Below are 72,089 nucleotides of genomic sequence, written 5' to 3'. Positions count from 1 at the left end.
AACATTAGGGGGGAGGGGGCTTTAAACAGATTACACTGAAGGCAGGGAGATACAGGGGATGTACTGTATTGTTCATCATGTATTTTGTTTATTGCAATGCTGTGTATAATGTATAAGGTTTTTTACAATTAGATAGATGTAATCCTTGGTATTGTAAGAGTTAGCTTTGGTTTTAAATTGTGTTTTCTGGTTGGTATTTACAGTATATATTGATTTTTGTTTACTTGATTGGTTAAAATAGTTGACTTGTTTGGAAGTGTTTGTATTTACTGGTACAGTAGCTTGCAATGATATTGTTAACATTCATTTGCAGAATGTATATGGTGCATAAATTTTATACATCATTTATACAATGTAAATGCAATGTACTGTGTGGATTGGAATGTTATGTTTTATATTGTAAGACCAGTTAGGATTATTAAATGTATTATTATTATTGTCTGTATAGAGAAACGTTATTTGTAGGACAGTATGATTTTGATAACCATTCTACAGTACATGTATTTGTATATTGGTTCATCATGTGTGTGTATATACTGTGTGTATATATATATACTGTATATATCTATCTATCTATATATATATATCTATATCTATATATATCTATATATCTATATATATATATAGATATATAGATATATATAGATATAGATATATATATATGTATGTATACAGTATACTGTATATATATATACACAGTATATACTGTATATGTATAGGGATTGTTATTATATATATACTGTATATATATACAGTGTATATATACAGTATATATTTATTTCTCTTCATGTATTTATTTATTTATTTAGATTTATTTATTAATTGTGGGGCTGCTGTGCGTGAATAAAGGGGGCTGTATCTCGGGGAGCAGGGGGTCCCCAGAACTGAAACCAACGCGGTTCAGCTACGGAGACCCCCTGCACATCTACACTATCAATAAAAATGTATTTCAAATGTATTTATTGTCATTTATTTATTTATTTAGATTTATTTATTTATTTTTTGGTGGCTGCTGTGTGTGAGTTTTTTTATTGTGGTTAGCGGGGGTGGGTGAATGGGGTATTAGCCCTAACGGTGCTTTTTTAGGGCTTGCGGGGGGGTAGCAGGAGGGCTTAACCCCTTCATGACCGTAGCGGTATTAACTGCTACGGTCGTGAAGGGGTTAAGTGCACCCGCAACCCCCCCGCAAGTCCTAAACTCACACCAAGGGCCAAATACCCCCCTCACCCATCCCCACTACACACAATAAAGCGGGCACGGTGGGTTAACCCCTTCATTGCCTTAGCGGCTATCCGCTATGGTAATGAAGCAGCATTTCTGTATTTTTAATAATATTGAGCAGGAGCAGGGGGGGTCCCTGAGCATTAATTTCTGGCTCAGGGAACCCCCTGCTCACTGTACAATATTATTAAAAATACAGAAATGCTGCTTCTTTACCATAGCGCATAGCCGCTAAGGTAAAGAACGAGTGTTTATTTATATATGTGTTTTATTTATACTGTACATGTGCAGAGGGTCTCCGAAGCAGAACCACGTTGGTTTCAGGTCTGGGGACCCCCTGCTCCCCGAGATACAGGCCCCTTTAGGGGGTGCCGGTATCCCTCTACTCTGCTTGGTTTACAGGCTGCGATCACGTGATCGGGCCCTTTAAACCAAGCAGAGGGATACCGGCACCTCATAAAGGGGGCTGTATCTCGGGGAGCAGGGGGTCCCCAGACCTGAAACCAATGCGGTTCAGCTCCGGAGACCCCCTGCACATCTACACTATCAATAAAAATGTATTTCAAATGTATTTATTGTCATTAATTTATTTATTTATTTAGATTTATTTATTTATTTTGTGGCGGCTGCTGTGTGTGAGTTTTTTTTTATTGTGGGTAGCGGGGGTGGGTGAATAGGGTATTAGCCCCAACGGTGCTTGTTTAGGGCTTGCGGGGGGGCAGCGGGAGGGCTTAACCCCTTCATGACCGTAGCGGTATTAACTGCTACGGTCGTGAAGGGGTTAAGTGCACCCGCAACCCCCCCGCAAGTCCTAAACTCACACCAAGGGCCAAATACCCCCCTCACCCATCCCCACTACCCACAATAAAGCGGGCACGGTGGGTTAACCCCTTCATTGCCTTAGCGGCTATCCGCTATGGTAATGAAGCAGCATTTCTGTATTTTTAATAATATTGAGCAGGAGCAGGGGGGGTCCCTGAGCATTAATTTCTGGCTCAGGGAACCCCCTGCTCACTGTACAATATTATTAAAATACAGAAATGCTGCTTCTTTACCATAGCGCATAGCCGCTAAGGTAAAGAACGAGTGTTTATTTATATATGTGTTTTATTTATACTGTACATGTGCAGAGGGTCTCCGGAGCAGAACCGCACTGGTTTCAGGTCTGGGGACCCCCTGCTCCCTGAGATACAGGCCCCTTTAGGGGGTGCCGGTATCCCTCTGCTCTGCTTGGTTTACAGGCCGCGATCACGTGATCGGGCCCTTTAAACCAAGCAGAGGGATACCGGCACCTCATAAAGGGGGCTGTATCTCGGGGAGCAGGCGGTCCCCCGACCTGAAACCAGTGCGGTTCAGCTCCGGAGACCCCCTGCACATCTACACTATCAATAAAAATGTATTTAAAATAATTTTTAATGTGCCGATGTTTGCGCAGAGAGAGAGCAGCGGATCTCTCTCTGTTGCAAACACATCTCGCTCCCGCCGCCCATACAGAAGTATCATTTATGTATGTGCATATACAGTACTGTATGTGTACAGTACTGTATGTTAGAGGTTATAGGGTAGTTGTTATACAGTATATATATATACAGTATATATACTGCATTACAATTCATTATAGGGGACGGCTTCAAAGAGCACAGCTCGCAAGCGCCACCATGTGTTTTTACATGGCATTGCAGTATTGCAGCCAGCCGAAATAAAATGCTTAAATACCTGCCGGGAAAATAACGCAATGCACTCTGGCAGAAAACGATCAGAAACCTGAATACACCCGTGTATACCCGAATTCGCGGGACTAGCCGAGCGAGAATAAAGTGTGTCGCCACTGTAGCAGTTAGGGGCAGGTATTCGTGGTTTAAAAGTCGGGGCCACTGGAGTGGAAATTGGTAAAGATGCTGCGGGGTTAATAGTAGAGGCAGAAAGAAACCCTGACCCTGTCAGATAGGGCGGCTATGTCTTGCTTAAGGTGATCTAGCAGTTTGTCCCTTTGAGCACAGGATCCAATGATCTCCTGAAACCATCAGTCATATTTGTCCAATCGATGACCCACCTCAGCAGGGTCTAGACCGCGGGGCTGAGGTGGGGATGTATATAACCGCCGCCCTACAACCACGGAGCCATGTCCGGAATGCGTAGTCAGAGTCGTGGAGCTGGGTCGGGGTAGGAGAGTTCGGGGAAGCCGTGGTACTTGCCGTGATCCGGGGTTGGAGAGAGAAGAATAGTCATTATCCGAAGCCGTGATCGAGGAGAGGAGAGAGCGGGGGTCCAATAACAAGCCGAAGTCCAGGGGTAGAGAAGAGACAGGTCCAGGTACAAACAGGGGTCACAACATGAGTCAAGCAAGGCACAGGAACAGACAAGATCCAAGAAGCAGCAAGCACAGCACAACAGTGTTTATGTTCAGCAAAGTGAAAATGAAACAGGAAGGCATTTAAAGGGGAAAGCACCAATCAGGAACTATCAGATGATGACCTAACACATAAGCCACGAGCCGATAGGGTAGTGCAGGATTGGTTGCTGGTGTAACACAGCTGATGCTGCTAGTGTTCGTTGGCGTGCGGCGTGCGCGCGTACGAGGAGTGCGACGCAGAGTGGGTGCCGTGGTGATACTGCGGGAGCGCGCCTCCGTGGATGAAGCATTGCGCAGCTGTGTGCGCACAGATAGCGGTCTGTGAATGTCAGAGGTACAGCCGCGTGACGTGTGCTGGGGACGGAGCCTGGCGGCGATCCTGACAAATCGGTACACATTTCCCTTGATTGCCGAACTTTCCGACAGGTGACAAGGTGCCACTATCTTCTCCAAGCTGGATCTCCGGGGAGCCTACAGCTTTGTTCGGATTCGTAAGGGAGATGAGTGGAAGACGGACTTCAACACGCGGGATGGGCACTATGAGTACCTCGTGATGCCCTTCGGTCTCTGCAACACGCCAGCCGTCTTCCAGGATTTCGTTAACGACGTCTTCAGAGATCTCCTGGATCAACACGTGGTGGTCTACCTAGACGACATCCTTATATTCTCCCAGAACCCCCTGGAACATACTCGGCACGTCAAACAGGTACTTCAGAAGTTGCGGGAGAACCGTCTGTTCGCCAAACTTGAAAAATGCCAGTTCCCCCAGTCATCCACGTCATTCTTGGGATACATAATCTCAGATACTGGACTCGCGATGGACCCTATCAAGGTGAAAGCCGTCTTGGATTGGCCCCGGCCCCTCTCCCTGAAAGCGGTACAGAGGATCTTAGGCTTTGCCAATTATTACCGCAGGTTCATAATGAATTTTTCCACTTTTGTCGCACCCATCACAGCCCTCACTCAGAAGAGCGCCAACCCCGCACTGTGGTCCCCCCGAGGCCATCATGGCTTTTCAGGTTCTCAAGGAAGCCTTTGTCACAGCACCCATCTTGGTGCATCCTGATCCGGAACAACCCTTCACTCTCGAGGTGGATGCTTCGGACATAGGGGCAGGGGCGATCTTATCCCAAAGAAAGAACCCACAGGCCAGATTGCATCCCTGTGCATTCTTTTCTAAGAAGTTTTCCGCAGCAGAATGGAATTATGACGTGGGTAACTGTAAGCTCCCCGTGATCAAGATGGCCTTGGAGGAGTGGCGTCACCTGCTGGAGGGCACCGAGAATCCAGTCACCATCCTTACGGACCATAAAAATCTCTTATATATTGAGGCTGCCCGCCGTCTGAGTGCCCGGCAGGCACGTTGGTCCCTCTTCTTCACCCGGTTCAACTTCCTTATTTCATACCTCCCAGTTTCTAAAAATGTTAAAGCGGACGCACTGTCTCGTCAATTCTCAGTAGAAGATAAAACCGAGTACCACCAAGAGACTATCCTTCCTCCTAAATGTGTCCTGTCGGCCAATACCTTTGACGCACTGACGGAGATCACCAAGGTCCAAGATCAGATTCCTCAGGGTCTCAGGGTCTCAGGGTGCAAGTTGGACGACTCTTCACACCCCCTACCTTCCACCAGAAGGTAATGCAATGGGGGGCACGCGGCCAAGACGGCAAGTCATCCAGGGATCAAAAGGACTATCGACCTCTTGCAACGAACCTTCTGGTGGCCAGGCATGCGCAAGGACATTCAGCATTTCATCTCAGCATGCCCCACCTGTGCACAAAACAAGATACCACAGAATAAACCTCCAGGACTCCTGCAACCCCTAACCATTCCTGATCGACCATTGGAACATCTCTCGATGGACTTTATTGTCGACCTCCCCAAATCTAAGGGTATGGACACGAAACTACAGTGGCGGTCGCTTTCATTCTCCTGCGGCCACCACCGCAATTTGCGGGCAGACGCTGCTGATTTCTTTTTTTTTCTGACGCATGCCGCGCATCACTGGTGCACCGGTCACGCTTGCCAGGGTGCGTGCGCACGTGCCAGGAACCCAGAGAAGGTGTGGCGGTGTTGAAGGGGTGGCAGGGTAAGCGGGGGGATGCAAGTGTGCTCCCCCGGATCCCGGAGAAGCAAAGGCGGAGCAGCCAGGGGGTCGCGAGGGGAGGGGAAGATGCGGGGAAGATGCGGCTGGCGCGGGGCCAAGTTTGGCGCCAGCCAAAAGAAGCCACGGGAAGACACGGATAAGTCTTAGAATGAAGCTGGTCGCAGTAGTAGTGGTCGACCACTTTCCTAAACAAGCGCACTTTATCCCACTCAAAAGCCTACCCAGTACCCCTAAACTTGCCGAGGTATTTGTGAGGGAAGTCTTCAGGCTCCATGGGTCACCCCAAACCATAGTCTCTGATCGTGGGTCGCAATTTGTCTCGGGATTCTGGAGGGCCTTCTATTAAATACTTAACGTGGTGCTTCACTTCTCCTCTGGATACCACCCACAGACCAATGGTCAAACTGAACGAACCAATCAGTCCCTGGAGCAGTTCCTTCGTTGTTTCATATCTGACTCTCAGGACAATTGGCTTGACCTACTCCCATGGGCAGAATTTGCTCATAATAATCTCAGGAATGAGTCCACACTACAGTCTCCATTTTTTTTCTAATTATGGCTTTCATCCCTCCACCCTTCCTCAGTCTAAACCTAGTACAGAAGTTCCGGCTGCAGAAGAGAGGATTCGGGATCTTCAAGCTTCCTGGTCTAGGATTCAGGAGAATCTCAGATGGGCCACGGCTATGCAGAAAAGACAGGCTGATTGCCATCGTCAGAAACCACCCAATCATGCCCCGGGTCAGAAGGTATGGCTATCCACAAAGAACATACGGTTAAAAGTCACATCCCTGAAGCTGGCACCCCGATTTATCAGTCCATTCTCTATATTGGAGATGATTAATCCGGTTACCTACCGACTGACAATGCCTGCAACTATGAAGATCCCCTCTACCTTTCATTGCTCTCTATAAAAGCCATTATTACCCAATCCTCAGATCCGACACGGCACACCTCGTCCCAGACTGGTCAATGGACAAAAAAACGAACAAAAAAGGGGGAGCACAGGTTGAGGAACTAAAACAAATATATCTATGATATGGGGGTTAATAACTGTGATGTGAAATAAAATGTAAAATAACATAAACACTTACACGGCCTTGTGTAAATGCTTTCACATCAAGGTATCTTTACTCTTGCTGTTGTATCTTCTGTTTTTCTTCCACTTGTACTTGACTTCTCCGCTGGTCTGAAGTGGAACTTTTCTGGTCTTCTCTGTAGGGATAGTTTGTAATGTCGTCCTCGGAGTGAAAATGAGATAAAGACAAACACGTCAGGGATAAAGCAGAATATACTTATGACATAGACGGTTGTATTTGAATCAAAAAGCGCAGAGATATACTGCGTACACTCACACGGGCAAGCGTGAGTGGTCTCTGGGGGGAGGTATCTTTTATTACACCTCACTCCAGGGCTGTCAAAGCGCCCTTCCTAATTTCCACACTATAAAATAGGGAAAAAGAGGGGGGTGAAAGGACAGGAGGTGAGTAGATGTGTGAGTAAGGTAATAAAACTCACATGGCCATATGTGAGTAAGGGCTATGATAGGTATCTTTTCCCCTCCGTGGTGTTCCAAATAGTGTTGCACATATACTGGTCAATGGACAAGAAGAGTTTGAGGTACAGTTCATCTTTGATTCTCGTATCTCAAGAGAAGTTCTCCAACATTTGGTACATTGGAGGGGTTTTGGACCCGAAGAGAGGGCATGGATTCCGTAAGACCAGGTACACGCTCCCAGGCTGGTCCGGGCATTTCATCTCACATTTCCTCTTAAGCCTGGTATGGATCGTCCGGAGGTCGACCCTGAAGGGGGGGGTACTGTAAGGACGCCACCCACGGCGCCCGCTCCTACACTTAACTCTGCCGCCGGGGCATGCAGCGTCTGGTCCCGTTTTCTCTCCTCCCTTCCTCCATCTGCTCCCGCACATGCAAGCCGCCGGGGCAGACCACCGCGTGCGCCAACGGCTTGTGCCTACCTTCCTGGCATGCTCCCACCTCCCCTTCCATCGCGGGCGTCGCGCACGTCGCGCGCACGTTCGAATGCTACTATGTCCATCTCCACTGCAGCCAATGTACTTGTTTCTTCCACACCTGCCCTGCATCCAGCCTCAGCCTATCAGTGCTCTACCTTCATCTGACCTCACTGCTGGTAGTTACCATTGGCTCCTATCAGTATTTAGTGCTACCAGCCCAGAGCTGATTGCTGAGCATAGTCAGTCTCTGGTTGTGCTTGCTACAAGCTACTTCGCAGTCTGCTCTTGTTTTCCGTTACAGACCCTTGCTTGAATCTGGACTCCCGACCTCTGGCACCCTCGAACCCCGGCTCGCCCTTCGGACTTCTACCTTTTCCTCTCCTCGACCTTGGCTTTGGACTTCGACTACTCTTGATCTCTCCGACCCTGACTCCGGCAAGTACCTCTACGATTCTACAATCTCCTGCCCCAACCCAGGCTATCCACACTACTCTGTGGAGAGAAATGGTGCTCAAGCACATTGACCTCACATTAACAATAAAAGGACAAGAGGGCACTGGGAATTAGCAATTGAGCAGTACAAACCTATGAAAGGGCTCCAATTACCCTGAAGGCAGGGGGTAAATGCACAAAAACACCCCCCCCTTACCTCATTGGGATGGCCCCAGGCAAACGTACTCACACTTAGTACCTCCAGTCCCTCTCTCCTTAGGTGTGCTGCTGAATCCAGTGAGGGAGGGTCCAATGTAGTGAAGCGTGCAGCGCACAGCCAAAGAGGCAAGAGTGGTCTGGCAAAAAATCTTTTATTAATTAAGAGATCATAAAACAGACGGTTGTGAAACCTTCGACGCGTTTCGTGCAACAAAAATGCACTTTATCAAGAAGTGCCTAAAACATAGTTCAAGTACCTTATATACTGCACCGACACACTTTATTCGAGCAAATACCCGGTATGTACCTGGCAGATACCTGGAATGCGCCACTCCTCACCTCTGACAAGCCCCGTTGCATTTGCCTTCCCAGCCTGGGTTCATGCCTGGCTGATGGGCGGCTGATCTGTTAAATGATAATGATTAGGATTTAATAGGCTGCAATGCTTCGCGTGTCTACCAGATAGCATAAATTTATGAATTGTAATGCAGTATATATATATATACTGTGCAGTATTGCAGCCAGCGGGAATAAAATGCTTAAATCCCTGCCTGGAAAATAACTCAATGCACTCGGGCAGAAAACAGTCACAAACCTCAATACACCCGGGTATACCCGAATTCGTGGGACTAGCCGAGCTCGAATAAAGTGTGTCGCCAGTGTAGGGATCGTCTGCCGCTTTGGCGCCAAAAATCAGAGTGTGACATCACTTCAAGATCTCCAATCAGAACCGGAGTGCGCTGCGCACGCGCCATGCAGACCAGCACTATACTGAGTCTCACTGTGAGACGCAAGCCTGAACACGCCTCAGCCAGATGACACGCACCCAGAGGGGAAGTGAGCGGCGAACTCTCACGAGATGCGGCTCAAGCAAGTCTCACCTGCCTGCGCATGCGCAGATGTTGTACCAGTCAAACATAATGATTAAATGCTAAATATCGCGAGATGCGGCCAAAAGCCCATCCACCTCCCTACTTATTGCACAATATAGCGCTATATCATTGCTAAGCATTGATACAAAGTGAAAAAGCGATCAAGTAATAAAATATGTGTGTCTGGGGTAGTTGGATACATATTTTATTACTTGATCGCTTTTTCACTTTGTATCAATGCTTAGCAATGATATAGCGCTATATTGTGCAATAAGTAGGGAGGTGGATGGTCTTTTGGCCGCATCTCGCGATATTTAGCATTTAATCATTATGTTTGACTGGTACAACATCTGCGCATGCGCATGCGCAGGTGAGACTTGCTTGAGCCGCATCTCGTGAGAGTTCGCCGCTCACTTCCCCTCTGGGTGCGTGTCATCTGGCTGAGGCGTGTTCAGGCTTGCGTCTCACAGTGAGACTCAGTATAGTGCTGGTCTGCATGGCGCATGCGCAGCGCACTCCGGTTCTGATTGGAGATCTTGAAGTGATGTCACACTCTGATTTTTGGAGCCAAAGCGGCAGACGATCCCTATATAAGGTACTTGAACTATGTTTTAGGCACTTCTTGATAAAGTGCATTTTTGTTGCACGAAACGCGTCAAAGGTTTCACAACCGTCTGTTTTATGATCTCTTAATTAATAAAAGATTTTTTGCCAGACCACTCTTGCCTCTTTGGCTGTGCGCTGCACGCTTCACTACATTGGACTATCCACACTACTCTGCTTACCGGACCCACTCACGCGGCTGTAGGGCGGTGGTTTTCCTGTATCCCCACCTCGGTCTCGCGGTCCAGTCCGGTTTGTGGTGAGCACTCCTATAGTCCCGTGACAATCTGTTATTATAGTGTAATTTTATATATAGGACACAATTGTGACAATTTGTAATGAATATAGTGTTATTATGTTGCAAATTTTGTGTATATGACAGGGTATTTTGTTTCTGCATTTGTCAATCATATGGATATACCCAAGGTGTCGCCATTGAGATATGCAGCACTGCCAATATAGCTAATTGGGGTAGACACATGCATACAAGCATATCCTGTTGATTGGAATACCATGTTATATGTTGTATCTATAGCACAAACACGTTCTTAGTACGATCAAACACGTGATGACATGTCATAGTGACGTCGGACGTAATTATGTCACAAGTAGCGCGTCACAATTGGGAATCATGGCGGTGGGCTATTTAAGGGAGGGAGACACTGGAGGACATTAGATTAGCCCCTGAGAAAGACTGTAAAGTTTAAACGTGCGTAGGGTGAAGTTATGCACTAGTAAAGGACACTTTGTTGGAGGAATTCATATCGGAGACTGCATCATTCAGCCCAGTGGATGCTTTATCGGCCGTGGAGCAGAAGCTGCTGCTCTTTGGAGTGCTGTTTGTCCAATTGACCCAGGGTGGTCTGAATGCTCACCACAAAGACACTTATGTAAGTGCAAAACTTTGTGTTTTTTTAATAATAAAGCAATATTACACTATTTTTGCTTTTCTCCTTGAATATGTGGATTTCCCCTCCACCTAAGGAACATTGCCTGTGTTGATCTGGAGTACCTGTCTGGATGTAACTAAAGTTGGTCACTTCTAATAACCATATTGCCTGAATATCATTTTAAACAAGAACATCTGGATACCTACAACAGGGTCTTAGGGATGAAGTTATTACACAAGAGGAACTGGAATTCTTGGACATTAAGCAGCCACGAGTTCTGATCTTCTACATCCCTAAGATCCACAAAGATATCCAGAAGCCTCCAGAAGCCTCCCGGTCGGCCCATCATATCAGGGATCAAATCCCTGACTTCAAATCTCTCCCACTTCATGGACCATACTCTGCAGGGCTATGTAACTAAAATACCATCATATCTCCATGACACAACCCATGTCCTAAACATTATTCAGAATATACAATGGCAAGACCACTATACATGGGTCACGTGCGATGTGACCTCGCTTTACACGTCCATACAGCACGAGTTAGGTATCGGGGCAGTGAGGAAGACTTTTGAAGGCGATACTAGTCTCAAAGCCGACTGTGGAAACTTTATTCTGAAAGGGATAGAACATATCTTGATGCACAATTTCTTCTGTCACAATAACAGCTACTACCTCCAGGTGTACAGCACAGCAATGGGGCCCAGGTTCGCACCGAGCTACGCAAACATTTTCATGGGTATGTGGGAGACCAAACATATTTGGTCCCATAACCCCTCCGGTGCAAGCCTGGTGCTGTGGAAAAGGTACATCGAGGATGTGCTGTGCATCTGGGGGGACAGTGAGGAGGATATAATGGAATTCCAGAGGTTCCTTAATACGAACACCTGAAACCTCAGGTTCACATTTGACACTAACAAGGTGGCTATCAACTTCCTGGACCTTACTCTATATGTGGAGGGGGGTAATATGTTATCCAAAACATATTACAAACCAGTGGATGCCAACACTTACCTCTTGGCTTCAAGCCACCATGACCCTAAATGGATCCAAAACATACCACAAGGGCAGTTCGTCAGAACGAAACGTAACTGTTCAAAGTTAGAGGTATTTGAGGAACAAGCAGCTGGACTCCATAGAAAATTCATTGAGCATGAGTATAGGCCATATAAGGTGTCAAAGCACTAGATAATGTTAAGAATATTCAGAGAAAAGATCTGATCTCAATGGATGGAACGAAAAAGAAAAATGAACAAGTGGGCCTAGAATTCATACTGTTTATTACTACCTATAACGGGATGGCCCCAATTATTAAGAAAATAATTAACAAACATTGGGGAATATTATCTGGGCGACAAGACATTGTGTACTGTCCTACCCTCAAGGCCTAAGATCATATTCAAGAAAGCTAGGAATCTCAAAATCCAACTAGACCCTAGATGGCCTATTAGCGCAGCTAAAGAGAAGAATAACACTTGGCTGAAAGCACACAATAGATTTTTCACTTGCAACCAATGCATATGGTGCAAATTTAGTCTGAAAAGCAAAGATTGTAAGTCTAATGTAACAGGTAAGATCTATGTTATAAAATCTTTTATTAATTGTAAAAGTGCCTTCACGGTCTACCTATTAGAATGCCCATGTGGCCTGCAATATGTGGGACGAACAGGTAGACCGTTGAAGAGAAGACTGGCGGAGCACGTCTATAACATCAGACGTGGTCTTGAGACACACAGTGTCTCTAGCCACTTTAAGGCCAAGCACAATCAGAGCCCAGAGGAGCTGGTGTGCAAAGGAATTTACTGTCCCAAGTTCAGCTGGAGGGAGGGTGATAGGATCAACAGTATCTCGAGATGTGAAAGTAACTGGATCTACACCCTCTGCACACTAGCTGCAGCTGGGCATAATATAGATTTTGATTTGGCAACTTTTCTTAAAAATGTCTAGTCATACCGCCAAGGTCAGTGATCCGCTGGTCCTAGGTCAGCATTCACTTTATTATTTATTTTTTATTTTTATAATAATATGTGCTCAGGTATATGATCTTTTTATCATAGAGACCATTGTTATGGTATTTTCTTATGAGTATGGCCACTCCTATACTGTGGATACTGTATGGAAGTAGGAGTGAGGATAGTGTTAATTCCCTTCCAAGAATTGTGGGTGATTTATAAGCCAATTGTGGTATGTTCATAAGTATCACGCACATTGGAGATAGGGTTAATCCACTTTTAAGCATTACGTGTCTTTTTGTAAATATGTTATTTTTTTATATATATGCCAATTATTATATGTCCTTAGGTATGTAAGGCATTATAGTTCTGTCTGAGTACTATTATGCTGTTCTTCTGTGTGCTGTATAGTGCCTCCCTGATTAGTGTAGGGCTTTTTAGGGTTAATTTAGCAGGCATATATATAGCCAAACTTTCTACAAGCTCCACCCCCCTGACGAAGGGACATCACGGTCACGAAACACGTTGGGTGGAGCTTAGTTAGCGTGTGTCTGGTGAGCCTGCAGCTGGGAGGAGGTTTGGACGATAGGAGATCGGTGCGCGATTGACGTCATCACGGGTAGACTCTACACGTGGAGTCGCGACCACGGACCCGGAAGTATTAGCAGATCCAGCCCTGCTCGGTAACGCTGAGGGTTTCCCCCCGTTCCTCTCTCCCCCTTCCTCCGATCAAAGCTGCGAACGGCATATAGTAACACACGCAGCAATCTCTCTTTAGATGTGAGTGCATACTTAAGGGTTTTTTATATGTGATTTTAATCAATTGTATTTGTTGGTACCACACATGGTCTCTTTTTCCATTTGTTATTAGGTCACATTACACAGAACATTAACGGTGGATGACCACTCAGAGAAGGCTGGATTCCTGGTGCAAAGAGACACTTCAAGGACTGCTGACTCCTTCCATTCCGGGTCCATCACAGCCAGATGCAAAGATACATTTCAAGGATTGCTGACTCCTTCTATTCTGTAAGTTGTTAGCTTCGGGTGAAGGTCATTTGCAGCTGAGGAGTGCTACACAATTGTGTGTTTCTGTCTTTCTTCTCTTCTGAGACCGGCAGGAGTTTATCAAGCGGGGGGACAGTCATCACAAGAGCAAGAATAATTCCTGTGTAAAGAAACTTTTTAACGTATGCTGACTACTACTCTATAGTAAGTAGCTAGCAGCGGGCGAGGGTTCCCTAGGGCTCTATTTGTGCTGCGTAATGGTGTGTTTGTCTCTGTTTTTCCAATAAAGCATGGACTGATATGGAGGACTGAACATTGAGAGTGCCGTTGTCATAAGGGACTGACACCACCACATCCTTTTTCAAAGGACTGTTTTTTCACATTGGACTGGTATTGTATATCAGCGCCTGCGTCAAGGACTATAAGCTCTGTATTACTCTTTCGTTATTAAAACTGTTAAAAACTCAATGCTCTGTGTCTTTTTTTTTACATTCTGTCTCCTGCACCATTGCAGACTAGACACAATTGAGTACACCACTGTATAAAAGACCTGACTGTACGTATGCATTTTTAATTTGTTCTGCAATTAATGCTGCAGCAGATAACATGGCGACTGTTACCAAAATTTCTGAATATTTAAATTTGAACTATGATTTTTACAAATTTTCACCTGACGCTCATGTGTGGAAGCGTGCGATAAGAAAAAAGTTAAGTAGCGATCCGTGTTTTTTTCGTATTGACCCTGCACGCGGAGATAGAATAGGCTATTGGTGTGTTATACCAGATTTTTCCATTGTGTTTGAGCATGGAAACTTCAAAAGGAGAAAGTCCGGGTTGAATCCATATAAAATTTGTCAATCCCAATCCTGCAATGCCACAGCACTGGCAAGAGCGTCTGCACCGGTGCCTGCACCGGCTCACAGAAACAGTCCGACCATCAGTGAAAACATGGTGAACGCCAATCCTTGCTATCTGTCCCTGCCACAATACCTGCAAAACTTCCAGCAAGCTTGCATGTACCAAAAAGATTTCCAGCTTCATCAGCTGTCAACTAAAGGTGTAGCAGACCCGCTGACCCTGTCAACTACGTGTATAATGAAGACTACGGGACTGACAGTGGCTCATCACCACCCATTTGGCAAAGTCTATAATGAAGGTAAATATAATTTACTACAGTAACTACATGTATTACACTATACAGTACAGTATTAAGTTTACAGCTGCAGTTCAAGCTGCCGTATTTAAACAACAATTACTCTTTTTTTTTTAAATACTGTACTGTACGTACAGTATGTGCATCAATACATTTTGCACACAGACAAGTGATTAGTTACAGTAAGCTGCAGATCGGTCCGTTCTCCTGTAATCAATCGCTTTGCCCGGTGTTATTTAATTCTTGCACAATTGTTGAAAATGTAGTCCTCCAATATGATTGACTGAGCAGTTACTACAGTAGATACAATTGGTGGACAGCTAATGAGAGGGCGGGGCTCCAGAGCCTATCAGAAGTTGTTTGAACTGCTGCTTTAATTCCCAATGACTCGACTTGACGCATGCGCAATACCTGAAATAATAGCATCATGTTATTTTCCCCCAGAAATGAAACGTTGACATCAAGCAGAAAAAGGCAAAAGGAGGGATTTCGATGGACATACTGTACAGTATAATATTGCTGTTTGAAACGTTGCTTGCGCATTGCGAATCTAATTTAAAAATCCAAGTACTGTAGGCAACAATTTAGTGCAATTTTTTATTTATTAGGATAGAATAATTGTGAGCTTTATAGAAACCTTAAACAGTATGCTGCTGTTTTCATATTCAATACTTTTTTACATTGTACTTTAATCATCACTACTGTTTGACGTTGCATTTTTCAGTATAATTATGTAGTCCTGTGTAGTTTGGTCTATATTTCTGCTCTCCTCCTGGCAGTAATTCCTGTAAAGGCTAGGTTTCCAGGAGTAATCATGGATTTTCCCTGCTTCAGACATTGAACTGAGTCAGTGAAGGTAGGTCACCTGACCCTGTGTCCAATCAAGAGACACAGGGGCGGTGCCTGCTGAAGCTACTTAGAGCAGTGTCATTTCCTATTTAGTGGACAAGTTCAGTAATATGAGTTAGTGAGAGGAGTAGGAGTGGAGCTGTTAGACTATAGGGACATAAGTGGACCAAATACCTCCTGCCCTGTCTAGGGGGCAGGGGAAGAGCTAGACCCACTCTGGGTGGCCCTAGGCCCTAGGCTGTTTTATTTTCTTTGTATATTGGCTGTTGTGGTTTATGCTGCTCCCGCGAGGGCGCCATCCAGTACAAGGAGGATCATCCCGTTAACCACGTGGGGTCCGTGGATATCGAGGTGGAGAAGGGGCATGTAACAGATTCTCTCCCCTGAACCAACAAGAGTATATCTTGTAAGTTGGGATTTTCCCGTTTTTGGTTTAGGCTTTGTGATCTATTATACTGCGCAATTGATGTGTCTTTGTTCTTATGTGATTACAGAAACCACCTGGAATCAATTCTGAGGACTATTCAATCCATTCAGAACTTTTTTTGGTGTATCCATCCATCTGCCAGGACTGTCATTCCATCCAGGACTGTCTTTGGAGTATGGTATTGTGGACATCAACTCATTAGCGCCAGGGAAACTGATTTTGTATATGTAGACAGTGTGTGAGACTGGAATCTCTCATCCCTGGGAGGGAACTTCTGTGGTAGGGATTCCACCCCATATCCCTGGGGCCTGCTACAGATGGAGGCGCTGCACCATTGAGGATAACGAAGGCACAACCCCATAAACCTGTCCTGTTGTCCCTCATGTCACCGCAGGAGACTCAAGCCCTCCTTTTGCCAGCAGGTATGCACCACATTCAGACATGTAGCAAGAGCTTGAGACACCCTAGGACACCCTACACTGGCGACACACTTTATTCGAGCTCGGCTAGTCCCACGAATTCGGGTATACCCGGGTGTATTGAGGTTTGTGACTGTTTTCTGCCCGAGTGCATTGGGTTATTTTCCAGGCAGGGATTGAAGCATTTTATTCCCGCTGGCTGCAATACTGCACAGTATATATATATATACTGCATTACAATTCATGAATTTATGCCATCTGGTAGACACGCGAAGCATTGCAGCCTATTAAATCCTAATCATTATCATTTAACAGATCAGCCGCCCGTCAGCCAGGCATGAACCCAGGCTGGGAAGGCAAACGCAACGGGGCTTGTCAGAGGTGAGGAGCGGCGCATTCCAGGTATCTGCCAGGTACATACTGGGTATTTGCTCGAATAAAGTGTGTCGGTGCAGTATGTGAGGTTGGAGGGGGGTCAAGGGGCTACAATTGGAGGCGCTGCTGAGATTATCAGGACAGGTTTTCAGCTAAGCAGGACTGGAAGTAGTATGTACAATTTCAGAGCAAGTGCTGCAGAGAGATGGGCCTTATTGAAGACTAGGGGTAGTCAGGAGGGACTGTTCTCTCGCAAAGTACACCCTAGATGCCCTAGAGGGGGTTGTAGATTTGGGTGCACTCGGCTATAGCTGTCCTAGTCGCTTTGAGGCAGGTAGTGTAGGATGCCTATGGGGGTAGCCTGGTTAACTTGGGACAGGAACTTCAGCATAGGGTCTGCACTATGAGTGGCCAAAAGTAGGTTGATGCCAAGTACGTATGGAAGTCCCAGTACACTAGCCAGTATCCAGAATACACACCACAGAGTGCTTGTAATGAACCTTCAGCGAGTGCGGTGTACAAGGAGAGAGTTCTGCCTAGCCTGGGGTATTCCATGCTTTTTTATCACTGGTTAGAGCTAACATTGAGAGTAGTGAGTGCCTAGGAATGAGTTGCACTTCCTGTACTGAGAGTAGCGCTATCATGGGCTTAGTGGGTTCACTAAAGATGGTGGCGATAGATACATGTGGTATGCAAGGCATGGAGGAGGTTAAAATGGCGACTGTGGTGCCATTCACTGCAACGTGTGTTGCAGCCGAACCAAAATGGTGACTCCCGCCAAGCCTGGATCGCGCACGTGCTGCATGCAAGCAGGCTGTGCGAGAGATGTGGAAAGAGATGTGAAAGGTATGGTGCCAAACCCAGAATCCCAGCTAAAAGGAGGAAGCGGCACGAAAGCTATGGCCACGCCCACCTGTGCAGTGACAGCCCAACGGATGAGCCCACATCACACAAAGAGATTGAGTGCCCCCCCTCTACCATCCACCAGAGGGAGGGGGAATGCAGAGAGCCAATCACAGCATTCCTCCAAAGCTGAGGGAGGGGCAGGAAGTGAGACTCAGAAACCTCACTCTTGTTTGGCTGGCAACAAAGAAGGAGCTATTTGTCGAGCAAGCAAGCTGATTAAATCAACCCCTGCGCAAAAGGTGGCTGATTTGAGTGTGACTACTTATCAGCTTCCAGGAGGCTTCCTGGTTTTGGAGGTTGATGGCCGCGAGAACCTGCGGTGCCTGTGCATACTATGCAGGTCACCTTGGCCTGCGCCAAGTACAACAGCACGGTGCCGACACTGTGGTATTTTCTACCTCTGGCCTACCGAGCCATACCCTACCATAGTGACGCCACGAGAGGCCTCTCCAGCGACGCTAATCGAAGTGGAGGAGGCGGATGCGAAGGCTGCCCTGGTCCCATATATCACCCCTGCGGTAGGGACACAGGCCCAGCTAATAAAATGTGCCCCAACGGAAAAGAAAGCAACCGCAGTGGAGATACCGGAGCGGACCGTTTCGTGCCCATATCCACTGGCGGTGTGGCTCCCCAGTGGAGGTGCAATTGCCATCCTCGTCGGACGACGAGAGAGACAGCCTGTCATCGGTGGTGATGCGCCACAGCGGTGATGAAAAACAGAGTCCACTTACTCGTGAGATGGAGCGGATGAGTCCGGAGACCCCCCGACAGCAAGCGCTGGTGCGACCTGAACCGCATAGAAGTCCCACGGCTGTGGCGACTCCAAGTGTGGCAGAGATGGGACCCGAGACTGCTCCGGAGGAACCACAGGGCATCGCAAGGCAGCGGAGCGTAAGATGACCCCACCACCCCCTTACTTCCACCAGGTGAAGGAGGAACCTGTAGAAAGAGAGAGTCTGGAGGCCTACCTGCCCGTCCGTGACCCCGCAGGTCCACCGCCGCCCCTTCCGGTGAGCGACACACTTTCGGTGCGGGACCAAGAGGCTGATGAAGACTCCGCGAGACGACCCATGATGACGTCACTTCTGGGTCGACATGGAGCCGAGGCCCGGAAGCCTTAATCGACTCTTTGAAGAGAGCCGGCCTAGAGGAGAAGTTTGAGAGATTTAAAGCGCAAGTGGCTAAGAGAGGAGCCAGGCACGCTACAGCCAGAGACGGTAAAAGAGCATCTATATGTCACGGCATAGCCCGACTAAGAGACACTGTGATGGACTATGGCGATCCTATGGTCACCGCCCCTAGCACCATGGCCCCGGCCACTGCCCCTGCCCCTTCACATTCTATACTACCAGGTCTTAGTGGTAATCCGAGTAAGACGCCCACATTTTCTACTGATTGGCGGGATTGGGTTTCGCGTGATGAGGGTTCTGATGGGGAGATAACTTGGTCGAGTTGTATACCTGTACCTAACCCCACTGTGTTAAATCCTGTACCCAGAAGTAGGGCCTGACGGTGGGTCCCAGTCTTCTGTCAAGGAGGGTCCTGTAAGTCATAAGGCACCCAAAATGAATCCTACTATATACACAAATGTCATTAGAGGGAGATGTAAAGGTTCGTACTCTACTGATAGAGAGACATCTGATGTGTCCTCAAGAGCTGATTCAGAGGAATGTATGAGTGTGTCATCCTCATATGAGCACCGAGACAAATGGTGGACACCCTTATTCAAGGGGTATGATAAAGGGATGGATCGCACAAGATTTGTATTGATTAAAGATTATGTAGTAGATCATTGGTGGGATGTAGGCACTTACTCTAGGCAGGAGGTTGCTGAAGAACTAGATAACAGATGGAGAGAGATCATGCAGAAATTAGTGACACCTAAAGGTTCATCCATCTTATATGATGACATTGCGCCTGAGGAGCCTAAATTCTGGGTACTGTCAGGAAAGGCTGGGAACAGAAAATTGACAAAGTTAAGCAGAGCTGAAAGAGCTATTGTGGCGAGATACAGACAGTCTCATAGGTATGAGTTCCCGTATGTACCACAGCAATCATGCAAGAGATAGAAGATCAGAGAGATACCTGGCTCAGAGATGCAGTCATTGAGTACTTACGCATTAAGTGCAGTAGTTCTGCTTATCAGACGGAAGAGAGAATATGGGCCTCATGCAGTAAGCGACGATTATGTGAAATCGGCAAGCTTACCGATTAGTCATGTTATTGGCGATTTTCCCTCTCCATATGCATTAAGTGCCGAATGTCTTCAAAATGAAACCGAAAACAAATCCGCCCACTCTCACGATGATTTGCCGATCACACACAGGTGTATCGGCGTGCGTGGCGGGGTGCTGTTAGGTTGGCCAATCAAAAATCTTGCTGAATCAGGCGAAGCAAGCATGTATTGGATAGCGCGCCATATTTAAAGGCAACGTGTACTGTTAATCATTCTCTGTGTTGTTGGGAGTGAGAGAGAGAAAGACGCACAGAGCTGGGCGATTTAATATTTGCATATTGACTGAGAGACTTGTTGTGTATTGTGAGAGCTTTGTCCTTTGTTGTTTTGTTTACATCTTTGTCTTGTTTTATATGTGGAAGTGTTTCGTGTGATTGGCTGTACATTTGTTTTCTGTTTTTTGTGAGTGCTGTAAGTATGCCCGCAAAGCGTGGGAAGAGTGATGCTGGTGGGAGTGGTAGTGCTACTCGTGCGAGTATGCGGCAGAGTGAACGTAATGTTCAGGGGAGTGATGTTGCTAGGAGTGTGAGTGCTGTTGCTGGGAGTGGGAGTGCTGTTGCTGGGAGTGGGAGTGCTGTTGCTGGGAGTGGGAGTGCTGGTGCTAGGAGTGCGAGTGCTGTTGCTGGGAGTGGGAGTGCTGGTGCTAGGAGTGCGAGTGCTGTTGCTGGGAGTGGGAGTGCTGCTGGTGGCTCAGTTGCTGATGGGGTGTCTGGTGGTGGCGTGCTTGCTGGTGACCAGCTTTTGGAGTCTCTTCCATTGGAACAAGGAGAGTCCAGTCAGCAGCAGCCAAGCTCTGAGCCTAAACCTGGTCGGAAGAAACGTGTGGAGAAGCCACGTAATCCTCGCTTCAATGACCAGGAAAATAGGGCTCTTGTCACTGGGATTCTGGAGCACTATGACAGTCTCTATGGACATTTAGTAGGTAAGTGTACCTTTCCATTTATTCTTCAAATACATGTGATCCTAGGTCATGTGAGTTTTGTTCATATGCAAATATGGGTACAGAATATCTGTCTATGTTAATTATTGTGGAAACACAGCTTTTTATCATGCGTTACAAGGACAACTAAACACAGGCGTTCAATTTCCGATAACTGCATACAATATAAATGCAAGCTTGCTTACATGTCTAGGTTTAGTAGTGAATGCTCATGTGCTTCACATATTACACCTAAAACAGCATGTTTGCTATCTCTTGGAACAGCTAGCAATGTAGGAAACTGGTGCTTCTATTATTATGAATTAACGTCATATATTTTGTTTCTATTTCAAGCGCGGACAAGTTTATCAAGCAAAAAAGAAATGTGGGACACAATAATAATTGGTGTCAATGCGTGTGGGAATCGTGTCAGGGACAAGGTGAATTGTCGCAAAAGATTTGACGATATTCGGTCAAAATTGAAAAAGAAAATACAAGACCAACGCGTGCATGCTTCTGGCACTGGAGGTGGCCCGACACCACAACGTCTGATATTAACTCCATTGGAGGAGCTGCTTCGGGGAAAATTACTTCCCGTCGTCGTGGAGGGCTTGGCCGGTGACCGGGACATTGGAATTTATCCCTCACAATTTCCACCAGGTGAGAAATATTACTGTACTAGGCGTGTCGTTGCTTACAGTTATTTTGCATATTTCCGCTGCTTTTTATACTGTCTTCACAATATAAGCATACCTGCATCTATATATGTATATGTCTGATTCTGTATATATATATATTTCAAAATATACATATATGTTGTAGTCCTACTAAAAGCAGTAACTAATATAGCACGTGCCATTGCGTGGTCATTTACATGTGAATTCCCAAAATGCATTGCTGCAGTGGAAGCAATTGATGGTGGGCGAAGATGGGGAACAACAGGGTAGTACACATGTGTAACACATGCTAATGAGAAATTATTACTAGCTACAGGTACAGAACATAAATATGTATAATATTAATGTGTATTTTATTTATTTTACTCCTACAAACACGACATTACTGCCTATTCTAATCATGCATCGAATATATTGCATGCAACGGCCTACAAACATCACTTGCACTAACACATGTATAGTTGTTTATGAAAAGGTCCATTTTTGCTTTATGTCATATACAGACAGCATAATGAGGCACACGTAGCATATGTTATGTCATTGTGTTCATAACTTGCACACTGCAGACAACTATTTAGCTCCTCTACCATTGTGTTAAAGCAGCTGCAATGAATATGTCATCACAGCATACACGTCAACAGAGGGGGTGGGGTTCAGCACACACTCAAATTACAGGGTCATCTTAGGGTCAACTTAGTTCACACCATTTTCACCTGTTTGAAGTAATTGAAAGGTCTGGCTGATTAGGGTTTTTGGGGAAGGGAATACCATTCTTATAACCTGACTAGCAAAACTGAAGTTAATCACACTCATTTGAAAGCTTAACTCTAGGTACTAAATGCCCCAACAAGTCATTAGTTATCAAACCGTACGTCACACATTAGTTCACTCATATCTATAGTTGAACTGCTATCAATGACACATTATCACACACTGCATGTGTTGTCTTGTTGAGTGACTGCCACATTCAGGTGTGCCACATCTTCTATTAATGTACCACACATATCCTGTACCAAAAACAAAACTTTTTGCAATATGACCACCTTCATGATAACCATTGTGAATGTTCATCTCATGATAGTTATGTACATTATGATACTGATATGACTACACAACATATGATTTTTATGTACAAATTTAATCAATTTATCCTCACGCATTACTGCAGAAACATAGTATGTTGTATGTTAGGGAACTCAAAAGTTCTAAGTACACAGGCATGTACATTGTTATTACAACTATTTATGTTCACTTTCACACACATATTTTCGGTTAAGGAACTGATGCTGTTAGGTACTCATAAATACAGAACATACAATAACTGTTTGTTCAATATTTACACATGTAAATGTCCAACTAATGTTATTGTTATATATAGTTGCCCCTGGAGGACATGTGTCACCTGAGACAGAACAAGTGTCTTCACCTGGGTCATGCAGCTCAACACACCTAGAAGGTGAGTGTATCAGTTGGTGGCCATATAATATGTGCACTTCTGTTGTTATGTTGTCATGTTCATTATTTGTTTTGCACATGTTCTTTAAATAGGATTACTTAGTGTCAGTGAAAATGAAGTGTAAGGCAACATGTATTGTGTTAGTGATGTTAACTATCATGTAGGAGTTGGGAGTTTAGAGCAAGTTTTCATTCATTCATATTTCATACTGAGTCCAAACATTATTCGTAAGTCAAGGTAGTTTTTAATGTGAGGTTATAAAACGTATGGAAACATGTTAGGTGTTACTTATGACACAGTATAATTACATAGTAACACAGCAGAGATTAACATGCGAATGTGAAATTGGGATACCTGGCGCTTAAAGAGTCACTGTGTCCATGGGAAACAAAATCAGTCTCTGAAGAATGTTTCAAAGTCCAAAACTTGAAGTAGATGGCTGTGATGTTTCTTTCTTGTTATTGTTCTTCAATACACACAATGCTGTGAGAAAAAAAAAAAAAAAAAAGCAGCTACTGCACCGACACACTTTATTCGAGCAAATACCCGGTATGTACCTGGCAGATACCTGGAATGCGCCACTCCTCACCTCTGACAAGCCCCGTTGCATTTGCCTTCCCAGCCTGGGTTCATGCCTGGCTGATGGGCGGCTGATCTGTTAAATGTTAATGATTAGGATTTAATAGGCTGCAATGCTTCGCGTGTCTACCAGATGGCATAAATTCATGAATTGTAATGCAGTATATATATATACTGTGCAGTATTGCAGCCAGCGGGAATAAAATGCTTCAATCCCTGCTTGGAAAATAACTCAATGCACTCGGGCAGAAAACAGTCACAAACCTCAATACACCCGGGCATACCCGAATTCGTGGGACTAGCCAAGCTCGAATAAAGTGTGTCGCCAGTGTAGGTGACAATAATGACAGGTATTTCCAAACCTGATATACACAGTGAACAAACAAATATAAAGTCCCCAGCGCTAAAGTCCAAGATACCGTGATCTTTAAGGCAGTCTCTAGTCTTTAAGGTGGTAGTTGGGCTCTGATATAGATGCTCCAGATGGGATGATGTCCTTGATGTAGATGGATACACCGTCTGCTGTCAGCGACGGAAGGTGAGGAAGACCCGTGAGGAAGCCCACAGCGACACCTAGGCAGGTCAGCAGAGGTCCTGTGGCGGTGGCAGCATAAGCAGTCTGTGTTCAGCCCGCGCGGGTCCTGCAGCTCTTGTCCGTGTACAGCAGGATTAAGTATAAAACATTACTTACCTTCACCTTGCTTGCCTATTGTAATGTTGTCCTTTAATCATTTATGTGTTCTTGTTTCAAGAACATATCTGTGAATGTATAATAATATATATGTAGTATGTATTGATATATGTACAGACAGTGTGTGTGTGTATATATATATATATATATATATATATATATATATATATATATATATATATATACATATATGATTTGTACTATCTAAACTGGTATAGATGTATTTTCAGAAAACATACACTTCATGTTTCCTTGTGAAAACACAGTATTTTAATAATACAGGCCTAATGTTTGTGAACTATACTAACTGTGAGCCTATAACAGTATTGGCCTAAAACAAATGTTTATTACTTAATTCACTCATGTTTATCACCATTTAAATAGGTTTCATACAAGGCCTACTTACTGCCATCAATATGTTCTGTGTACACCTGCATTACAGAGATATTATTGGTTGTAACACTACAGGCCTTCTAAATTAAAAAAAAAACCTTGTTTGATGGTAAGACAGGTCAATGCAATAGGCCATATCAATTTTTAAGCCTCTATTATTTTAACCTTTAAATAAATCACACCAATATAAAAATCCCTCTTTACATATAAACCCTTAAATATTGTAATATACACACACATTAAAAGTTTGGTTTTACTGACATTATATATATATATATATATATATATATATATATATATATATATATATATATATATATATATATATATATATATATATATATTTATGAGATATATATATATATATCTACATATACACACGTAGTTAAACTCTGATGCAGACAGGGAGTTAACCAGACTTTCAAATAGACACAGAAATTTATGGGGGAAAAAATAAATTACTTTTGCAGGTGTGTGTGTATTTCATTAGATGGCTGTGTAAGCACTATTTTCATAAAGTGGACAATGTTTTTTTCCTCAACCCACAATGTTTCTTAATTAAAAGTCTACAAATGTTTTGAGAAAGTAGATAAAAGTTGCTACATTTTGGTCAGTCAAATGGCAGAAACCACAAATGTGAAAACAATTATTTCTAGACCTACAATTGGTGCTTGAAACAAGGAGTACAAGTTGAAACATTGTGTGACCTTGAAAAGGAAAGACACAAAATAGTTAGCATTTGAACCATTTCATTATTATGAGCAAAGAACATAGAACTGCACACATCATTTCTGATACTCTGCAATGGCTGATGATTTATGTACAAATATGCATCCACACGAGGGGTACAAATTGATGATTGCAGAAGCGATTGTGTCAAGTCCGGACCAGAAAGCCCACGTGGGACAAATCTATGATTTGATTAGAGCAAAGTATCCTTATTACCAAGAACCTGGGCGTGCGCGAAATTTTAAATCCTCAGTAAGATTCACTTTATCAACTAATGACTGTTTTGAACGTGTGCAGGATAAGCTACAAGAAAGGTATGGTTTTTGGAAGATTGCTAAGGAAAAACAATTCACCGTGGTAGACGGCACACATATTGTGCTAAATGGCATATTTATTCCTAATGCCAATAGCAATGGATCCGCTACTACTGTTCCGTGTGAATCCATACCTGCTGCAATATATGCACCCGCCATTGCTGAAACACACATTCTACAAGAACATAATTACTATGATTTTGTACAAAGCGTTTTTGCTGCAAACGCATTCGAATGGGTACCCGAAGAAATGAACCTACTCCGGACTAATTGTTTGAAGAAAGCAGTGGCGATACCTGTGAGCGCTTCATGGAGGAGATGTGTGTCATACAGGATTCAGCGTTTGGGTCAAACGTGGATGCAAATGCCTTGGTTTTCTGGAGCGACCAGTTGCAGGCAGACGAAGTGTTACTTCTACAAGAATGGTAAATATAAAATCGTTATGCGTTGACTCAGCGTTAAAAGTTTTTTTTTTTGTAACCACCATTTTGACTTTAAATGCGTGGATACAGCGTAACATTGCAGACTGCATAACATGTAGCGATCACAAACACATTGTTTCCTATTACAATATAGTAGAACCTGAAAGAGTAGTACACATTGCTCACGGAATAAATATATGTACTTTCCTATCCCTTTAAACATATTATAAACATGTTACCATAACTGTAACACACACCTCTTTTGTTATCATGCAACATCTACAAAAAATAAACCAGGTCGACCACGTATGACGTGGGACCCTTGTCATGTGCCAAGGCGTCCTTAAAAAGGATTACGGATGTAAGTCCCGCCCCCAAGCGACGTGCGCGCGTCAAAGCCTATTGGCTGTGTTGTTTTGTTATAGTTACGGTAACTGCACTGTGTCATGCGTGCGCCTCAGTGTTTGTGGGCGTACACTGGGCGTTAGCCGAATGTTAATTGAGTGGGAGGAGTGTTTGCGTGCGCTTCACGCTGGCTTAACATGACGTCACACGTATTGCATTTGAGTATTGTGTTATCGGCCGTGCTTTCTGTCCACACACATCTGTTTAAAAAGAATACAGATGTACTCGTTTAGAAGGAATGTAGTTTCGCCTTCATTGTATTTGAAATAAATATTTAATGGTTAATGCTATTTTCAACATGTATTGAACGCACAACGTACGCATTGCTTTGCGCATGCGCTAACAGTTAGTCGACCCAAGCGTGAAGTGCGTGCGCACACTAAGATGTGCGCGCACATTTTTCAGTATACAGGCAACGTTAACTTCATATACATAGTTATGCCTGCTACTAATTTAATTAACGATTACATAATGATGTACACTTGTAGTTCTAACATATAAGTGACTGACGTGTGTATGTACACAATCATATAGAGCTGTGTAACGCGTTGTCACGGATACATATATAGTAAGGTGCCATCTTTGGCCATCATGTGTTTGCTGTATTTCAGAGATGTCGGGGAAGATACAATCGGATCAATGTATGATTTCAGAAGAGTCTACCTTTATATGAGATGATTGTGAGGAGGAGCCACCGACTACTATACTACATATGGAACTAATTTTATATTGCTTGCAGCGCTTATTAACAAACAATTAAAAATGTGATACCCTTATGCCTATATTGCATAAGCACTTAATTAACATAATGATGTTGCAAAAGAGTGCAGCTAGAAATTTTCTTGAGTGTTCTTTAATTACTACTAACATTTTATGCCATGGTGTGTTTTATATATAACAATCATTCCCACTCTGCTAACACATTTGTGTATTCTATTGTGTAATGGAACGTATGACTGTCGAAACTATGTAACAATAATAATAATTATAATAATAATATGAGCATGTTCTTGTATAGCGCTGCTAGTTGTACGCAGCGCTTTACAGACACAATTTTCAGGCTGAGGTCCCTGGCCCGTGGAGCTTACAATTTATTTTTTGCCGCCTGAGGCACAGGGAGATAAAGTGACTTGCCCAAGGTCACAAGGAGCCGACACCGGGAATTGAACCAGACTCCCCTGCTTCAAACTCTCAGTGCCAGTGTGTGTCTTTACTCACTGAGCCACTCCTTCTCCCAATGTAAAGGACACTTACAACCAACTAGCCATTTCTTGTTAAAAATCTCTTGTTACATGGGTATGTTGATAAAATGGTTTGGGACTGTAGCAAATAATGTTATTGGCAAGATGTTGTGGTCCCCTACAATGCATGATGTTCTGAATATTACATCAACATCATGTAATGAAGTACGTTTATGTGTATATTTCATGTACCAAACTAACTATAGTTTACTGTGTTTATTAAACGTTCAACACATACATAGTACAGTCAATATGATGATATAAGCTACCATAATAAACCTGCTGTTATCATTTGTCGGTGTTATACATGGATCATACACAAATTGATACAGACACAAACAGTTGTCTTAAAAAGTGTGCCTATGCTAATGTGCACGTGATTGACGTTTATATTTTGAGAATACTTGATAATTATCATCATGATAATGATGAAGTGACGTCAATGACATTCCAAATATATTACCAACATTGTCATTGTGGGAAATTAGAAATGCAAAATGACAGTAAAATTATTGATACAATAGTGGTTTTGTTTACACTTTGACACTTGTTACATGTAGGTCACATCAACAGACGTGTGACTTATACATACACATGTGACACATTTTAATTAATGTTGACAAATATTTTGTACCATTAATAATCACCTACATTGCTAAATATAAGATGTACCACGCATTGTTGTGATTACAGGCATTCATGCATGGAGTGTTATGATCAGTCAATTGCATCCGTGATTAATGAGCTCCCGTAAGTAAACAAATAAGTACAGTTATCCCCTTCTCTCCAAACACCTCTATATTACATTAATGGAATTTATAAGGGAACATACATTAAATGTGATGAAATGGGAGTAATCATTTTCTAATAAAATGCACATGAAACCTCAATAGTAGCTAAATGCATGTACATGATACAGAAAGTACATATATGTAACATTTGTCTTTGAACCAATATGTTGGGTTTTTAGTTGAAATAATTATACGAATATTGAGGTAGGCACATCTTATGCCAGATGTCAGCAAATATACATACCATGATCAGTCATACTGGAGATATACCTATAATGCAAAGGAACAATATATAAATTGCAAACATTGACATGCCATCTTCAGTACCGTAAGCAACACAGCAAAGTGTGTATTTGGTGTTACATGTGCAACACCATGTATATTTAAAATGTAATAAGTGAAGGTGAAAAACGGCGCTAACTCTATTAGTGTTTCACTAAAATCTATACAGTGAGTGGTTTTAGCAAAATCTATTGATTTAACAATAATAAAAAAAACGTGCTCAGAACGTGCAAGTGATATTTAAAAGGTTCAAACCCCCTGCTCAAACCCAGCTGGTAGGGACTGGTTTCGCTAGTCCCGCAAATCGTCACTTTCGTTGTATTCCAGGGGGAGCATGGAGGGAGATAGAACAAAAGAAACAAAAAAACAATCTAAGTGTAGACAGTTTTTAGATTTGTAAAATTAAATGTCTTGTCTTGGCTCGTATGTTGTGCCTACTTACATGATGTAAGTTGTTTTCAAGCGATTTAGACACACAATGGTCTCTGCTAGTGTAGTTGTTCTCCACTCTATAAAGCGGTCTCCAATTGTCAGCTCAGCAACCAAGTGTATGTGAAGAAAAAAGATACCATAGTGCAGACCAATACAATGATAAAACTAAACTTTATGATTTAAAAATGAACACTTACAATAAAAACGAATATAATATGCATTGTTCACAATCTTATGTGATCAGGGGGAAAAGAGTATGTTAGCTTCAGGCTCACCCGCCTCTTCCGATGGAACCCGATGCAATCAGCCTCTCTCTGCGATGCTGTGTCTCCGGTGGTGGACTGTGTGACCCAGGCTGTATCTTCCCGTGGGCTGTTGGACTCCCCTTTAGCTGCTGCACATCAGTACTGCGCTTGGAGCTGCCCTTCGGGTGGATGATCTCGCCTCTCTCACCGCCGGTACGTCACTTCCGCTTTGTCCCGTCACGTCACTTCCGGGCGCGGCTGGTTGAATTTCTGAATGGTGATCACGCCTCTCTCCTCTCCCCTCTCAGGACGGCTCACACTCTACGAGTTTCGCCAGAAAAGGGTGTGTGGGAAGCCACACACCCTTTTCTGGCGAAACTCGTAGAGTGGGAGCCGTCCTGAGAGGGGAGAGGAGAGAGGCGTGATCACCATTCAGAAATTCAACCAGCCGCGCCCGGAAGTGACGTGACGGGACAAAGCGGAAGTGACGTACCGGTGGTGAGAGAGGCGAGATCATCCACCCGAAGGGCAGCTCCAAGCGCAGTACTGATGTGCAGCAGCTAAAGGGGAGTCCAACAGCCCACGGGAAGATACAGCCTGGGTCACACAGTCCACCACCGGAGACACAGCATCGCAGAGAGAGGCTGATTGCATCGGGTTCCATCGGAAGAGGCGGGTGAGCCTGAAGCTAACATACTCTTCTCCCCCTGATCACATAAGATTGTGAACAATGCATATTATATTCGTTTTTATTGTAAGTGTTCATTTTTAAATCATAAAGTTTAGTTTTATAATTGTATTGGTCTGCACTATGGTATCTTTTTTCTTCACATACACTTGGTTGCTGAGCTGACAATTGGAGACCGCTTTATAGAGTGGAGAACAACTACACTAGCAGAGACCATTGTGTGTCTAAATCGCTTGAAAACAACTTACATCATGTAAGTAGGCACAACATACGAGCCAAGACAAGACATTTAATTTTACAAATCTAAAAACTGTCTACACTTAGATTGTTTTTTTGTTTCTTTTTTTCTATCTCCCTCCATGCTCCCCCTGGAATACAACGAAAATATTTAAAATGTAAAGCAGCCTGGTGTACACATCATATGGATGTACATGTTACACTGCACCAATAACATTGTATGTAAGCATACTGCAAGAATGAATGACTATGGCCATACTATGTGTATTGTGTTAGCATAAGGAACAACACAATGCTAAAATATTACTGCTTTGTTACCCCAGTTGTATTAACATACACACAACTAATGTACAATTGAAGAGGGATTATATAACCTGTGCAACAATAACATACCGCTGCCACATCCCTTTGTGCACACAGCAGAGAAAAGAAAGGTGTGCAACCCATATTCATCTGTGTCCTAACTGAAGGTTATATAAAGAAACATTATTGTTAATATAACATAATTAATCTATAAAAGTAGTACTAGGAACATATATGTTTTTACTTACAAGAAAAAAAGGAATTGATGAGATTCTGGCGTGTCTGGCCACCACTGGCTGTTTGTTAATTTTCAGCAGCTACATGGGTTGGATGCTCGTCTACCAAAGCCTCAGCTAAGTCTGATTGTACATTGTGCCTGAGTGCAACAGGCAAGGATAATATCAGACACTTTTTGAGGCTTGTATAGAAGAGCCCCACCAGTTCTGTCCAGACACCTAAATCTGGTCTTGAGTAGGCCAAATGTCCTCTCTATAACAGATCTTGTAGAGATATGGGCTGCATTGTACCTCTCCTCTGCTTCAGTTTGAGGGTTTAGCACCGGAGTCAAGAGCCACGGCCTAATTCCGTATCCCGAGTCACCTATAATGAATGGAGCACACATAAGCTTACATTAGTGATAAGATTCTACAATGACAACATTCCTAAAGAAAAATGTGTTTTGTGTTAGAACATCTAAATCTGTACTCACCCAGCAGCCAACCATTTTCAAAATGTCCCTCTTCGAACGCATGGAAGACTGAAGAGTTCCTCAGGATAGAGGAATCGTGACTGGAACCAGGGAATTTGGGTACCACATGCATTATCCTCATCATGGCATCACATACCACCTGTACATTGAGTGAATGGTAGTGCTTACGATTGCGGTAAACATGCTCACTCTGACTAGGTGCAATCAAAGCAACATGTGTGCAATCGATTGCACCCAGCACACATGGTATCCCTGCTATATTATAAAAGCCATTCCTGACTTCCAGCCACTCTGTCTGCTCTTTAGGAAAATGAATATAATTCCTAGCGCGTCTATTGAGTGCATAGAGAAACTGGGTAAAGGCCCGCGAGAATGTAGATTGCGAGACCCCGCCCACTATGCCCACAGTTGTCTGGAATGACGCGGAAGCAAGATAATGTAATGAGCACAGCATTTTAACAAGCCCAGGGACTGCACGACCTCTGGCTGTCAAAAAATCTAAATCTCCCCTTATCTCGTCATAAAGAGATAAGATTGCTGCTGAACTCAAACGATAGCGACTTACTATCTCCTCCTCACTCATCCCATCTAACAGGGTTCTCTCCCTGTACACACGCGGACGAGGCACAACTTGTCTCCTCTGTCTTCTCCTCTGATCTCCTGTCCCTCTACCTGTCCCTCGGCCTGTCCCTCTCCCTGTCCCTGTCGTATCCGCGTGCCTGTCACTGTCCCTGGCTCTGTCCCTCCCTTGCCCTATGTCATTCTCTTGATCAGCAAGCATGTCATGGAAAAGAATGTTCCTCCGTCTCCTAAACAATTGCAACATTTTGAAATGAGTAGCTGTGAATGAGCAGGTAATGGGCGTCCTTTAAATAGGTATGTGATGATGTCAGGTGACATAGTAAAATGCAAGGTGTTACATTAACATATTAAAGTACTTCTGTCCCAAGCTGTCTGCACTTGATCTTAGAAGTATTTGTTCTGTGTATTCTGCAGGGAATCATGATATTTGCCAATGATGTCACGTGAAGCTTTGTACAAACATTGCTTGAAAAAAATTAATTTAATGTGCAATGCATGTAACACTTCTGAACGCAACAGTCAGTCATGTAATTAGACAAAAAGCCTGAGATTGGCGTGTAAAATGTTTGCTGCAACATGTGTAATTAGCCATGTTATTGTCACATGTTGACAACAATGAATTCTCGTGTGCATATGCATACATTTATTGCATGAGGATAGTTGCTATCGAATCAGTTTGAAAGGTGTCACAATGATAAATTACTGTACATGTGTGTAGAAGTTAGGTTGAAGTGCTTGTAATGCAACGTTTACAATGTAAACATGCAATGTGATTGAGTGTCCAATAAGTGACGTCATGAAAAAGGGAGGACCCAAAACTACATGTAAACATGAGAAGAAAGATGTACATGAACGTTTACAGATGCGTTACACATTACAAGCATTGTGTAATGTTAAGCAACATGAATATACGGTGTATGTGTTAGATGTGTGACATGTGTAACATCATATAAATAATTGTCGCTCAGTTCAGTAAAATGTGTGATAAGATGTGAGGTTCTCCTTTAAGAGTTAAGTATAGGATTTTCCCTTGACACATCATCACATGATGAGTAATGTGACACGCAAATGATGAAAACATCTACAAGTACAATGTTATGCAAATAATACACGTCAGCTGTGACACAATGCAGGGAATGCCCCCCACACTGTAATGCAAATCACCTTTGTATTGTGAGCAATGAAACGTAAACAGTACTATACTGTTATATGTCCCCGCTGCATTGACTCCATTGATGTACAGAAGAGTTTTTTTTTCTAAGTGCCGTTCCGGCAGCCTTAGCGATCGTTCTCCCCTCCAACTTGCCAACTTTAGTTGGCGGGAGAAATTGGCCATAACATGTCAATTTCCTAGTGCCGATCAGCCCCGATAAGCTGATTTTGGTACTTGAATCCAGCCGATTTAAAAAAGTGGCGATCAGTGCTGAAAACAGGCTTATCGGCAGCCGACTGGCCATAACAAAATTATCGGCTACGAAAACTGCCGAAATCAAGCACTTATCGGCGCTTACTGAATCTCAAACCCAATTTTGGCTATAAAATGCCGAAAAAATCCTTATCAACGCTTACTGCACGAGGCCCTATGTTCCCTTATGAGAGTGTGGAGCACAGGCAGGAACATTTACATGCACAAGATAGTGTACCGGCCGGAGAATGGGCCTCTTCAGTCATACTTTACTAAGATTGTGGACCATAATGGACGGGAAATAAGGAAGCCTGATCCCTGCCATTATTATTAGTGTGGATTCTCAATGTTGGGAGATTCCCTTGTTGTATGTCACCATCTGGGTGTTACAGCCTCTATGCAATGTATTAACTGCCATGTTTATATTTTCACAGGTTGTTCACCTGCAGGATGGCCAAGCAAAAGTAAGTCCAAGTGGGGACCATTGGATTCCACCTGAGGAGAGTGTAGCCCTGTGTAGTTTGGGCTATATTTCTGCTTTCCTCCTGGCAGTAATTCCTGTTAAGGGCAGGTTTGCCAGGAGTAATCATAGATTTTCCCTGCTTCAGACATTGAACTGAGTCAGTGAATGTAGTTCACCTGACCCTGTGTCCAATCAAGAGACACAGGGGCGGTGCCTGCTGAAGCTACTTAGAGCAGTGTCATTTCTTATTTAGTGGACAAGTTCAGTAGTATGAGTTAGTTAGAGGAGTAGGAGTGGAGCTGTTAGACTATAGGGACATAGGTGGACCAAATACCTCCTGCCCTGCCTAGGGGGTAGGGGAAGAGCTAGACCCACTCTGGGTGACCCTAGGCCCAGAGTGGTGTCAGGGGTACATCATGAAGGGAGACAGCCAGCTGAGAGCGACTGCCTGTACCTGCTTTAAGCTGCTGTTGCTGAGGACTTGAATAAAGGGTCCTGATTTAAAGAGACAGTGTGTGAGACTGGAATCTCTAATCCCTGGGAGGGAACTTCTGCGATAGGGATTCCACCCCATATCCCTGTGGCCTTTTACAGATGGAGGCGCTGCACCATTGAGGAGAATGAAGGCACAACCCCATAAACCTGTCCTGTTGTCCCCCATGTCACTGCGGGAGACTCAGGCCCTCCTGTTGCCAGCAGGTATGCACCACATTCAGACATGTAGCCAAAGCTTGAGACACCCTAGGACACACTATGTGAGGTTGGATGGGGGGGAGGTCGAGGGGCTACAATTACAATACACTTGCATATTTAATTAACTCTTTTAAGAAACCCCAAAATTAAAAATGTATATCTTTTATTTTATATGTTTATTCAATACTTTCAACTTTTGATAGGCTTTCTCTTATTTTCATACTGTTTTTATTTAATGCACATGCGTGTAAGTCTCATTGGAACCTTGTGGAAACGCATATGCGTGTCATCACATTTAGGTGCAAGCGTGTATGTCTCATTGGTACCTTGTTGAAACGCATATGCGTGTCATAACATTTAGGCGCGTGCGTGTATTTAAAAAAAAGCAATTAATCTGTGATAAGCCCTTCTTGGAGAATCCACCACACATTCAATGTGAATTTCAAGTTTAAAAAAAAACCGAGACACCTCTTTTTGAAGGACTTATTTAAATTAACCTATAATACAAATCATGTTCTTGAAAAGTTAACAATTTTTTTATTTCATCTGGATAATCTGTGAATAAAGAAAAATACAAATAATCATGAATAATACAAATTTACAATCTTTATCTTCTTCGTAATGGCTGCATTGCATTCTGTCTGTACAGTAGTTCTTAGTTCTTTTGTCATTGAGAGAGGGTGGGTTGGTGTAAATTAAAGACTGCTACAATATACAAACAGTCCAATACATTTACACATGCCCCCCACCTCTTCGTTTTTGAGTGCAGCAGCCAGCTCTGAAAATAAAATAAAAAATGAGTGCATTAAAAGGGCATTTACTGTAAGGCATTGCATATACAGTGTATCACTATAATGGAGCACAGTATCTTACCTGTCAGTATTGGAGTGGGGGGATTTCCTGCACTTTATCTTTGCCCACCTCCAGACATGCACATGGAAAACAGAAATAGAAATAAATGATTATACATGTATACCAAGCATTAAAAACATAAAACAATGAAACAATTTTAAACAATCAACTTTTTTCTTGCGTAAAAAAAAAATTTCTAAAACTTTTGAACTATAGCATAGTGCAATCAAACATCAAAGTTGTTCCCAAACAGGCTGACCTTCCAGGGATGAGCCCTTATATGCCTCAAAAGGCCATTGATGGTGTCTCTCACAGTTTTCATGATTTTAGTCTTCTTGATGAATGAGTCTTCTTGATTTTATTCCCTTCATCATTTACGTTGTGGGTCCACCCGCTGTACATCTCAAAACTGACGTGGTGTTTAAAGATGGACAGGGCAAATTTCTGGGCTACACCACAACTTACGATCTTGTATTTCTCCCGAACTTGCATGGATAAGTCGCTCAAGATGATGTCTGGCAGCGTTACAATGGGAGCGGGTGTGCTTCTGGGAGCGGGTGTGCTTCTGGCAGCGGGCAATGGTAGGTGGTCTGGGAGGAAGCTTTCTTCCTGTCGTGGTCTTATCGGGGATGTCATCTCTTGTTGTGGCCTTATCGGGGTTGCCATCTCTTGTCGTGGCTTTATCGGGGTTGTCATCTCATCCTCTTCAAGGGCACACAGGTACACGTATTCGGCAGATGGAGGGGGTGAGCCTGAAGGGGCCAAATCCTGCTCCTGTGTCGGACATACAGGTACAGGGTCAGGGACTCCAAGAAAAGAATAGATCCCCACAATGTTCTTCTCCATCTTCTCCATATGCCTATCCATATTCAACATGGTCTCCAAAAGAAGATCAATCTTTTGCACCGTAGAGTTGTCGTGGATTTCGACACAACTTAAACCATTCAGCATGCGGGCGAACTAGCTGGATCTTGTGCGAGGAGTGCTGTTGAAATCTGCGTGGATGGGTGCAGGAGCAGGTGACCTCGGGGTTCCCAGGAGAGCAGCATCAGGGATGGGTGCCAGAACAAGTGACCTGGGGGTTCCCAGGAGAGCAGCGTCGTGGATGGGTGCAGGAGCAGGAGACCTGGGGGTTACCACGAGAGCAGTGTCACGAGAGAGCAGACAATATATATAATAACCGGGCCAGATTGAACAAGATTAGGATATAGTAAACTGAATTCGTTTATTTCTTATGAGCAGAACAGACAATACATTAAACAAATTAGATTACAGAAATATTTAATCGTACTGGGGTTGGATAATGAGATGTTCAGTCGAATAGCAACTCATTACGTGTTACAGGAATCACTAATTTCTAAAACTTGTCGCTTTTTCCTCCGCAATATAACAAAGATACGCCCTTTCCTCTGTTGCTCGACTGCTAAAACTCTGACTCAGGCCCTCATTCTCTCCCGTCTTGATTACTGTAACCTCCTGCTGTCCGGCCTTTATGCCTCTCACCTGTCTCTCCTACAATCTATCCTAAATGCTGCTGCCAGAATCACTCTACTCTTTCCTAGATCTGTCTCAGCATCTCCCCTCATGAAATCCCTCTCCTGGCTTCCGATCAAATCCCGCATCTCACACTCCATTCTTCTCCTCACTTTTAAAGCTTACATTCTTCTGCCCCTCCTTACATCTCATCCCTAATTTCTCGTTATGCCCCATCCAGACTCTTGCGTTCTTCTCAAGGATTTCTTCTTTCTACCCCCTTTGTATCTAAAGCCCTCTCCCGCCTTAAACCTTTTTCACTGACTGCCCAACACCTCTGGAATGCCCTTCCCCTCAGTACCCGACTAGCACCCTCTCTATCCACCTTTAAGACCCACCTTAAGACACACTTGCTTAAAGAAGCATATGAATAGCACTGTGGATATTCTGAACACATGATACATAAAGCTTGGCCCCCTGCAGATGCACTTACCAGAACTCCCTCCTACTGTCTCTGTACGTTCGACCTACCTACCAATTAGACTGTAAGCTCCTCGGGGCAGGGACTTCTCTTCCGAAATGTTACTTTTATGTCTAAAGCACTTATTCCCATGATCTGTTATTTATATTATCTGTTATTTATTTGATTACCACGTGTATTACTACTGTGAAGTGCTATGTACATTAATGGCGCTATATAAATAAAATAAGACATACAGTACAATACAATACAATCAGGACCATCACAACAAGCACAGGAATAAGTGTTGTAAGCAATTATATAGATGTAGGACCCCATTCCTAACATGGCAATTCAGTTATTGGTGAACAATTACCATGTCCTAATCAAGGGTTGACAGGTAACGTGAGAAGCCAGGTTTACCCAGCCCCTCATTAGTATACCGCTCCCCTGGTCTTACTTGGCCATCCCATTTATAAAAAAAATATGACAAAAGACCTGGGTGCCATTATGTCAAGTAAAATGGTTATTGGGGCATAGACCTTTCCTGTAGGGGTGTTACATTTAACAGGTCACAATGGTTAGTGTCCATCTGTGATATATGGCTGCATATGCAATGAGGGAGAGTCACCTCCATTGATGTACAGGTTTTTCTCACCTCTGGCTAACTTCTCTACTAGGGACTGGAGGAGCAATGTACGCGGTTCAGCTCCGGAGACCCCCTGCACATCTACACTATGAATAAAAATGAATTTTAAATGTATTTATTTCTATTCATGTATTTATTTATTTATTTAGATTTATTTATTTATTTATTAATTGTGCTGCTGCTGTGCGTGAATTTTTTTTATTGTAGGTAGCGGGGGTGGGTGAAGGGGGAATTAGCCCCAACGGTGGTTGTTTAGGGCATGCGGGGGGGTAGCGGGTGCACTTAACCCCTTCACGACCGTAGCGGTATTAACTGCTACGGTCGTGAAGGGGTTAAGTGCACCCGCAACCCCCTCGCAAGTCCTAAACTCACACCAAGGGCCAAATACCCCCTTCACCCAGCAGCCCCACAATTAATAAATAAATCTAAATAAATAAATAAATACATGAATATAAATAAATATATATGTGTATATATATATATATATATATATATATATATATATATATAAAAACAATCCTATACATATATATATATTGTGACAAACGCCCCTCTTTTGTAGTGCTGACGTCTGTCTGGGTTCTTCCCGACACAGTCTTCTAGGGTTAATTATACAAAAAACAGGATCATGCAAAGTATTATGCTGCTTAACTCAGGCTTCTGCCTGCTTTATTTTCATCCAAGTAAGGTACTGCAGCTTTAACATGTGAAGGTTAGAGGTACTCAGATACTTTCATTCAGCAGTTCACATATTTCAGTGTTACAATATTTCCCACACTGTTATTTCAAGAAATAAAACCAAAATCATATAAGCAAAATCCTATCCCTTTCAGGGATCTAACTACACATCAGAATCAGTCTCTCTAACAGCTGCTGGCCAACTAAACTGGTTCCCCAGCATAAAACAATGCTCTCTTATTTAGGGTCACAAGATACAGCACAGTCTTTTAGCAACAGCAGTAACCATTTGTTTTGTCTTATCTGTTTGTGATGTCCAGGCAAATCCTCTGGTACTGTGATACGTGGAGGTGCCGTCAACCCCGACACTGAAAACAGGGGAGCAGCGATACCCCCAGCCTCCAGGCTCTAAGGAGAGAGAGACAAATGCAAAACCTCTCTGCTCTAAATACCTGTGCATGTGATTAGAAGAGCAGGTGAGGGAGAACTAGAGCCATTGTAATCTGTGGTCTGGATTTTCCATCCAGCTGCCTGAGTTAATGTGAAGCTGTGGAACGGATCATTTTTAGCTATTCCTGCACTTTCTGCTCTAAAATGGGGCAGAAAGCTGCCTAACATCTTTGGACTATGTCACAATATATACAGTATATACACACACATGATGAACCAATATACAAATAAATGTAGAAGGGTTATCAAAACAATACTGTACTACAAATAACACTTCTCCATACAGACACACTACATTACAATGAATTTCCTTTAATAAACCTAACTGATCTTACAATCTAAATCATCAAATGCCAATGAAAAACCTCACATTCCAATCAATACATTGCATTTACATTGTATTTATGATGCATAAAATCTATGCACCATATACATTCTGCAAAAGAATGTGAACAATATCATTGCAAGCTAAATACAAATACTGTACTCCAAACAAGTCAACTATTTTAACCAATCAAGTAAACAAATATCATTATATATGTACCAACCAGAAAACAAAATTTAAAACCAAGGCTAACCCTTCCAATACCCAGGATTACATCTATCTAATTGTAAAAAACATTATACTGTACACACATTGAAGCATTGCAATAAACAACATACAGTACAGTACATCCCCTGTATCTCCCTGCCTTGAGTGTAATCTGTGTAAAGCCCCCTCCCCCTAATGTTTCTGTTAAATCTCCCTGCCTTGAGTTTAATTTGTTTAAAGCCCCCTCCCCCCTAATGTTTCTGTTAAATCTCCCTGCCTTGTGTGTAATCTGTATAAAGCCCCCTCCCCCTATTGTGTCTGTTAAATCTCCCTGCCTGTGTTGCTGTGAGTGCAGTTTATGTAAATGTGGGGAGGGGGCGTGGGTTATAACCCCACCTCCTTGACTGTGATCTGTGTTAAGCCCCCTCCACCTAATGTGTCTGTTAAATCTCCCTGCCTGTGTTGCTGTGAGTGCAGTTTATGTAAATGTGGGGAGGAGGGGGAACCGATGTGCATACTGTGAGGTCTAACCACCCTCACCCACTACCCACATACCGTTATCCCCCCCCCATCCTGGCCATTGCCCCTCCGCTTCTGCAAAACAGACACAAAAATTAAAACATCCAAAGTAATGTCCCCTAACCCCTTAATCACCATAGCGGTTATTAACCGCTACAGTCATTAAGGGGTTAACCCACCCTCACCCACCACTCGGGATGCCTACATACCCTCCCACACTAACCCCTCACCTCGTGAGGCCTAACCCCCCTCACCCACTACCCACAAGGGAGACCTACCCACATACCATTGGGGACCCCCCCCCCCACCCCCAATACCCACAATAAAAACAATAGTGACCACAATAAACATCATTATATTTATTAAATACATTACCCACCCCCTGTGCCCCCCCATAAATACAAGATTTATCCTTTTACAAACAGGGTTCATAACGCAGCACCACGCAAGTCCCCGGTCTGCTGGCGGTGCACCTGACAGACATACAGGGTACCAGCAACCCTTTTCAAACAGGTTCTGGAGGCCTGCTGGTGGTCCCGCCATCGCCATGGCCCCCAGGTGGTCTCCTTGGGCCACCGTGGGCCACAATTTTGTCCCCACGGTAGACCCAAGGATGTCTGGGAGCCCCGAGTCAGACCCACAGGTGTCTGCGGGGCCTCGGGTGGTTCCCACGGGGGTCTGGGGAACTCACGGGTGCTCACTACGGGTCCGCGGTGCCCCCACAGAAGTGGGACCACACATCTTCATCCCCGCACCTACGGGTCGGCGGTGCCCCCACAGAAGTGGGACAACACAGCTTCATCCCCACAGACTATGGGTCCGCGGTGCCCCCACAGGTGTGAGGCCACCGCTTCATCCCCGCATGTGTCACCCATGGAACCACCAGCCTGGTACCCGTGAGATACCCGAGGAAACCACAGGTGGTCTCTAGAGGTCTCATGCAGAACCACGGAACAAACCCTGACTGTAAAAAAAATAAACCTGGCCTATACATTTAATACATACACCCCCCCCCTCCCCCAACACCTACATTACAATAATGTGGAAAATAACTATTATCCAGATATGGATAATAGATTAATTGCCCATTATTAAAAACATTAACTAGCATATTCAAATAAATAATAAAGTGCTACTGACCTCATCAAGAAGAAGTCTCCGTCGCCAGCAACATTCTTGTCTTGTCCACAAAATACATTACCAAAACAAAGCCAATATATTGCAATTACATTCAGATATCAATTAACCCCTTAAACACCTTAATCCCTACTCTGATTGGCTCTAGTATACCATGTGACAGAGGCTTGGGGGGAGAAAGGATGTGACGTCATTGAAAGCTTGTCACATGGTACTAGAGCCAATCATAGCGTGGGAACTCCATCCCTACTCTGATTGGCTGTAGTACGTCACATCCTTTCTCCCCCCAAGCCTCTGTCACATGGTATACTAGAGCCAATCAGAGTAGGGATGGAGTTCCCACGCTCTGATAGGCTACCATACCATGTGAGGGCGGCCATGTGTCTTTTCATGACGTCATCTTAAAGGCAATTGAAGCAAAGCCATTCTGATTGGCTGTGCTTTCATTGCCTTTAAGTGACGTCATCATTTTTATTTTTATCGGCCAAAACACATGACGAAAATGTGATGTCATAGGCCTTTAAAAGCCTATGTCATCTCATTTTGAAGCCAGACGCCGAGGAGGAAGAAAGAAGACCAGGGCATGGCCGAAGATGGAAAGAAGACCCCGCCCCGCCCTGAAGAAGATAGAAGAAAGAAGAATACAGATGAAGATGAATTTTTCACAAGAACTATCTAGCATACAATAACTATCTAGCCATACCTGGTTCGCTTTAGGCGCTTGCGGCTATTAGTACTCACCTTAGAGCCAGTGAGTATAGATTGGATAGATCCTCATAAGGATTTTAGCTTAATGTGCTATCTGTATTTCACAGAACACACTTACACTCTAGACCCTAGACCTATATGGTTCTAGTATTGAAGGTCACTATTCCTTCAGGTCGTCAGTTTTTAACACCCATTATTTTATATATGTGATACAATAAAGTTATGTTTTAAATCATTCACTTTACACACAGAGCGTGAACCTGAGTGCTGTATTTGGGTTCTGTTTCTACTCCACCCTCTATTGTGCATATACCCAAAGCACCGTTCATTTATTACCTGTCTGAGGCAGTAGCAGGGGCTCCCCTATTATTTGGCCGTTATTTTTTTTACATTCAGGGTTTGTTCCGTGGTTCCGCGTGAGACCTCTGGAGACCACCTCAGGTATCTCACGGGTACCAGGCTGGTGGTTCCACGGGTGACACATGTGGGGATGAAGCGGTGGCCTCACATCTGTGGGGGCACCGCGGACCCGTAGTCTGCGGGGATGAAGCTGTGTGGTCCCACTTCTGTGGGGGCACCGCCGACCCGTAGGTGCGGGGATGAAGATGTGTGGTCCCACTTCTGTGGGGTTATCGCGGACCCGTAGTAAGCACCCGTGAGTTCCCCAGACCCCCGTGGGAACCACCCGAGGCCTCGCAGACACCTGTGGGTCTGACCCGGGGCTCCCAGACATCCTTGGGCCTACCGTGGGGACCCAATTGTGGCCCATGGTGACCCAAGGAGACCACCTGGGGGCCATGGCGCTGGCGGGACCCACCAGCAGGCCTCCAGAACCTGTTTGAAAAGGGCTGCTGGTACCCTGTAGGTCTGTCAGGTGCCCCGCCAGCCCACCGGGGACTCGCGTGGGGCTGCGTTATGAACCCTGTTTGTAAAAGGATAAATCTTGTATTTATGGGGGGGCACAGGGGGTGGGTAATGTATTTAATAAATATAATGATGTTTATTGTGGGTCACTATTGTTTTTATTGTGGGTACTGGGGGTGGGGGGGGGTTCCCCAACGGTATGTGGGTAGGCCTCCCTTGTGTGTAGTGGGTGAGGGGGGTTAGGCCTCACGGGGTGAGGGGTTAGTGTGGGAGGGTATATAGGCATCCCGAGTGGTGGGTGAGGGTGGGTTAACCCCTTAATGACTGTAGCGGTTAATAAACGCTATGGTGATTAAGGGGTTAGGGGACATTACTTTGGATGTTTTAATTTTTGTGTCTGTTTTGCAGAAGCGGAGGGGCCATGGCCAGGATGGGGGGGGTAACGGTATGTGGGTAGTGGGTGAGGGTGGTTAGACCTCACAGTATGCATATCGGGTCCCCCCCCCCTCTCCACATTTACATAAACTGCACTCACAGCAACACAGGCAGGGAGATTTAACAGACACATTAGGGGGAGGGGGCTTTATACAGATTACACTCAAGGCAGGGAGATTTAACAGAAATATTAGGGGGGAGGGGGCTTTAAACAGATTACACTCAAGGCAGGGAGATTTAACAGAAACATTAGGGGGGAGGGGGCTTTATACAGATTACACTCAAGGCAGGGAGATACAGGGGATGTACTGTACTGTATGTTGTTTATTGCAATGCTTCAATGTGTGTACAGTATAATGTTTTTTACAATTAGATAGATGTAATCCTTGGTATTGTAAGGGTTAGCGTTGGTTTTAAATGTTGTATTCTGGTTGGTACTTATATATTGATTTTTGTTTACTTGATTGGTTAAAATAGTTGACTTGTTTGGAGAACAGTATTTGTATTTAGCTTGCAATGATATTGTTCACATTCATTTGCAGAATGCATATGGTGCATAGATTTTATGCATCATAAATACAATGTAAATGCAATGTATTGATTGGAATGTGAGGTTTTTCATTGGCATTTGATGATTTAGATTGTAAGATCAGTTAGGTTTATTAAAGGAAATTCATTGTAATGTAGTGTGTCTGTATGGAGAAGTGTTATTTGTAGTACAGTATTGTTTTGATAACCCTTCTACATTTATTTGTATATTGGTTCATCATGTGTGTATATACTGTATATATATATATATATATATATATATATATATATATATATATATATATATATATATATATATATATATATATATATATATATATATATATCCATGTAGAGGTATCAGTACCGTGTTAGCCGAGCTTCAATAATCAAAAAATAAATAGATGATACCGTTCTGTGGCTAACGAAATGCTTTTATTTGTGCGAGCTTTCGAGATACACTGATCTCTTCTTCCAGCGATGTTACAATGAATGAAGCAAAAGGTATACTTAAAAACAGTGTCTCTTGGAATGTTATTTGTGCTGTTCCTTCCCCCGGTGTGGATGTGTTTTATGGCTAGAGGTGTCAAAAGTTACTGAAAGCAAGTGAAGAAAGAGTGTGTATGTGTATCAGTGTGAATAAAAATGAATGGAAAGCCCACAGTATATACAGTGCTTTACACAAGGTGTGTGTGGAGTGGGAGTGGATATAAATGGTGTGGGTGGGTGTGGAAATGTGAGAGTTTGTAGCACAACTAAAAGTGTGTGTGGATACTAAGTGGTCCCTATTGGTGTATAGGGATGGAAAAACAAGGAGTATTACAGTAGTATGTGTGAGAGACAGCTGTGTGTGCATACATATAGCACAGTATGTACAGACATGGCCTTTAGCGCTCATGGGACGAGAGTTCACAAGTGTCAGTAATGACTCATAAAATTTCGATCTCTGTTTAGGCCACTGCTAAGTGTCCCGAACAGTTGCATAAATTTGTATTCATGCAACCGTCTCTCTTTCGGGGTTTTAAGATTACCTTTGAGTATGGCAACCCTCAGATCGTTCATCTTATGGCCAGAGTCTGAGAAATGTTCGCCAACAGGACTGTCTCTCATACCGCGTGTGATGCTGTGGCGATGCAGGTTCATTATCTTGTTTAGACCCTGCCCTGTCTCACCTATGTAGTAGCAGCCCCCTGGGCATTTCATGCACATGATGAGGTACACGACATTGCTGGAAGAACAGGTGAACCTTCCTCTGATTTTGTATTCCCGATTCCTGTGTGGTATTTGTATTGTGTCCGCTGTGTAGAGCATTGCGCAGGTTTTGCTTCTTGGGTCCTGGCATGGTTTTGTCCCGCATTCAGTTGTACTGCTGAATACTTTACTCCTCACCATAATATTCTTGAGATTATGGGGTTGTCTGTATGATAATAAGGGTGCTTCAGGGAAGACCTGTTGCCTTCCTCTGATTTTGTATTCCCGATTCCTGTGTGGTATTTGTATTGTGTCCGCTTTGTAGAGCATTGCGCAGGTTTTGCAACAGGTCTTCCCTGAAGACCCCCTGCACTTCTACACTATGAATAAAAATATATTTTAAATGTATTTATTTATATTCATGTATTTATTTATTTATTTAGATTTATTTATTTATTTTTTGGGCGGCTGCTGTGTGTGAATTTTTTTTATTGTGGGTAGCGGGGGTGGGTGAAGGGGGTATTAGCCCAAACGATGGTTGTTTAGGGCTTGCGGGGGGGTAGCGGGAGGGGTTAACCCCTTCATGACCGTAGCGGTATTAACTGCTACGGCTTTGAAGGGGTTAAGTGCACCCGCAACCCCCCCGCAAGTCCTAAACTCACACCAAGGGCCAAATACCCCCTTCACCCACCCCCGCTACCCACAATAAAGCGGGCACGGTGGGTTAACCCCTTTCATTGCCTTAGCGGCTATCAGCTATGGTAATGAAGCAGCATTTCTGTATTTTTAATAATATTGTGCCGGAGCAGGGGGTCCCTTGAGCTTTGATTTCTGGCTCAGGGAACCCCCTGCTCACTGTACAATATTATTAAAAATACAGTCATGCTGCTTCGTTTCCATAGCACATAGCCACAAAGGTAAGGAATGAGTGTTTATTTATATATGTGTTTTATTCATACTGTAGATGTGCAGAGGGTCTCCGGAGCTGAACCGCTGTGGTTTTAGGTTCGGGGACCCCTGCTTCCCGAGATACAGGCCCCTTTAGGGGGTGCCGGTATCCCTCTGCTTTGTTTACATGCCGCGGTCACGTGATCGGGACCTTTTAAATGCAGAGGGATACCGGCACTTCATAAAGGGGCCTGTATCTCGGGAAGTACGGGGTCCCCGGACCTGAAACCAACGCGGTTCAGATCCGGAGACCCCCTGCACATCTACACTATGAATAAAAATGTATTTTAAATAATTTTTAATGTTCCGATGTTTGCGCAGAGAGAGCAGCGGTTCTCTCTCTGCTGCAAACACATCTCGCCAGGGGACGGCCTATAGTATCATTGATGTGCATATACAGTACTGTATGTGTATGTTAGGGGTTATAGGGGTTGTTGTTATACAGTATATACTGTATATATACAGTATATACTGCATTACAATTCATTAATTTCTCGGCTTCAAAGACAACAGCTCGCAAACGCCCCCATGTATTTTTACACGGCATTGCATTATTGCAGCCAGCGGGAATAAAATGCTTAAATCACAGCCGCGAAAATAACGCAATACATCCCGGGCGAAAATGATACAAAACCGCACATCACAGGGATATTCCGAAATTCGCGGAGCTAGCCGAGTTAGAATAAAGTTGGTCGCCACTGTACATCACAAAGCCTTTCAAGTATCTTCCTTTGATTGTACAATTACATATCAAAGATGCCATATGGCAAGCTTTTGCCCTGTGTCCAAACTTATTTGAAAAACAGAGATAACTTATACACTACATTTCCCATGCAGTACCCAGGATGAAGATATGTGTGCAACATGTGTTCCTGGCACAGTAAAATATATCCAAATTTCACCTTTCTAGCATGTATACAGCAACATTTATAATTTAAACATTATCCATTGTCAGGATATAGACCATTCTCCCCCTCTCTCCATGTTAATACATAGCACCATTACTTTCAATGGGGCTGAAGGCTTTTGAACCTGTATGACAGGATTTATACATACATAGTAATTACCACACAGACTGCAGGAGGTTGCAGCCTTATCCTGGAACCAAACAGATGGGTTAGGGGAATGCAGATCAACACAGATCCCATTAACCCCTCATATCCCAATCATGATAACAGGATATATACATTAACACAGTACTGCTGGGGAAATACATCTAAGACCTGGGACAATTCTGCTGAAGCAGGGGAATGCAGATCAACATATACACAGATCCCATTAACCCCTCGTGTCCCACATTATTGCAGGGACTGCCAGCTGGGTGTGACCCATTTATTACAAGGTTGGCAGCCCCTATCATGACAAGCAGCGTCGTAGGTGCAGGAGCAAGTGACCTGGGAGGTTCCCAGGAGAGCAGCGTCATGGATGAGTGCCAGAGCAGGCAACCTGGGAGTTCCCAGGAGAGCAGCTTCATGGATGTGTGCTGGAACAGGTGAGCTGGGGATTCCCAGGAGAGCAGCAACGTGGATGGTTGGCCATTTGTTTTACTTTGTGTGCATGCCAGCGAGTTTCATCTTGATATAATAAAGCCCAGGCTTGTTAGCCTTTAGAGTCTTCGGAACATTATCTTTATTCTCCTTTGGCTTTGGCTTTGGCTTTGGCTTGGAAACAGCTACCGCCTTTCGCTTTGTCGTGGTTGGCACTGCAGAAGCAAGCAGTCTATCCTAAACGCTGCTGCCAGAATCGCTCTACTCTTTCCTAGATCTGTCTCAGCATCTCCCCTCATGAAATCCCTCTCCTGGCTTCCAATCAAATCCCGCACCTCACACTCCATTCTTCTCCTCACTTTTAAAGCTTTACACTCTTCTGCCCCTCCTTACATCTCAGCCCTAATTTCTCGTTATGCACCATCCAGACTCTTGCGTTCTTCTCAAGGATGTCTTCTTTCTACCCCATTTGTATCTAAAGCCCTCTCCTGCCTTAAATCTTTTTCACTGACTGCCCCACACCTCTGGAATGCCCTTCCCCTCAGTACCCGACTAGCACCCTCTCTATCCACATTTAAGACCCAACTTAAGACACACTTGCTTAAAGAAGCATATGAATAGCACTGTGGATATTCTGAGCACATGATACATAAAGCTTGGCCCCCTGCAGAAGCGCTTACCAGAACTCCCTCCTACTGTCTCTGTATGTTCTCCCTACCTACCAATTAGACTGTAAGCTCCTCGGGGCAGGGACTCCTCTTCCTTAATGTTACTTTTATGTCTAAAATCTGTTATTTATATCTGTTATTTATATTATCTGTTATTTATTTATTTACCACGTGTATTACTACTGTGAAGCGCTATGTACATTAATGGCGCTATATAAATAAAGACATACAATACAATACAATACAAGCAGGTTCATGTGTTCGTAGAATCGGGGGTGATCCATGGAAGCAGATGGCATAATGCACAATGCAGTATCTGGACAAGGGCAAGTTCAGATAGAGATCACCGTGTGGGAGGCTATGCAATTTGTGTCACCTTTTATACACTGTGTCCCTATTTGAATTTTTTTTTCACGGCATGGACACGAGGTGCAGGTGTTAAAAGTGGGCGTACTGTGTACTAAAAAAAGGTGAGTATGGCAGTTCACAGCCGTCCGCAAGGTAAGTAGGATGCGCAATCAGAAAATTATATAAAAACCTTTAATATGCACTAGACATAACAAATGCCACAAGAATACTCTGACGTGTTTCGTCCTGTGTAAGGACTTTGTCAAAGAGTAGTACTGTGTACGAAACCTGTCGATTGAGATTGAGACCCATTAAAGTATAAATACACCATCCATTTTGTTGATTCAATGCACATTGAATACACATCGAATACACATCGAATATACATTCTTGTGCTTGTATTTTTTTCTAAACGCAGCGATGCCGAAGAAAACTATTTCAAAGGATATCAGCATGAGAATACAGGATATAAACAAGAGAGTACACCGAATTTCACAGATACGATGCTGGTTAAATACTGCGGGCCTCATTTTAGCAGCAAGCACTGTCAGCTATCATGCCCATGGTAAGGCCAGAAGTGCCAAGCGGACCCCCACAGTCACTACCGAGTAAGTATTTTTGTTTTCTTTATTTCTTTATTATACTGTATGTACTATACTGTATATATATATATATATTATACTGTATGTACTATATTATGTACTGTAATTAAACTTTTACTCATGAAATGCATTAGTGCAGGCCTGCACAACTCCAGGCCTCGAGTGCTGCAACTGGAGTTGTGCAGGCCTGCATTAGTGTTTTTAACAGTACCTTTTTCCTAGCAATTATTGTCCTCTACCGTATGAATAATAAAGTCTTCTCTACATGTTTTTCATATTTGATCAAGATTTACATTCTTAAAATCAATAAATTTTAATTTTGACCGTGTACAGTAAATATCTCAAACACCCACCCATGACACCCATTATGCAGTATTTTAAAGTGAGTTGCACCTCCCCCCTTAATTATCACTCACTTCATTATTACTCACTCACCCCGCTCTCCTCTCCCTCCATCAAGTCAATTACCCCAATTAACCCACACAATGTTATATTTACAGTATACTGTATAGCGCCTTATATCCCCATACACTACAGTATACACAGTTCAGTGTGTGTGTGTGTGTGTGTATGTATATATATATATATATATATATATATATATATATATATATATATATATATATAAATATATATATATATATATATAAAGGGAGGAAGGAGAGAACACTAGCGCATCAAAACTATAAATAAACTCAATACAAAGATAAAACACAATAAAGTATACAACACAATTCTAGAGGAGGTGCTACCATTAACTACCTGTCCCTTATCTTAAATGCTGCCAATTATGTCCACAGCCCCACCAACGCCGAGAGAAAGATTTGGGTGAAAATGACCTTGGCGCAAAAAAAGAGAAGGGAAAAAAAATAATAATAATAAAGTGGGAAATCCACAATAAATCAAACAACAGAGCACCTTCAAGGAAGGTAATCCCAAAAAACAAATGTCACTATATCCGATTGGGAACGAGAAAATTCCTTGCTGTAGACAATTAGGAGTATGAATAGTTAATATATGGAAATGATAACCCGATGGTACAGTTCTATCAATCAGGATTGTAGATACTATAATCAGTGTAATACACTGGCGACACACTTTATTCGAGCTCGGCTAGTCCCACGAATTCGGGTATACCCGGGTGTATTGAGGTTTGTGACTGTTTTCTGCCCGAGTGCATTGAGTTATTTTCCAGGCAGGGATTGAAGCATTTTATTCCCGCTGGCTGCAATACTGCACAGTATATATATATATATACTGCATTACAATTCATGAATTTATGCCATCTGGTAGACACGCGAAGCATTGCAGCCTATTAAATCCTAATCATTATCATTTAACAGATCAGCCGCCCGTCAGCCAGGCATGAACCCAGGCTGGGAAGGCAAACGCAACGGGGCTTGTCAGAGGTGAGGAGCGGCGCATTCCAGGTATCTGCTGGGTATTTGCTCGAATAAAGTGTGTCAGTGCAGTACTTGAATGAATAGTAGTCTTCTTAGAAATTTGATTAGAAAAACTTTACTTAATACAAAAATAAAACAACAATAATGTGAAAGAGGATACACTTAATCTAAGTAAAATGACAATGTCCCGATATTGATCCAAGCCTTTAAAAAGACTTTGGGTATAGTTCCTATAGCATAAATTGATGCTCACACAGGAAAAAATATGTAGTTGTTCTCCTTACCCTCCATGATGATCTTCTGGGTGGTGGGATATGTGTAGTTTATCTGCTTTTGAACAGTGTGGAACGCTGTTGGAGAGAGGGAGGGGAAGGAAAAGGGGAGGGGGAGAAGGAAGGAGCTAGCCTGCCTCTTCTTCCTATTACTCCGTCAACTCACTCACCCCTCTTCAACAAGTAAATATATTGGTGTGATCCACGTCTCCAGACGCACAGCTACCCCCTACCTCCATCTCCTCTTCTTTAGTTGGACTGGGAATTAATACATCCAGTATCTTAAACGCACGGCTTGTCTCCGCCACACTCACTGCTTCCGCATCACGTGGGGGAGACTCTTCACGTCTCGCGCGACGTTCAACTTAGAAACTGAACAGTCTTCAATCCGATCAAAAACAGCAGTAGTTTTCAACGGGGGGACAATTCTCATAGATTGTCATATTCTCTAGCCTGCTGTACCCATGCTTGGCCACCGGGACTGCTGCCACTCTCAATGTCTTGTTCTAGCCTGCAATACCTATACTTGTCCACCAGGATTGCTGCTGCTAAACTAAGGAACATTCCAGACTCTGATACCTGACACCTCTGCACCTGTGCTCCACCTCCCAGCCTGCCTATATAAACCTCCCATTCCTGTTCCTCCCTTGCCTCTGTTTCAAGTCAGACTCCTATGCACATGCCTCTGATCCTGATCTGTTCCTGTACCTGTATTTGAGTCTGTTCGCAGTAAGGCCCTTGCTGGTAATCTGGCTTGTCCCTGTTTGTTCCCGTTCTCAGTCCCTGCTCCCAGACCTGTCCCTGCTCGCAGACCTGTCCCTGCTCGCCTGTCCTGTTCCAGTCTCCTCGTTGCCAACCTCTGCTTGTTACCTGACTTCGCTACCTGCCACCTGCCTCGGACCCCTGCTTGTTACCTGACTTCGCTATCTGCAGCCTGCCTCTGATCTCTGCTTGTGACCCCTACTACGCTCCTGCTGTTCCGGCCACCGAGATCCTACCCGCCACAGGAGTCTCCCGTGACACAGATAGTGTTCCTCTAATAAGTTTACCCTATACGTTTCAACACAAGGTGTCTTCGTCAGGGGTTCAATAAAATTATTTATATTTGTTTTTAATGATTTTGTTTTAATATATGTACATGTGCTAATATGTTTATATATATACTGTGCTAATATGTTTATATATATACTGCTATACAATTGATGTTTTTATTATATGTATATCCTCTTCATTGATACTATGGTTGACCTAGGTGTCATTTGTATGTCTATTGGTTTATATAATCATTTACATAATCTTCATCAGTAATTCTAATATTCTGGTTTTACTTTGTTATTTTTATGGCTTTATTTTAGTAGTCTGATTAATCCTATAATGTGTCCTATGATATACACTTATCTGTATATTTGTGCCAGTGACTATTCCATTCATTTAGTATGGGATTCTCGGTTTGAGAAAAATCTAACAGGTTAAACATATCCCTTGTTATTGAAGGGTTGCTAGGCAACCCACTGGCTATAAATATACAGATCCTCGTTCATTCACTATCAGCCCTTTAAGAAAGTCGCCCTCTGGTGATGAAACACGTCAGGGAATTCAATCGCGCCATTACGTCATCACGACGCTGCGCACGCGCACGAGGTCGCACTGAGCGCGAGATTACATTGCGGCCATTCAAGTTTGAGAGGTGATCTTTGGGACGTCTACAGACTGATTTCTGTTGGCGAATTACACCTCTGGCCTCTTGTGAGCAGCTACTACTTCCATGCAGCCCTGAGGGAGCTTCCATTTGCGGACGTCTGCTGTTTAGAGACCGGATGGTGGTGATTTATTCACAAATTGCTTGATTGATTTTTACTCTTGTGAGTGCATTTCTTCCCCCCCTCCCTTCCCTTCCTTTTCAATAATAAATGTACTATTTTACGCTATGGGGTGTGCGCTCTCTCTTCTTTTTCTCCTATATACTGTTCCAACACAGTTAATTTTAACAAAAGCCGCACGGCAGGATGCGTGCTGGCAGCGTGGAGAAGCGTGGAGAAGTGGCCCGCCTGCGCGTCACGGTGACGTCACAGTCACGTGCGCGCCCGGCTTCCCGGCTTCCCCGACTCCCCTGAAGGTTTGAAGTGAGGTAAGCGGGGGAGCAGGGAAGCAGAGGGGCACAGCAGGAGCAGCTAGGGGGTTGGGAAGGGACATAAAAATGCGCGCGGATTGGAGAGGGGGCACGGAGGGGATGCGGCTTGCGCGCTATCTATTCTCAGCACCAGCCGGAGTAAGTCCCGGTCAACCGGCGGCTTTTGTTAGAATAAGCTTTGTCGGAGCAGTATATATATACAGGTGTGTACAGTAAAAGAAAGAACATCCTCATTGAATTCTAGGTTTTACATCAGGACATAATAACAACCATTAGCAGCAATAACTTGAAGTAATCGTTTTCTGTATGACTTTATCAGTCTCTCACATCATTGTGGAGGAATTTTGTCCCACTCTTCTTTACAACGTTGCTTCAGTTCATTGAGGTTTGCGGGCATTTGTTTATGCACAGCTCTCTTAATGTCCTGCCACAGCATTTCAATTAGGTTGAGGTCTGGACGTTGACTGTGTGTAGACGGACATTCACAGAGGTACACAATTGGAGGCTTTTAAAAGGTGAAATTATAATAGGCTTTATTGTGCCTTTTCCATTTCATCAGGAAATCATCCAAACACAGGGGGGGAACAAAGCTTCTATTCACTTGGGAGTATCTCTAGTGAAAATACCATGCAATTAATTCACAACTCCCTAAGTCAAGCATGTCTCGCAGCCCCAAACATATATCATAAAATAAGCAGATATAAGCAGTCTCTTAATAGTGAAAGTCTTATCTGTTTCTTGCTGTAGAGTAAGCTTCTCTGCTCTCCTGGAACCGCACTCGTGCGTGCACAGAAAATATCTGCATCCAGGTTTAGAAGTCTTATTTTGTGTCTTGCAATCAGCTATGCTGGGCAGAGCTCAAGACTGGTCAGCTCCAGAGATGTGTGTTCTCTTGGTCAGTCTCTCCTGGGAGACTCAAGAACACTCCTCTGTCTCCAAAGGTCAGCTCTCATTCAGAGCTAAGGAGTCACTTCCTGTCTCAACAGACAGGCTTTTGTAAGCAATCAGGCAGGTGGTGTTTATTAATTGACTACCAGCAGTTAACCACCACACTGCTAGATTAAAGGTACATTACTTGAACAGGGATTACTCCCCTGTTACACTGGGCCATTGCAACTCCTTGATTCTTTTCTTTTTCAGCCTTCTGTTGTAGATTTGCTGGTGTGCTTGGGATCATTGTCCTGTTGCATTACCCAATTTCGGCCAAGCTTTAGCTGTCGGACAGATGGCCTCACATTTGACTCTAGAATACTTTGGTATACAGAGGAGTTCATGGTCGATGACTGCAAGGTTCCCAGGTCCTGTGGCTGCAAAACAAGCCCAAATCATCACCCCTCCACCACCGTGCTTGACAGTTGGTATGAGGTGTTTGTGCTGATATGCTGTGTTTGGTTTTCGCCAAACGTGGTGCTGTGTTTTATGGCCAAACATCTCCACTTTGGTCTCGTTTGTCCAAAGGACATTGTTCCAGAAGTCTTGTGGTTTGTTCAGATGCAACTTTGCAAACCTAAGCCGTGCTGCCATATTCTTTTTAGAGAGGAGGCTTTCTCCTTTCAACCCTTACAAACAAACCATACTTGTTCAGTCTTTTTCTGATTGTAATGTCATGAACTTTAACATTTAACATGCTAACTGAGGCCTGTAGAGTCTGAGATGTAACTCTTGGGTTTTTTGCAATTTCTCTGAGCATTGCACGGTCTGACCTTGGGGTGAATTTTCTGGGACGTCCACTCCTGGGAAGATTGGCAACTGTCTTGAATGTTTTCCACATTCTCACTGTAGAATGATAGACTTTAAATTTTGTGGAAATGGCCTTATAACACTTCTTAGATTGATGGGTAGCAACAATTGCTTCCCTAAGTTCATTGCTGGTGTCTTTCCTCCTTGGAATTGTGTTAACACACACTTGAATGCTCCAGACCAGCAAACTGCTAGAACTTTGGCTTCTATAGAGGTGGTCACACTTGCTGATGATCAAGTAATCAAGGGCATTTGATTAGCAGCACCTGTCTGCTACTTAGCATCTTAATTCCTATGGAAGCAGTAAGGGTGTACTTAGTTTTTCACACATAGCTTCTCCATTTTTGCTTTATTTTGTTAAATAAATCATGACACAGTGTAATATGTCATGTGTTGTTGTTCATCTGAGGTTTTACTGTATTTACCTAATTTGTAGATCTGCTAAGGAACAGATGATTGTTATTATGTCCTGATATGTAAAACCATAGAATTGAAAGAGGGTATACTTTCTTTTTCACACATCTGTACATTCCTCTGTGCTTGATTTATTTTCTAAAGCAGCGATGCCGAGGAAAAGGATTTCTAAGGATCTCAGCATGAGAATACAGTGTATGTACAAGAAAGGACACAGAATTTTACAGATCCAACGCTGGTTACTTATTTCGGGCCTCGGTTTAGCAAAAAGCACTGTCAGTTATCATGCCCATGGTAAGGCAAAAAGTTTAAAGTGGAGTCCCCCAGTCATAACAGAGTATTTTTGTTTTCATTCTGTAATTACTGTATTACAGTACTTGTATACGCTTGTTGCATAGCCAAATGCATTTTTTTGTTTACTTGTTATCTTTGAAAGTAGATTTGAGCCTAAAAATTTCTGCACAAATTTTTGATGAAAATATTAAAGGGATTTTTTTTTTCTCCTGTGATTTAATGACTCTAAAAGCATCTTGCATATTAAAATGCATATTTTTGTTTAGTTATTTTTGTGCCTAACAAATTGTTCTCGTTTCCTTTAAATTGTAGGACAGCAAAGCGTCTGGTGGACGAAATCAGCGAGGCTAATGATGAGCGCTGTGCAGAAACAGTCGAGACTATTCTAGAGAAGAACCTGCATCAGGTTCATGAGATGCCAATAGGGCTGGATATATGGACGTGTACATTAAGTGTCTTTCTGTAATAATGTACAGTATATTGCAATAGTATGAAATGACACAACAGGGTTGATACTGTACTTAAAGAAAAACGATTGCAACGGCGCTAACTTGTGACAATGTCCTAAAATATGTGAACTATATACAAAAATGTGTTTAAGGCAAATTACAGAGGAAATATCTCAGAAGAAAGTAATTAACGTGAACTGTGATCTATTAGTGAATGAAGTGAAAAATCCACCACCCAGTGTAAAGGTGCTAATAGAAAAGCTACTCAAAACCCTTGTATAGACTGTTCTCTTAGTCTGTTTGATTGCAGAATTCCTCAAAGATTCAGGGGAGCGCCAGTGTTCACGTAGTCATATGTAAAAGAATAATAAAAGAAACATAGTATGGTATAGTTTCAACTCTGTGTGACTTTCTTTCAAGTGTAAAGGTAATCCACTCACAATTTTATTCTCATTAATAAGGCATTACAGAGACACTCCTCTCTCTGATTAGAGCAATGAAACTGGATATCCACAGGTACAGACCCATTTCACTTCCTCTCCACCATTACACGAATACCCAGGAATAATAAGAAACACCAAATAGCGCAATAACGTCTTAAAATGTATTGGAGATCATCATAAATAAAACATATGGATATGCACTCACATAAGATCTATAAGTACAGTCATTGTACGAAATCCCGATAAGATAAGCACAATTTACCGATCCACAATGTGTTGTTACCCTCCGCGTCTCTGCTCCATCAACGTCACTTCCGGTTGACACAGAGTTAAGGGCGGAAGTGCTGTAGGGAGGATCTCCGGCTGCCAGGACTTCGCATCAAAGACTTGCACAGACTGAATACTGAACAAAGATTCTACGCGTTTCGTCGGTACGACTTCTTCAGGAATCTAGTTGCCCTATCATTTCTTAGCATATTTATAGGCGCAGAATTTGTGAATTAATGAATCACTTAATTGCAGTCCATATGGTAATTAAATAATAAAATTGATAATTATTACGCATCTACTCATTACATAGTGGTGCACCAAAGATGTAACATATAATAATATAAAAAATGACAATCAATTTAATAAACATAAACATTATATATAAAAAAAAATTAATAGAAAATACACATTAGTAATGATCCAATTGGATTAATCTAATAATGACATACATTGCTAAACTAACCTAATATTTTGATCCTAGGGGGAGACAGGAAAAAACAAAATGAGTGACTTGCAATAATAATACAAACAATCTATTATAATTCAATATAGTATAAGAAAGAAAGAGATGCTTATCACAAGAAGGCTCCTATATCAATAGTGACATTTAACCCCTCTGGAACCAGCGTTTGAAGTTTGTGAATCCAGTATGTTTCACACTGGGCCAGAAGGGTTAATCTGTCACCACCTCTCCAGTGAACAGGGACATGTTCAATTCCTTTATATGTTACCAATGTGGGATCTGAATGATGGTAAATACCAAAATGTTTAGAAACACAATGGGTTAATACATTTTTCTTAATATTCCCCATGTGTTCTAATATACGTACTCTTAGGGGTCGTGACGTTCTCCCCACATATTGGAGGCCACAAGGGCACTCCAATATATACACCACATAGGAATATTTACAATTTATATACTGTTTAATTTTGAACATTTCATTCGTTACATTTGATTTGAAGGAAAATTTCTCCACAGTTTTTTGGACATAGGCTTTGCATGAGATGCAACCATAAAAACCACTGGGTTTGTTTAACCATGAACTACTGTCAGTTTTTCTTTTCATGGCTGTTGGGGCAAGCAGACTTTTCAGATTAGGCGCTTTTTTAAAAATGATGCTAGGTTTTTCTGGAATATGACCATGCAATATAGGGTCGTTCATAAGTACATGCCAATGTTTGGATATTATTTTTTTAATCTGTGCTTACTCTCGATTAAATTCCGTAATAAAGGACATACCATATTTCATATTGTTGGTTTCATTTTTTCTCTTATTTGTCACCATTTTGGGCTGAATGATATCACCTCTTGGTACCTGATCTAATTTCTGTACAGCTCTACTAATAATATTTTCTCCATATTTCCGGTCTCTACATTTTTCAATTAATATTTCTGATTGTTCCAGATATGTATTTTCATTGGTACAGTTCTGTTTAATACGTCTCAGCTGCCCATATGGGATATTATGTATCCAGTTCTTATCATGACAGCTTGTTTCCAAAATAAAATTGTTTGCATCAACCGATTTAAAGTGTGTTTTAGTATTTAGTCTTCATTCTTCTACATGTATTACCAAATCAAGAAACATAATTTCTTGGGAACTAGTGACCGATGTAAATTTAATATTCAGGTCATTTTCATTTAATCCAATAAGAAAGGAATCAAGGGATAGTTGGTCTCCCTGCCAGACAATAACCACGTCATCAATAAAGCGCCGCCAGAGGACCAGATTTGCCCCTAGCCCATGCTGGGACCAAATGGAATTATGTTCCCAATGGCCCATGAATAAATTAGCATAGCTTTCTTATACTACATTGAATTATAATAGATTGTTTGTATTATTATTGCAAGTCACTCATTTTGTTTTTTCCTGTCTCCCCCCTAGGATCAAAATATTAGGTTAGTTTAGCAATGTATGTCATTATTAGATTAATCCAATTGGATCATTACTAATGTGTATTTTCTATTAAAAAAAATTATATATAATGTTTATGTTTATTAAATTGATTGTCATTTTTTATATTATTATACGTTACATCTTTGGTGCACTACTATGTAATGAGTAGATGCGTAATAATTACCACTTTTATTATTTAATTACCATATGGACTGCAATTACGTGATTAATTAATTCACAAATTCTGTGCCTATAAATATGCTAAGAAATGATAGGGCAACTGGATTCCTGAAGAAGTCGTACCGACGAAACGCGTAGAATCTTTGTTCAATATTCAGTCTGTGTAAGTCTTTGATGCGAAGTCCTGGCAGCCAGAGATTCTCCCTACAGCACTTCCGCCCTTAACCCTGTGTCAACCGGAAGTGACGTTGATGGGAGCAGAGACACAGAGGGGAACAACACATTGTGTACAGGTGAAATGTGCTTATCTTATCGGGATTTCGTACAATGACTGTACTTATAGATCTTATGTGAGTGCATATCCATATGTTTTATTTATGATGATCTCCAATACATTTTAAGATGTTATTGCGCTATTTGGTGTTTCTTATTATTCCTGGGTACTCATGTAACGGTGGAGAGGAAGTGAAAGGGGTCTGTACCTGTGGATATCCAGTTTCATTGCTCTAATCAGAGAGAGGAGTGTCTCTGTAATGCCTTATTAATGAGAAGAAAATTGTGAGTGGATTACCTTTACACTTGAAAGAAATTCACACAGAGTTGAAACTATACCATACTATGTTGCTTTTATTATTCTTTTACATATGACTACGTGAACACTGGCGCTCCCCTGAATCTTTGAGGATTGTACTGTACTGTATTTACTGTGCAGTAGTTAGGACAGTACAGCTAAAGTGTTGTACAGTACTGTACTTTAGGTAAAAGTGCGGTTTGCCTGTACAGTCCCTGTAAAATTCTTCCAAATCATTCCATAGCATATCCTATGATAAGGGAGGCCAACAAGTTTAAAAGAGTGGACCAAGCATGGGCATGGATCGAAAGTGGCGAGTATTTTCAGGATGTCATCTTTTCTGACGTGACAACGGTAGCTCTTGAGAGATTTGCCACTTTTGCATTCCACAAAAAAGGACTGCTATCTCTGAAGCCGCAGCCCGAGCACCCACTGAAGATGCATGTGTGAGGATTCGCCACCCTGATGGCTGGAACGCACCTATTCAGCCTTCTACATCTGGCACTCAAGTATTGCGTTCACACGGCGGTTCCACTACACACGCGTGCACAACGCACGATCAGTCTGCCCTCCCAGATCCATTCCCAGTTTCCGCCCCCGCTCCGAAGACAGATATGCACGGTGCACGAGTGGCACGCGATCGAGTCGCCATCCCTTGACGTCAGTGAAGCGCGGAAGACAGGCTTCCCCTGGAACCACCTCCAGGCTTCGTTCCTGTTCGGATGACGGGCATGTGCGGTGCGTGAGTGGTGTGATCGGCTTGCCCCCCCTGAAGCCTGTGACATGCGTGGGACGTAGCTCCACCCCTAGACATAATCAGGCTGCACAATAGGGTGCACCTGCGTGACCCAGCAGCCTATCGGCACGTCCTCTCTGGTTCCGCTCCCCCCTTCCCATTGGAGGGAGGTTCCTTAAATACCTGCTCAGCCCAGGCTATCATCGCTGAGCATAACGTTGTGTGACGCCGTGCCTTGCTGCATTCTATTCCTGGTCCTGCCTTTTGCCTTGCCTGCCTTGTTCCTGATCTCCCTGCTGCCTGACCCTGCATCATTCACTGGACTCCTCATCTCTCCAATTCTGACGTGGCTATGTATGACCATCCTGTCTTCTACAATCCTGACCTTGGCAAAGTACCCCAACGATCCGCTACTCTCCAACCCTGACCTTGGCAAAGTACTCCAACGATCTGCTACTCTCCAATCCAGACCTGGCAAGTATAACGTTTACTCTACCTTCCATACTCCTGACCTAGCTTGCAAGACTAATCTACATCCTAGGTGCATCCGCGTGGCTGTGGGTTGGTGTTTCTCAATTTCCTACCTCAGCACCGTGGTCGCGCTTCGTTTGTGGTGAGCTACGCGTAACAGCATGTGTGGGGGTGCGATCTCTAGACATGGACCAGGATGCATAATCATCTTTGTGGGTAAAATAATGCATAAAGTAACATGCTGTAGCATTATGCACTGTACAACTGTAGTGTATTCTAAACCCTAATGTTCATCTTTTTCATAGTTTTTTCTTTTCTTGTTCCAGGAATCATGGATAAGTATATTTTCAAGAGCAAATTGTCACCCGTATTGCTCAATACATTAGGCATGATTTCCCATCTGGTGGTCACTGGTTTTTCCAGGAAAATGACCCTAAACATAAACATCTACTTACTATATTCTTGCCAGCGGGATCAACTGGGTTAAGACAACAACAGAGTAAGTGTTCCAGTGTACAATAACTGTTTCTCATTGTTTTAAACAGTTTTCATCTGATCAACTAATTTGCCATTTTTCCCCCCTCTCATTCTAGATCACCAGATTTGAACCTGATAGAATTGGTCTGGCATGCCATGAAGGGTCATGTAAGAAAGGTCGTTAAGCCAACCAACAAAGAGGAAGTAAGAAAAGGAATACTGAGTTTCTGAAACGACATACTCACCGTACAAAAATGCAACAATTATATTGACTATATCAGCAGCGTTTTCCCCGTACCTGTAGAGCGTAATGGGCAGGCCATCGGCATGTAGTAAGGTATTGTACTGTAGTAAGTTAAATACAGTTACAGTAAGTACAGTACAGGTAAGTATGGTACTGACAATAACCTGACCAAATATAAAGTCCTATATGGATGGCAAGCAATCCTGAGGGGAATCTTCAATGGAGTCTTGTGCTGGCGCGTTACTTTTCCACAGCGTACCCTCTTGATACCAAGCTCTTTCCCATATTCATCTCCAAACCAGACCAGGAGCTCTGTGTGTGTGGGGAGGTCTGGGCAGGTTCTGTAGTAAATTTTCTTGTGGTACTGAAACACCACAAGGTTCTGTTCTTCCTCGTTTCTCGCACAATTTACAAACAGAAAGGGTTCCTGTGTGCTTCCTCCACCACTTTATTTCTTCAAGTCTTCCAAAAAGAAATAAAGTGGTGGAGGAAGCACACAGGAGCCCTTTCTGTTTGTAAATTGTGCGAGAAACAAGGAAGAACAGAACCGTGTGGTGTTGCAGTACAACAGGAAATTTACTACAGAACCTGCACAGACCTCCCCACACACACAGAGCTCCTGGTCTGGTTATTAGATGAATATGGGAAAGAGCTTGGTATCATGAGGGTACGCTGTGGAAAAGTAATGCGCCAGCACAAGACTCAATTGAAAATTCCCCTCAGGATTGCTTGCCATCCATATTGGACTTTATATTTGGTCAGATTTATTTATTTTCACCTGGAGGCGCCGGTTCTTTTTTATTTACTGTTTCTATTGGTTTGTGTTAACCTTTTATTGCCTAGGCAGCCCCTACTTTAAGTGTAAAGATTATTATGTTATTTACTGTCACTTATATTGTCACTATATTATCTTAATAGCATTAGCGCTGATCTCACTGCTCTTTCCCTTTAACTGACAATAACCTGTTTCAATGTTAGCCTTATATTAAAGGTTCTGTAATTGAACATTAACCATTTTATATCTGCGCTAACTCACTCCACATTCTACAGTATATATTATATACAGTACGTGTATTATTTGTATTAGACATGTGTGTATTACCTATTATTTCTAACAATTAATTATAGTTTACTGGTACGGTTAGCTATAGTTTATTCATTTTGTGTGCCTGTCAATAGAGTTACACAGTCAAGGCCTGCAATTCCCTAAACCTGCAGCTATTTTTTTTCTTTCACAGGCAATGAAGCACTACAAGAATGGGGGGAAAGTCCAAGTTTATTGTACTGTGTGCATAATAACAGTCAATAGTTTGTCCTAATCCGCCCCTCTCTCAATGACAAAAGAAATCCAGGCTTGTTTACGCCGAGTGATGTGATTCAGCTGAACCCAATGCCGGTAGAGGTGTGGACATCAAGTATTGTACTGTAGAATGCCTTTATCCTTGGCTTTTATCAGGTGCAATGAAGTTAAGCCATCTTTGGCTAAAGCTGTGATGAGCGCGCAGCAGGATTACACTAAAATGAAAATCATTTGAACTGGTTTAAAATTTAATAAAAGTTAAATCTCCCTTGAGAACATGTTTCTCTGTGTGTGATATTTCTATAAACAGTATGAAAAGCAGACAAAGCCTACTCAAATGTGAAGGTTTTGAATAGTATTCTATTGACTAGTATTAGGATTTTGAATAGTATTCCTTCTCGACTTCCTATCACCTCCTTGTCATTTGGGGTCCCAGAAGCAGAGAACCGGATTCTGTCCTTACAGAGATCTTGGAAGAGGATCCAAGAGAACCTAAGAAATGCTACTTCTAGGCAAAAGCTACAGGCAGACCGCCACAGCCGCGAGCCCCTAGAGTTCAAACCTGGAGACAGGGTATGGCTATCCTCCAGGAACATCCGTCTAAAAGTACCCACACTCAAGATGGCGCCAGATTTCTGGGTCCTTACCCAGTCTTGGAAAACATTAATCCTGTGGCATATCGCCTTCAACTCCCATCCTCAATGAGGATACCGTTGGTATTCCATGTCTTCCTCCTGAAACCCGTCTTCCGGAGTCCCCGCTTCTCGGATTCCGTAGCACCTCCACCTCCTCAACTCGTACAAGGGTAACAAGAGTACCAGATACAAACCATCATGGATTCAAGAGTTTCTAGAGGAGCAGTCCAATACTTGGTCCATTGGAGGGGCTTTGGACCTGAGGAATGGTCGTGGATCCCCTACCACCAAGTTCATGCACCCAATCTCTTGAAGCGGTTCCCCCAGAAGTTTCCCCTCAAGCCATTCTGGGGTCACCCGGAAGTCGCTCCTCAAAGGGTACTGTGAGGCTCAGGGAGCCGCCCCATCCTCGGCGCGCTCCCCACTCACCCATTGTCACACCCCTCTCCAGCTCATCAGATCAGACAGCTGCACCACCTTGGGCATGCGCACACACTCCTGCGCCTTCCTTTGCACTCTTCTCCTACACCGTGCCCAGGCATGCATGGCGCGCAAGGAGGCACACACGGACGCGCGCTCAGTAGTTCAGGCAGCCTTTCTGCTATCAGAGATCTTCCCTACACCTGCACTCCAGCCTATCACTGTTCCCTCATGATCTACACCTCCACGCTGCAGTTTGTCCATTGGTTGCTCTCTCCTACATATGCTCAGCTGTGCCCCTAGCACTTTGGCTGAGCATAGAACCAATTACATTGTTCTTAACTCTCTCTGGCACCACAGTCTTGCCTTGTCTTGCTGCTCTTCATTCTGTTACCGACCCGGCTCTCCTCAATGATTCTTCTCTCTCCAAACCTGACCTTGGCAACCGGACAATGACGCCGCTACTCTCTCCAATCCTGGACCCGGCTAATAGTACCTGCAATGAGCCGTACCTCTCCTACTCTAACCTCAGAAAGTATAGCGACCATCCATACCTCTCCAACCCCGATCTGGCTAACCCGAACCAATTGACACTCCAGACGTGCACCCGTGTCTAAAGGTGGCATTTTATCCATTCCAACCTCAGCATCGTGGTCCCACCTTGTTTGTGGTGAGCACAGCGTGACAAGAAATAAAAAGGAAATGATTTTATGAATGTAATAATTGATAAAATATTTAAAAAATGCATCACATTATGGGGCCTATGTACTAAACTCCGATATGTGGCTTTAAGAGCGCAAAGTGCCCTTTACGTCGATAAAGGCTGCAGTGCGATTCACTAAGCAGTGCTAACAGTGCTTTATCGGCCTTAAAAGGCATTTTTTCTGCCCTGCGCGCAATATACGCCCAATTCGGCGAATGTGCCGATTTTTGCCAGTACTTGGGATTTACTAAGCAGCACGAAGAGAATCGTGCTTTTTAAAACGTGCCAGAAAAATGCGCCAGCTAAAGGCAGGCGCAAAAGAAGCTGGACTTAGAACATTTTTCTTTGTTTACCTTTTTGCAGGCACACCATCCATACAACAGGCCGGCGGGTGTCCACGGCTGACACTGCAGGGGTCCCTGGGTGATCCCAGCTGGAGTCCGGGTGTCCCCACGGGTGTCTGGGGGCCCCCATGTGTGTCCGGGGGGTTGTCCACGGGCCTGCGGTACCAATGGTATGCCCCCCAAAAATAAACAATTTTTGTTAAAAAAATACTCCCCCCTCGCACCCTCCCCCCGACCCCTAACACATACACTACAGTAATGGGCAAAATTACAATTATCCCCATATTGATAATAATGCATTTGCCCATTAAAAATACATCAATCACAATAAATAAAATAAATACATTTTGCACTCACCCATGCCAGGCACCCACGATGAAGGCCATCCTCATCTTGATCACCGTCTATGCCCTCCAGTGCTGAAAAACATACAGAAGATTATAAAGAGACAAAATAATGTCCCCTAACCCCTTAATCACCTTAGCGGTTATTAACCGCTATAGTAATTAAGGGGCTAACCCACCCTCACCCACCACTCACTCGGGAGGCCTAAATAACCCACCCATGAGGCCTAACCACCCTCACACAGTACCCACCCGGGAGGCCTAACCAACCTTGTGAACAATACCCCCTTCCCCCACACCCTCTACCCACAATAAAAACAATAGACAGCCCCACAATAAACATTAATGTATTTATTAAACAATACATAACCCACCAACCCTCTGTACCCCCCCATAAAACATGGTTTATTATTTGACATACAGGGTTAATACGCCAGGCCCACGGGAATACCCAGTGGTCCCGACGGGTGTCCGCAGGACCCACAGTGCACCAGTACCCCAGGGTATGGAGGCCTCCGGGTTGTCCCCACCAGGTGCCATGGGCCTCCAGGTGGTCCCCGCGGGTCACTGTGGGTCCCAAATGGGGTCCACAGGTGGGTCTGCAGGTTGTCTGGGGGTCCCCGGGCCAGCCCCACAGGTGTCTGAGGCCCTCAGGTGGTTCCCGATGTGGTCTGGGGGTCTCGTGGTCCTTGCGGGTCTGTGTCGGCCCCCACAGTTGTGGGGACCCCGGTTAATCCCCACAGGTGTTCCCCCGTGGGTCTGCAGGTGGTACCCGTGGCCGTCTGGGGGTCCTCAGGTGGTCTCCAGAGGTCCCCGCAGACCTAAGGAATCAACCCTGTATGTCAAAAAAATAAAACATGAGACTACATTTAAATAAATCAATACCCCCCTCCCCCCCACCCCCACCAACACATAAAGTACAGTAATGGGCAAAATAACTAAGATGAGATTTATTTTCATTTGCAATGTGCTGTTTTTTTTTATTTGGCTGTGATGTTTTCATTTGGAGATGTTATATTTTTAATATTTTTATATCCTTAACCATTTCTTTGAATATTGGTTAATCATGCATATATAAAATATGTATATATATATGTATGGGCATGATGAAGCCACTGTACAAATGAACGGGTGAAGGGTGGGTATCGGGGCAGGGTGGCTTAACCCCTTAATTACCTTTGTGGTTATTAACCGATAAGGTGATTAAGGGGTTAAGTGATACCAGACTTAATTTGCAATGTATTTTTGTGGCAATGGAGGACAGAGGGACTTTGATGGCGGAGGGGCTTCATATTGCTGAGGTAATTAGAACTGTATTTATTTTATTATGCTAGTTAATATGTTTAATAATGGACAAATAATCTATTATCCATATCTGGATAATAGTTATTTTGCCCATTACTGTACCGTATGTGTTTGATGTGTGTGGGGGGGGGGGGGATGTTATTGATGTATTTAAATGTATATGAAATGTTTATTTTTTTTACATACAAGGTTGGTTCCATAGGTCTGTGGGGACATCTGGAGACCACCGGGGGCCCGCAGACCTGCAGGGACCACCCAAAGGCCCCAGACCCCTGTGGGAACCACCCAAGGGACACCTGGTGACCCACTGCACCTGTCGGGGACTACCCGGAGGCCTGCAGACCCTGGGGTACTGGAGCACTGTGTGGCCTGTGGACTTCTGTCAGGGCCATCGGGGACTCCCGTAGGTCTGGGGTATTAACCCTGTATGTAAAATAATAAATCATGTTTTTATGGGGGGCACATGGGGTTTGGTGTGTTATGTCTTAATGTTTATTAAACATTGTAATGTTTATTATGGGACTGTTCTCTGTATTGTTTTTATTGTGGGGGGTGGGGAGAGGGGGTATTGTCCCCAAGGGTGGGTAGCCCCTCCAGGGTGTGTAGTGGGTGAGGGTGGTTAGGCCTCACTAGTGGGTAGTGGGTGAGGGTGGTTAGGCCTCCAGAGTGAGTGGTGGGGGAGGGTAGGTTAACCCTTTAATTACTCTAGAGGTTACTATCCGGTTTAGTTATTAAGGGGTTAGGGGACATTATATTGGCTCTTTTTATTATTATATATTTTTTGCAGCACCGGAGTGCAGGGACAGGGTGAGGATGAGGATGGCCTTCATCGTGGGTGCCTAGTAGGGGTCAGTGCAAGATGTATTTATTTTATTTATTCTATTTATTGTATTTTAAATGGGCAAATGCATTATTATCTATATGTGGATAATAGTAATTTTGTCCATTACTGTAGTGTATGTGTTAGGGTGCGGGGGGGGGGATATTAATTTCAAAGTATTGATGTATTTTTAAATTACTTTTGGGGGCACTGAATTGGTACTGCAGGCAAGTGGGGACCCCCGGGCACCTGCGGGAACCCCTGAGGCCTATAGTATCATTCCTGTGCATCCCGAAAAATAAAGATATTTGATGTATGTTAGGAGGGTGTAGGGGTTGTTGGGGACACAGGGGGTGGGTGTGTTGTATTTTGCAATGTTTTTTGGGGACAATTGTCCCCAATAAACATGCTATTGTGCCTTAACCCCTTCAATGCCTTAGCGGATAGCATCTATGGTAATTTAGCTGCATTAATGTAATTTTTCTTTTTGTGTGCGGGAGCAGGCGGTCTCCTGAGCTGAAACGCATTGATTTCTGGCTCAGGGACCCCCTGCTTCCCGAGTTACAGGTCCCGTTATGGGGCATCGGATGCCAGTGTCACCACCATTTTTATTGCGTCCACGTTGCGTGACGTGTGACATATAAACAATGGGATACCGGCAACCGATGCCCCATACCGGGGCCTGTAACTCAGGAAGCAGGGGGTCCCTGAGGCTGAAATCACTGCAGTTCAGCTGAGGAGACCCCTTGCTCCCGAACACTATTATTAAAAATACATTAAAGCAGCTTCATTACCATAGCGGCTATCCGCTATGGTAATGAATTATTGTTTATTGATATGTGTGTTTGGATACTAGTTTAGATGTGCAGGGGGTCTCCGAAGCTGAACCGTGTTGGTTTCAGCCTTGGGACCCACTACTTCATGAGATACAGGCCCCATAATGGGGTGCCGGTATCCCCGTGCAGAATTTAAATGTCCCAGTAACGTGACGCGTGAGCTTTAAAAGTACAGGGGATACTGGCACCCCATAACGGGAATAGACATCCAGGGTTTGGAAGGGAGCGATGATTCAGGAACACCCCAAAAAGGAAATAAACAATGATGGTGCAATAAAATCACAAAAATGTGATGAAGCAATGGAATCTTGGCTCATATGAAATGCCTACTTACAACAGGTAGGTGAAGAGTCAGCATAAACGGGGAAACGATAAGTAGAAGCTCAGGAGGGCTCTCACTCAGGAGGGAACTCATGGAAAACAGCAGAGAGAGACCATGGTGTACACTGGCAACACACTTTATTTGAGCTCGGCTAGTCCCACGAATTCGGGTATACCCGGGTGTATTGAGGTTTGTGACTGTTTTCTGCCCGAGTGCATTGGGTTATTTTCCAGGCAGGGATTGAAGCATTTTATTCCCGCTGGCTGCAATACTGCACAGTATATATATATATATATATATATATATATATACTGCATTACAATTCATGAATTTATGCCATCTGGTAGACACGCGAAGCATTGCAGCCTATTAAATCCTAATCATTATCATTTAACAGATCAGCCGCCCGTCAGCAGGCATGAACCCAGGCTGGGAAGGCAAACACAACGGGGCTTGTCAGAGGTGAGGAGCGGCGCATTCCAGGTATCTGCCAGGTACATACTGGGTATTTGCTCGAATAAAGTGTGTCGGTGCAGTAGACCAATAAACGAATTTATAACAGTAAAAAAGCTTAAGAAATGTACTCACAATATGTACATCAATAATAGGCACATAAGATTGTCTTGAGGCAGTAAATCTCACGCCGGAGGAGGTGGTAATCTGGCCGTCTTCCTTCGGAGCTCCCTCAGTCAGACTGCGTTGGACGGCGTCTGACGTCACATTCGTTGCGCACTGAACAGCTTCCGGTTGGACGGGAGAAGGAGCAGATGCACGGCGCGGTGGTCTCTTCACCTCCGGAACGGGAGTAACTGCATGTGATGTTGAAGCTCTACGCTTTCGCTGAACTGACATCAGCTTCCTCAGGAGCAATATGACACCCATAATGGGTATACTACTTATATAGTGCATCGTGTAATTGTTTAATTAATTGACAATTTATTCACAGGTTCTCTCACAGAGAGTACATAACTCTGTGTTCAAAATACAGATATAGACAATAGAAACTTTATTAAGAAAACTAAAACCAGATAATAAGCTCGGGAGAGATATGTTGATAAACGGAAGTAGGAGAGAGAGAGAGATGGTATTAATTACACAATCAATACAATATGAAGTTTAAAATTTAAAAATTGCAATTAAGTATAGGATAAGCTAAACAAGGAGAGAGACAGACTAGCCATCCTTAGGGGTCCCACATTTACCATAGAATAGTAAATGTTGAGAACAGACTCTATGGTAATGAATTATTTTTTATTGATATGTGTGTTTGGATACTAGTGTAGATGTGCAGGGGGTCTCCGGAGCTGAACCGTGTTGGTTTCAGCCTCGGGGACCCCCTATTTCATGAGATACAGGCCCTGTAATGGGGTGCCGGTATCCCCCTGCAGAATTTAAATGTCCCGGTCACGTGACGCGGGAGCTTTAAAAGTACAGGGGATACTGGCACCCCATAACGGGGCCTGTATCTCATGAAGTAGGGGGTCCCCGAGGCTGAAACCAACGCGGTTCAACTCAGAAGACCCCCTGCTCATCTACACTATTATTCAAAATAATATTTGTACAGCACGATCGCCTGTAAGAGCTGTGCATGGGAACGCTGCGTCTCCATGCAGTTCTTACAGGCTGCATTTTTTCCTATCAGCTATCACTTTAAGTGCGATAGCCTGGGGGGGGGGGGGGGAAGGTGCTCGTGCGATATGGCACTTTTTGGCTCGGCAGGTCCTAAACGCGCCGAGCTGCCTTAGTGAATAGCGATTTGGCTTCACCCTTTTGCGCCCGAGCAAAATTTGTCCATTTCAGCGCAAAAACTCGGAGATTAGTGAATCACCCCCTATGTGTTCGTAAAAATCACTCATTTATTACGCCCCTGTCGAGAAATAAAATTAAAAAAAAGATATGCCTTTTTTGTTTTTTTCTTTTATCTGAATTGCAATTAACATTGGCAGTGAAGTCATTCTTGAGAAATAATAATGCAAGACTTAGCATGCCTGCGCATGCGTGTAAAAACGGCAAAGACATTTCTCAGCCAAGAATCAAAGGCTCAAAAATAATGTGCCTTTTTTTTTCTTTTTTCTGACTTGTAATTAACATTGGCAGTGAAGTCATTCTTGAGAAATCACAATGCAGGACTTTATTTATTTAGTTCTTAATATTTATTTTTGGGGTTTCTTATCCGAATTAATTAAACATGCAAAGTCTAATTACTGTATTCTGCAAACTGCAATATCATTGATAAAAGAAAACAGTAACATACAGTAGTGTTTTCCATTAACCAGGAAGTGGAATACTGTAAGAGCAAAAAAGATCTTGTTGTGAAATTTTAGTACAGGCTATGAATCGCCCGTTGGGCTTGAATTCGTATTGATCCCGATGTTATTGGAGGGTATTGGTGTGTATCACCGGGTTTTTCCCGTATCTATGATCATGGAGACTGCAAAAGGCGAAAGGTCGTGTTAAAACCAACTAAGAAACGTCAGTCGCTGGCAAGCAATGCGACAGCGACAGCGACAGCGGCAGCTTCCAATAACGGTCCGACCGTCAGTGAAAACCTGGTGACCGGCAACCCTTGCTGTCTGTCCCCGCCCGGATACCTGCAGCCTGAGCCGGATTTCGTGTACAGATTCGAGCAAGCTTGCATGTACCTAAGCGATTTCCAGCCTCATCAGCTGACTACAGGTATAGTAGTCCCGCTGTCACCTGTCAACGACGTGTATTATCAAGAATACAGGACTGGCAGTGGCTCGGCACCAGCTGATTTGGAAAGTCTATAATGAGTAATGTTGCCGTATTTTATTCTGTTTTTTTTATTTTGAAAATATCAATATCAATGCGATTCAAAAGTCAAGCGATTCTCCTGTAAGCAATATCATTGGCTGAGCAGCTTCTACAGTAGATACTGCACAATTGGTGAAAAGCTAGGCGCATGCGCATTGGAACCATCTTGAAAAGCATATGTGTGTCATCACATTTACGGAAGGCACATGCGCATGTGAACAGGAGACGCCCCCCGAGAAAATTATTGGTGGGACAGACTGTGGGAATTTCTTTAGGGCATTGACTGACCATTACAGTAAAACGTTTACTTTTTTTTTGTTCCTCAGAAAAGAAAACTTTGTCATCTCATGCGGAAAACGGCAAATGGAGGGATTTCGATGGATAATATCGCTATGTGTTACAATGCCTGCACATTGCTGAATCTGAGTAAAAAAAACAAGTACCGGAGTCTACAGTTTAGTGGCCGTTGTTATTGATTAGGATAGAATACCTGAAACAGTATGCTGTTGTTTTCAGACTGTATACAATACTTTTTTATATATACTGTATAATAAACCCGAAAAAATAAAAAGTATGCATTTATTCTACATGTATTCCAGTACATATGTGTATTCTATACCCGTACAGCATGTATTGTTGTAATACTCTTGTGGTGTACAGTACTGAGCATGCCTACAGCATACAGTACAGTATGCTTGGACAGTACTGTACATTATGTTCTAGAAACACTGTATTTTGCTACAGTATAAAAGGAGACAATGGAACAATTTAAAACAAATCAATATTTTCTTTTATTGGTGGAGTAAGTACAAAAACATTTATTTACAAATACAATGTAAAAACATTTTAAGTGTACAGCAATTCAAAACATCAACAGGTGTATGGTTTACTGCTAGTGAAAACATTTATGTACAGAAAGTCAAAACATTTACAGTCAGTCAGGCCTGCACAACTCCAGTCCTTGAGGGGCGCAAACAGCCCCGGTTTTAAAGATAAACTTGTAAACCGGGCCTGTTTGCAGCCCTCGGGGACTGGAATTGTGCAGGTCCTGTGTACAGTAAGGAAAAACATTTCTTTATTAATACAAGTTAAAACACGCAACATCTCCTTT

The sequence above is a fragment of the Ascaphus truei genome, chromosome 2 (assembly GCF_040206685.1).
Source record: "Ascaphus truei isolate aAscTru1 chromosome 2, aAscTru1.hap1, whole genome shotgun sequence".
Taxonomy (NCBI): domain Eukaryota; kingdom Metazoa; phylum Chordata; class Amphibia; order Anura; family Ascaphidae; genus Ascaphus; species Ascaphus truei.
Note: the sequence above shows the minus strand (reverse complement) of the source record.